At 43.6% G+C, this 66,648-nt stretch overlaps 1 protein-coding gene across 2 annotated transcripts; it reads right to left on the reverse strand.

The window, feature by feature from the left end:
• Positions 1-32,243: 32,243 nt before the first annotated feature.
• Positions 32,244-49,454, reverse strand: ZNF622 (zinc finger protein 622). Of its 2 annotated transcripts, XM_050937515.1 has the most exons (8): positions 49,332-49,454; positions 45,354-45,426; positions 44,407-45,012; positions 42,491-42,730; positions 41,417-41,579; positions 40,354-40,466; positions 34,938-35,081; positions 32,244-33,221 (listed from the first exon to the last, which is right to left on the reverse strand). In XM_050937515.1, exons 3-8 carry the CDS (start codon positions 45,008-45,010, stop codon positions 33,094-33,096), a joined length of 1,392 nt encoding a protein of 463 aa, XP_050793472.1. In that variant the 5' UTR covers positions 45,011-45,012; positions 45,354-45,426; positions 49,332-49,454; the 3' UTR covers positions 32,244-33,093. The 2 variants fall into 2 exon arrangements, with proteins under 2 accessions (XP_050793472.1, XP_050793471.1); XM_050937514.1 differs by lacking the exon at positions 45,354-45,426.
• Positions 49,455-66,648: the final 17,194 nt, after the last annotated feature.

Below are 66,648 nucleotides of genomic sequence, written 5' to 3' on the forward strand. Positions count from 1 at the left end.
GGGAGATGAATGTCCACAGCTAGCGTATGCCTGAGGAGAGAAGCAGCACGGCTTGCAGGGGGGACGGGTGGTGTCCATTTCGGAGCAGCTGCTTATCTGGTCTGTGAGGAAAACAAAACACCAAAAGGCTATTTGCATTTAGTGAATGAGAGAGGGGTGGGGGAAGAGGTTGGAACTTGCAAGGAAGGGAGCTGACAGTGTCAGCTCCAAAAATCCCCTCTCTCTCCACCCCTCACGCTCCCTGACACACTCCACCCCACCCCTCTCTTTTTAAATGGACGTTGCAGCCACTTGAATACTGGGATAGCTGCCCATAATGCACCACTCCCAACACCACTGCAAATGCAGCCAAACTGCAGCGCTTTCCCTACACAGCTGTGCAAAGACAGCTTTAACTCCCAGTGCTGTATAGCTGCAAGTGTAGACAAACCCTAAGTCTGGTCCTGAATCTTTTTTTGCTGCAGGATGGCTACCTTTAAATCTGCTATTGTGTGTCCAGGGAGACTGAAGTGTTCTCCTACAGGTTTTTGTATATTGCCATTCCTAATATCTAATTTGTGTCCATTTATCCTTTTCCATAGGGACTGCCCAGTTTGGACTATGTACACAGCAGAGGGGCATTGCTGGCATGTATCACATTGACGGACGTGCAGGTGAATGAACCGGTGATGATGTAGCTGATCTGGTTAGGTCCTGTGATGATGTTGCTGGTATAGATATATGGGCAGAGTTGGCATCGAGGTTTGTTGCATGGATTGGTTCCTGAGCTAGTTACTATGGTGTAGTGGCAGTTACTGGTGAGAATATGCTTCAAGTTGGCAGGTTGTCTGTGGGCGAGGACTGGCCTACCACCCAAGGCCTGTGAAAGTGAGGGATCATTGTCCAGGATGGGTTGTAGATCCCTGATGATGCGTTGGAGGGGTTTTAGCTGGGGACTGTATGTGATTGCCAGTGGAGTTCTGTTGGTTTCTTTCTTGGGTTTGTCTTGCAGTAAGAGGCTTCTGGGTACATGTCTGGCTCTGTTGATCTGATATTAGGAATGGCAATATACAAAAACCTGTAGGAGAACACTTCAGTCTCCCTGGACACACAATAGCAGATTTAAAGGTAGTCATCCTGTAGCAAATAATCTTCAGGACCAGACTTCAGAGAAACTGCTGAGCTTCAGTTCATCTGCAAATTTGACACCATCAGCTCAGGATTAAACAAAGACTGTGAATGGTTAGCCAGCTGCAAAAGCAGTTTCTCCTCCCTTGGTTTTCACACCTCAACTGCTAGAAGAGGGCCTCATCCTCCTTGATTGAACTAACCTCATTATCTCTAGCCTGATTCTTGCCTGCATATATATACACACACCTGCCCCTGGAAATTTCCACTACATGCACCTGATGAAGTGGGTATTGACCTATGAAAGCTCATGCTCCAATATGTCTGTTGGTCTATAAGGTGCCACAGGACTCTCTGCTTTTACAGATCCAGACTAACATGGCTACCCCTCTGATACTAAAATAAGACAGGAGATCTACATTACACACTTTACCTCTCTACAAAGGAAAAAGGACTGCAAGTTGTCTAAAATCCTACCTGCCACATGAGGCCACAATGGTGGTACCCCTAACCCACCCAGCAATATCATCAATCTATCCAACTACACACTCAGCCCGGCAGAAGAGTCTGTCCTATCTCGGGGACTCTTTCTGCCCTGCCACTCCAATAAACATGATACAGTTATGCGGTGATCTGGAAACCTACTTTCGCCGTCTCCGACTCAAAGAACACTTTCAAGATAACACTGAACAGCACACTGATACACAGATACCCTCCTACCAGCAGCACAAGAAGAACTCCACATGGACTCCTCCTAAGGGTTGAAATGACAGTCTGGATCTATACATAGAAAGCTTCCACCAACATGCACAGGCAGAAATTGTGGAAAAACAACATCGCTTGCCTCATAACCTAAGTCGTGCAGAACCCAATGCCATCCACAGCCTCAGAAACCACCTTGACATTATAATCAAAGAGGCTGATAAAGGAGGTGCTCTTGTCGTCATGAACAGGTCTGACTACCAGAAGGAGGCTGCCAGACAACTCTCCAATACCAAATTCTACAGGTTCTCTTCCCTCAGATCCCACTAAGGAATACACTAAGAAACTACACCACCTACTCAGGACACTCCCTACACTAATACTGGAACAAATCAACACACCCTTAGAGCCCGACCGGGGTTATTCTATCTACTATCCAAGATCCACAAACCCAGAAATCCTGGATGCCCCATCATCTCGGGCATTGGCACGCTCACTGAAGGACTCTCTGGATATGTGGACTCTCTATTCAGACCATACACCACCAGCACTCCCAGCTATCTCCGTGACACCACTGATTTCCTGAGAAAACTACAATGTATTGGTGACCTTCCAGAAAACCCCATCCTAGCCATCATGGATGTAGAGGCTCTCTACACAAACAACTCACACGCAGATGGAATACAAGCTGTCAGGAACAGTATCCCTGATGATGCCACAGCACAACTGGTTGCTAAGCTCTGACTTTATCCTTACACACAACTATTTCAGATTTGATGACACTATATACCTCCAGACCAGTGACACCACTATGGGCACCCGCATGGCCCCACAATATGCCAACATTTTTATGGCTGTCCTGGAACAATGCTTTCTCAGCTCTCGTCCACTTGGCCCCTTCTCTACCTATGCTACATGGATGACATCATCATCATCCATCATCAGGACCCATGAGAAGGAGACTCTGGAAAAATTCCTCCACGATTTCAACAGCTTCCACTCCACCATCAGCCTCCAGCCTGGACCAATCTACATGTGTGGTCCACTTCCTAGACACCACGGTGCAAATAAGTGATGGTCACGTTAACACCACCCTATACCAAAAACCCACCAACCACTACGCCTACCTTCATGTCTCCAGCTTCCATCCCGGACATACCACACGATCCATTGTCTACAGCCAAGCACTGAGGTACAACCGAATCTGCTCCAACCCCTCCGACAGAGAACACCTACAAAATCTTCACCAAGCATTCTCAAAACTACGATACCCACAAGAAGAAATAAGGAAACAGATCAACACAGCCAGCTGTGTACCCAGAAGCCTTCTACTGCAAGACAAGCCCAAGAAAGAAACCAACAGAACTCCACTGGCCATCACACACAGTCCCCAACTAAGACCTCTGCAATGCATCATCAGGGATCCACAACCCATCCTGGACAATGATCCCTCACTTTCGCAGACCTTGGGAGGTAGGCCAGTCCTCGCCCACAGACAACCTGAAGCATATTCTTACCAGTAACTACACACCGCACCATAGTAACTAACTCAGAGACCAATCCATGCAACAAACCTCGATGCCAACTCTGCCCACATATCCACACCAGTGACACCATCAAAGGACCTAACCAGATCAGCCACACCATCACTGGTTCATTCACCTGCACGTCCACCAATGTAAAATACGCCATCATATGCCAGCAATGCCCGTCTGCAATGTACATTGGCCAAACTGGACAGTCCCTACGGAAAAGGATAAATAGACATAAATCAGATATTAGAAATGGCAATATACAAAAACCTGTAGGAGAACACTTCAATCTCCCTGGACGCACAATAGCAGATTTAAAGGTAGCCATCCTGCAGCAAAAAAAACTTCAGGACCAGACTTCAAAGAGAAACTGCTGAGCTTCAGTTCATCTGCAAATTTGACACCATCAGCTCAGAATTAAACAGACTGTGAATGGCTAGCCAACTACAAAAGCAGTTTCTCCTCCCTTGTTTTTCACACCTCAACTGCTAGAAGAGGGCCTCATCCTCCCTGATAGGCTAGAGATAATGAGGTTAGTTCTGATTCTTGCTTGCATATTTATACCTGCCTCTGGACATTTCCACTACATGCATCCAACGAAGTGGGTATTCACCCACGAAAGCTCATGCTCCAATACATCTGTTAGTCTATAAGGTGCCACAGAACTCTTTGCTGCTTTTATAGAAGCTTATGTTACTGAAGTGTTGTGGGTTGTGTGTGTGTGTGTGTTTGTTTTTTAAATGGATATATACCTATCTCCCTGAACTGGAAGGGACCCCGGAGGTTCATTGAGTCCAGTTCCCTGCCTTCACTAGCAGGACCAGGGTTGTTTTCTTGTTGTTTTTTCAATTCTGCTTTAAAAAATATACTTCTGCCATGTGCCTGTTTCATCACGGGATTGGAACCCATCAAAATAAATTTGTTTGAATAGTCAAACAGGCTCCATCTTTCTTCACCTTTGGGCTGCAAGACACCTTGCTACCATCTGCCTTTAGCATGAGGAAACCTGGCCTGTATGCCTCGGTCAGCTCCCTGACTTCTCCCCTCTCAGACTACCCTGGCTCCACAGTGCCTTTTCAGGTAAGCAATATGCACACCAGCACCCCACACCCCTCCTCCAAGCAGCCCCGTGGAGTGGCCAGTTCCCCTGGACATTCACAGAATTCATAGCTCCACTCTTCATGAAGACACAGAACACACCAGATTACCAGTTTCACCTCAAGAACCCCGCTCTGCTTGACACACAGCACTTGGATATGTTTATAGTGAAAACAAGTACATGTGTATAAAACAAAGAATACCTATTTGAGAAGTATGTACAATTAATGGAAATAAATGGTTACATACAAAATAAAATCATAAATATGCATTTCAGAACCTAGACTTACCTAACAAAATGTATTCAGGTCCTGTAGAGCAGTGATTCTCACTTTTTTACTGATGACTCCTTTCACAAAACAAGCCTCTGAGTGTGAACCCCCCCCCCCCAAACATATAAAACATGTTTTTAATGTATAACATCATTATAAATGCTGGAGGCAAAGCAGGGTTTGGGGTGGAAGCTGACAGCTCGCAATCCCCCATGTAATAGCCTCATGACCCCTTGAGAGGTCTCAACCACCAGTTTGAGAACTCCTGCTGTAAAGTTTAGCTCGCTTCAAAATCTCTCTCTGAGAATTTTACAGCCTGGTTGGTTGGTACCCTCTGTTTGTAAGGCATGCCAGCTTATCTCATAGAAGGATACTGAGTACACTCCTTGTTATATTCCAACAATCTACAGTCTTTACATGTAGACAGGAATCTCCCCTTCCCCTCACTGGTTGTTCTTTCCTGTAGTCTTTTCTTGTAGACGTTGCTAATGTTGACTAGGAGCTAGCTCAGTGTGTAAATAGGCATACAATACTCAATTCACCGTATAGGCATACATTTCTCACTGTCTGACATCTCCTGTCTGCAAGAAACATGTTTGTCACCTCCTGGTGACCTGCTTCAACTCACAGATCTTAAGAACATAATTTCCAGTATAGATACATAATTCATTAAATATGATCTGTATATACTTTTTGCAAAAGTTATGACCACCTATGTGGCGGTGGCTTTCAATAGAGACCTCACATGCCCTCTTTTGCATTGTATTATGCAGATATCAGATACAGGGGATCATTGTAAAACCCTGGGCTACACTTTTCTGTGCCATTTGCCAATTGGCATCAAGAGGTCCCTGGGTCACAACCTCTTCCTCTTCAAGCATGAACTTCATTACCTAAAGCTTCCAAATGGCTTTCATTCAGAGGTGGACTCCTAATTAATGTCTTGAATTTATTTGAGGATGGTGTCACATTCCAGGGTGCAATCTTGACCAGTAAGGGTTTGTGTCACTGCCTGCTCTGTAACCGTGGGTGCCTCACAATGCTTTCCTGTTGTAGCTCCCAACCTGGGCCATTCACAAACAGCCTTCCAGTATGCAGGTCACACCCTGAATGTCTAGGTATAGCTACAGTCCTGACCCAGCAGCCTGTCAGAACGCTCCAGTCACATTCTGACTTTCACCAGCCTTGGTTACCACTTGCAGGATGACCCCCACACATTCCCAAATTTTCCCCAAAATGTGTGTTCTGCGCTGTTCAGCCCTCTCCTGGGCAGTTCAGATAGAGTTCCATTACCCCTGTAAGGGGTCAATATTCTCCAGTTTGCTATTTTAACTGGAGTTACCAAATAGCTCAATTTATACACAAGACTGGATTGGTTTTGATTTAAAAATAAAATTACTGGGAGACTTTAAATGAGTACAAAAACAAGGTATTAAAGTCAAATGGTTACCAGAGAAATAAAGATAGAATGCTTCCTTGTAGCTAAAACTTAACAAGCTAGACTTAGTTCAAGGTAAAATCCTTACCATGTGTTCCCAGCAATGGCTGACCATATTCTCAGGTCAGGAACCTGTAAAGGCAAAGAGTTGGTTCCTTTGCTGTCTTAGTTGAGGCAGGGGTGGCAGGGAGAGAGAGATACCTTGAGGTGTGTAGTAGAGAGAGCCTGGTGCAAGACCTGATTCTTGAACCTAGTGGCTGTGAACCAAAGTCAGGCCATGTATTAAAGCAGATTATAAGTTCACTGTCTGATACAGAGTGTGTTTGCCCCTCATTTTTATAGTCCAGTCACCCTTTGAAGTGGATTCTTCTGAGGATTACCCCTCAAAGCAAAGTTTATTCAAACAGTAAGAGAGGCAACCCAGAGTCTGTTGGTGAAGGTGCCTCTTCCTTCCATGCTTTCTTCTCCCCGTGTATGCTGAAATGCAGATGTCTTAGTCTCCTGCAATTTCCCTTTCTTGCTGTCTCAAGAACGCTGTTTGCTACTTGTATGTAAATTGAGATTAAACACACATTCCTTTGTTTAGGATAGACCTATTTAACTACTTTTGCCCAGTTAGTGCTGTGAGGGTTTGAACATGTGCTTCCAACATCATATGGGGGAATTCATAACAACTTCATATCTAATGTTGCTACCTACATTTCACCAGGATATTATTAACAAGCAAGTTATTCTTTTTCAAATGATAACTCACAAGGCATATTTTATACAAAGAGTATTACAGTGGTGGGTAGGGCGTGAATACAGAGGCATTTTGCATAACTGTTTTGGTTACAGTTGAATTACATGATGGCTGCATAAGCTACGTAAGCCTGGAGCTCGGAGTGATGCTCTGTTTGCTGGTGTTCTAGCCTGGGAGAGTCGAACAAGGACATAAGATCTTGCACTACAAAAATTTGTTCCCACTCATGGCTGCTCTCAGCTGAGGTTAGTGGGCTCCTAGAAATCTATGTGACTTTCTGACCTCTCTCACTTGTAGAGTGCCTAAAGTAAACAAATGACAATAGTTACATTATCAAGATGTGTGCAGTTATGCAAGATACTCAGGTGTCTCAAATACAGTTACTTTTTTAAAATTTCTTTTAAAAGACAAAGCTAGGTTCTCAATTGTACTTGAATCCTATTCAGAAACTGAAAGTCTTCTCAGGATGAACAGACATGTTCAGATTGAGAATGTTGCCTTCAGCTAACATTGCTCTTGCATACAGATATGGTTTCTGGCTGCCTTCACACTCCCAACCATCTGTTAGGATGGCATTCAGCCAATTCAGAAATCTGAGTTTGTTTCATGAAGGCATAGGTGCCAAGCAATAATGGGTTTAGATGGACAAGCCCACATAATACTGCAAATGCCAATTCTACTTCTGGAAGTCTCTTCCACAAAAAGACTGCCAACCACCTGCCTTATTCCCTTGTAAGGCAGTCTGATACCATGGTAATGAGAGTAAATGGAAGGATTAAAAGAATATTGATGATAAAAACCATAAGAATGGTCATGCTGTGTCAGACCAATGGTCTATCTAGCCACAGTATCATGGTCAGTGCCAGGAGCTTAACAGAGGGAACAAACAGAGCAATTAGCAAGCAATCCACTCCCAGGTTCTGGCAGTCAGAGGCTTAGGGACACTCAGAGCATGGGGGTGCATCCTTCATCATCTTGCTTATAGCTGTCCTCCATGAACTTCTCTAATTCTTTTTTGAACCCCATTACTTTTGGCCTTCACAACATGCCCTGGTGAATTCCACAGTTCACTGTGCATTGTGTGAAGAAGTACTTCATTATGTTTGTTTTTAAACCTGCTGTCTGTTAGTTTAATTAGGCAGCCCATGGCTCTTGTGTTTGTGAGACATGGTAAATAACACTTCCCTACTCAGTTTCTCCACATCATTCATGGTTTTATAGATCTGTGTCTCTGTCCTTAGTTATCATCTCTTTTCTAAAATGAACAATCCTAGTCTTTTAAATCTCTCTTCATATGGAAGCTGCTCTATACCCCTAATCATTTTTGTTGCCCTTCTCTATACTTTTTCCAGTTGTAATATATCTGTTTTGAGATGGGTCGACCAGAATTGCATGCAGTATTCCAGGTGTGAGCATACTATGGAGTTATAGAGTGGTGTTATGATATTTTCTGTCTTATCTATCCCTTTCCTGATGGTTCCTATCATTTTGTTGGATTCCTATCATTTTACATTGAGCAAATGTTTTCAGAGGACTCTCCACAATGACTCTAAGATCCTTCTTGGGTGGTAATAGCTAATTTAGACACCATTTTGTATGCATAATTGGGACTATGTTTTCCCAATGTGCATTACTTTGCACTTAATGAATTTAATCTGCCATTTTGTTGTCCATCATCCAGTTTAGTGAGATGCCTTTGTAATTCTTAAGTCAGTTTTGGACTTGACTATCTTGAGTAATTTGCATTGTCTGCAAACTTTCCCATGTCATTGTTCACTCCCTTTTCCTGATCATTTATGAATATGTTGAACAAAAAAGGTTCCAGTACTGACCACAAATTCCTGGCCTTTGTTTCCTATCTTTTAACTAGTTACTGATCTACACAAGGACCTTCTCTCTATTCCCATGACTCTTTACTTTGCTTAAGAGCTTTTGGCATAGTCCGTTGTCAAAGGCTTTCTGAAAGTCCACGTGCACTATTTCAACTGTGGATCATCCTTGTCCACGTGCTTCTTGACACCCTTCAAGAATTCTAATAGATTGGTGAGGCATGATTCTCCTTTACAAAACCATGTAGATTTTTCCCCAACATATTGTATTCATCTGTTTTGATGATTCTGTTCTTTATGAAAGTTTCAACCAACCAATTTGCCTAGTACTGAAGTTAGGCTTGCTGACCTGTAATTTCTCTGAACCTTTCTGAAGAATTGGCATTCCTTCAGTTAACCTCCAGTCGTCTGGTCCAGAGGCTGATCTAAGTGATAGGTTACATGCCACAGTTAGTAGGTCTGCAGTTTTGCATCTGAGTTCCTTCAGAATTCTTGAGTGAATACCATCCAGTCCTGGTGACTTATTACTGTTTAATGTATTGATTTGTTCCAGAACCTCCTCTATTGACACCTTAGTTTGGGACAGTTTCTCATATTTTTTACCTAAAAAGAATGGCTCAGGTGTGGGAATCTCCTTCACAACCTCTACAGTGAAGACATATGCAAAGTATTAATTTTGCCTCTCCACAATGGTCTTGTCTTCCTTGAGTGGTCCTTTAGCACCTGGATGATGCAGTGGCCGCACTGACCATTTAGCAGGTTTCTTGATTCTGATGTACTTAAAAAAAGGTGCTGTTAGTTTTTCTCTTTTGCTAGTTGCTCTTAATTCTTTTTTGGACTTCCTCATTATACTTTTACACTACACTTGCCAGAGTTTATGCTCCTTTCTAGTCTCCTCAGTCGGATTTGACCTCAACTTTTTGCCCAATCACCTCTTTTATTCTGTTTAGCCGTGCTACGAGGATACCTTTTGATAAACTGGCATGTGAAGTTTTTCATGCAAGAGGGGAAAAAAAAGGTGTCTGTTAAATACAGAGTAAAAAACACTGGTTTGCATTGCAGGAGGTAAATGTGAATGCTGTTCACTTTATTACATTTCTAAACTTACTTAGGGTGACCAGATGTCCCAATTTTATAGGGACAGTCCCTATTTCGGGGTCTCTTATATAGGCTCTTATTACCCCACACCCCCATCCTGGTTTTTCACACTTGCTGTCTGGTCACCCTAAACTTACTTACCAAGATGACTTCCATGTAATCCGTAATTGTATTTACTAAAGGATCTCAGACAACTGTGAAAATCTATATAACAAGACCAACATTCACATTATTATTTATCAACAGATGTATCTGAAAGCACTTTTTGTATATGTACATGCATCTATAATTGCTTCACCTGTCAGTGAAATGCAGCCACCTCTGGGATGGAACACAGAAGCTGTTTAACTGTACACAGAAACAAATACTAAATGCCTCAGGACTGAAAAATATTGTTGTGTATCCGTTGCAATTATTTGAATATATAATATCTTTCCATAGTTTGTCATGACAGCACTCAACCCAGGCCTATCAACTTATGTCTGATCTGCTTTAGTTGCCTAATACTTTTAGGCCTAGGATGGTTTTACTGAGTCCCTTCCTTCTCCTGCCATTTACACGAAGGAATTGTCTGTGCTGCTAGATTTTTCTGGAATCACCTTTGCTAACTCCCGAGGGTTGCCAGTAGGTGAATTCCCCTTACACTCCCCACTAGTCTTGCTTGCACCTGCATCCATGTTCAAGGGTGTGTCTGTCTGTCTGCCTGTCATTTGGGTCATCCAAACAATGGTTGTGGTGTTGGAGTTGTCCTTCTGTTACCATCACATATGAGCTTGATGCAACTCTTTGCACATGCATCCTTCCCTTTCATCTCTTGTCTGTCATTAGGTTCTGATTTAGGTGCTCATTAATATGTATCATTCATAGAAGTAATCTTTTAGTTCATCAGTAGTCATATTTTGCTTCCTGTCACTGCTGTTTAGTTTGTTCTGTCACCTTTTCCACTATTGCTGGCTTCAAAAGTTTATTTACTGTGGGCAGTGTGTGTGTGTGTGTGATGTGACACAAGACCTTGCCCATGATTTCTGTTGATGTATTTCTCTAGTTCAGGATCAATTGATGAAGCTTTATTATCTCCAGGTGCCTTTCTTAAATAGCTTCTTGGCAATTTTGACAGCTGTTTCTGCCTTGCTATTATATTGGCCATGATCTGAGAAGGATATGATATGTTCAAATTTTGCTGATGCTGGAAACCATGCAAATTCCTGATGGGCAAATTAACACCTATTATCTGTAATCAGTTTGTATGGCATGGAATTCCAGTAACTTAACTTTGCAGCATTCAATGATGGAGGCTGTTGCATGTAAAAAAAATCTGTTTACCAATAATCCAACAGGTAATCAACCTGAAAAGTTTCGTGTGTGTGAGAAAAATAATAGGGATAAAACAAAATCCAGGGCTTGTTTGCTCCCTGGTATTTCATGCAGCCTGAGTTATTTACTAGGAGTTCCTTGCAGACACTGCATGATTCATGAAGTCTCACACTTCACTGCTGATATTTGTGCATGTCTTAGGCCTAGCATAATCATGCTTCAGCATCAATATAGCTCAAGTGTATGCAGGTTAGCATTTCAGGATGAATATCTGCAGGTATCTTGACCCTACTGTCTTATTTGTGTATGGTGCATAATTTCCATTCTTTCTAATGCTTTCAATTTTTGCAGAAGTTTCTCTGCTTGTTCACTGCTGCAGCATATATCAAATGACAGAGTAAGTTCCAGTTCTTGACTGGCATGTGTGTTCTGGTTTTATCATCTTTGTATAGTTTTAGGTACCAATCTCTAAATTCATCTGTAAATGTGACATATTTGCATCATGAGACTAACTGGTGCATCCTGGCTGCATATTGGTCTATAATTTCAATTTAATTATGATCAAATGTATTGACACTATATGTCATAACTGGCATATACAAGCCTCTCCAGGTGATGGTATTTCTCAGGTTGTAACGCCTCCTGAGTGATTTTGCCTAATTACCTCTGATCGTTCTTGGGGGTATGTCTACACTGCATTTAAAAAAACAAACAACTTACGGTAGTGAGTCTTAGAGCCCAGGTCTACAGACTTGCACTTGCAGGGCTCCTGCTACAAGGCTAAAAACAGTAGTGTAGACACTGCAGTTTGGGTTGGAACTTGGGCTCTGAAACCCACCCTCATCTCTGGGCTTCAGATCCCAAGCGTGAACTTCTATACACCTGTTTTAGCACTGTAGCACCAGTTCTGCAAGTCTGAGTCTGTAAACTCAGCCTCTGAGACTCTCTGCCACAAGTTTTAAAATGCAGGGTACATGTACCCTGCGTTCCTGGAGGGCTGTCGTCTCCCTCCCGCATGGAAATACAATCCATGGCCCACAATGACACACAAACTTCATTCAATAAGGATTATCCAGGATATTGTAGGAAATTACCATCTGTCAAAGTTAGTTGACCTACTTCTATTTTTTACTATTACATCACTGGCTCTGAAGGTCTAATTTTAGACCCAGCAATCTTGAAAACTGTCTATTTAAGTCAATACCAAGTATCTGAAATTAAGTTTGAGAAGGTTTTTTGTGGTGTGATTTGTAACAATGGTACTTTTTCTTCCTCCTAGATTTCCCTCTCCACCCCAATAAGAGACAAACATTTCAGAAAATAACAGCTCTTGTAGCATAACATTATATGGGCTATTAACTCTTGTGCCTAAGTGTATAAATTGATCATCTGATGGCTTTGGGAAGAAATGTCTGTTTATGGTACATTAATGTACAATTTGATGCATTATGCCTTCCTCTGCAGCATCCAGAATTGGCCACTGTCAGAGACCGGATATTGCTCTAGATGTATGATTGGTCTGTCCAATATGTCAATTCTGTGTTTTCTCTCTAGCACCATGGAGGAAGATACAAGAAGGTTTTTCCTGGGTCTGCAATAGGTTCAACCCTTTCATGTATGTTTCACATTACATAGCTCCTAAACAATATTGAGTTCAACAGCAAACCTAGTCCATTAAGTATCCCTGCCAAAGGCATATAACCTTTCCTGCTTAAAACAGGAAAGAAAGGAGGAGAGGTCAAAAGATGAAGCTCAAATATCATTCATACTGCAGTATCAACACATTGTGCAGTAGATTAACTGTAGTATAATGTATAGATTTTTCTACATGCCTAATATTTCATCAGTATCCAGGACATATGAGGGAGATTGATGAAGGGCAAAAAGTTTCTCAGTACAGGATAGAATCATATTTAATATCCATTCATATCTAAGACCTTAAATTTTATTTGACTTGGTCTGGTGGGAAGCTAACTGGGTGATCTTTGCTCAGTGAGCTGTGGATAGTTGTCCATAACTATTTCCTCCTTGCACAATTTAGTGTGTGACTGGTAATTACATTGAAAAAAATCTAAAAACAACTTCAGTACTGCAAATCAGCAATCATGTCTCTGGATGCAGCATGACAAATTTTTGCGTTTAGCAATAGCACTTTTTTCCCAGGGATGATTGTTCATTAGCTAAGGGCTCCTAAGTGCCTCTTCCATGGAAAACTGCTGCTAAAATGCCACAAGGTTGATTGTAGGGAGTGAAAGCCTCTGAAAGGAGGAAGAGGTTTGCAGTCTTGCAAGTGTGATAGAGGGCATTTCCTGCTGATCCTAAACCACCCATCGAAAGTAGGACCTAAACCTGGGACATGCCCTTCTCTTGCTGGCTTTCCCCCCTCTCCTGGCACTGCGCTTCTGAGTCACTGGCGGCACACGTGTGCCCTCCTGCCCACAGCTGCAAACGGTAGAGATGCAGAAAGGTAGGTAGCACTTCATACGCAATTATCTGTCTCTTGATCCTGTACCTGTTTATGGCATGTATAGTTAAAGGGAAACAAATACAAATAAAATTACAAACACCAAATCAGTCCAAAAGAACCACTAGCAGCTGAGAGCTCTAACTTGCATATAGTTAAGTGGGTCAATAATTTACCACAATTCTGATGGACAAATAATTCCTGTCAAACAGTCAGATTATGGTCACTCTTACTGCTGATCTGCCTGCTGTTTGTTCCCTTTTCCCACCCTCTTGCAAGGAACTACAGGCTGGTTTAATCACCCTAATGGTATGCAAAGGAAAGGCTTTGATTTGCAGAGATGTCTCCTCCAGTATGAGCAGAGCCTGTTCATTATTGCTTTTAGAAAATGTCTCCAAGTGAGATGACAATTTCAGTTTATAAATAGTGTTAATAAAGATCTGCAAGCAGATGAGCTGGGCTTTTGTATTTTGAAGCATATTAAAAGGCAAGCCAGGGTGAATTAGTATGCACCACTGAACTGTCTGGGTCTTGTAATGGTGATGTTATTGATTTTTAATGTAATCACACAGGATGACAGTTGGCACTGAAAGAAGATAAAGAATAAAAAGCTGGCATTTGCACAGGAGCATCAGCATGACCAGTTTCAATAGCTCTGTGCAGACCTTTATGCCTGAGACGTGGAGGGTGGGGTGGATAAAGGAGTCAGCATCTCCCTTCTGTTCTTTTGTGATTTATTTCCTTTAGACCTGTAGGGGCAAATTCAGCCATTTACTTGAATGACCTTACACCTGGGATGAATGTGGCCCATCACGACCAAAGAATAATCTGTGTGTTTTGATTTACACAAAAGCATCAGTAGCTTTACTTATATTTTTGGGAAAGGCTTTAGCTGAACCTAAATGCAGATGATATTAACGTGTAAACAAGTCTGTGTCTGTGGGGGTGGGTAATTTAGTTTCTTCAGTATAGTGCATTTAGGTATTAGAATTAGAACTTTTATACAAGTTCAATACCTCTGATGTTATAGAATATTAGCAACAGCTTTTTATTTAAGGATGCTCTTCACCTGCCTGTGTATCCATACACACCCTGATCCTGGTCTGTTTGTTCAAAATTTCACTAGTTTAAATGAGACCAGGATCAGGGTGTGTATGGATACACAGGCAGGTGAAGAGCATCCTTAAATAAAAAGCTGTTGCTAATATTCTATGAACATCAGAGGTATTGAACTTGTGAAGACAGTGGAGTCACTCCAGTTTTATATTGGAGTAATCTGAAAACAGAATCAGCTCCACAGAGAGTGGTTTTTTTCATGACATCATCATCAGTTAAAATTAGTGCTTTTTGCAGTGTTGAATTCTGGCACTGACCTCTCTTGCTATAATTGCTCCGTTTTTCACCCCGTGTCTATTACATTCTGAGAAATAGCAAGTATTACTGGCTCTTCCTAAGTTTTAATTGCCAGTTCATCAACTGCTAAGCATCTGTCTTAATATTACTGCGGAACTGACTTGCATTAAAGCTGCCATTTGCCCTGTCAGCAAGGTGGCAATATTTCATGCAAGTGAATAGAGCACTGGTATGTTCAGAAACTTGTTTAACCAAATGAAAGGAGCAAAAGGACTTTTATTCAGAGAGTCACTAGAGTCTTTTTCACTATCTTTACCACGTGACTGAGGACATGAGGTAATTTCAGAAAACTGACGCTGAATTTTGCTGTATGTTCCCCAAATCACCCTTTTGAAGTATTTCCCCCTCTTTTCCCATTGTTAAGTAGCAGTTCTCAGACTTAGATGTTAGGCTTGCAAAAATAAGTACACCTCTACCCTGATATAATATGACCCAATATAACACAAATTCAGATATAATGCGGTAAAGCAGTGCTCTGGGGGTGCAGGGCTGTGCACTCCGGTGGATCAAAGCAAGTTCAATATAACATGGTTTCACCTATAACACAGTAAGATTTTTTGGCTCCCGAGGACAGTGTTATATCGAGGTAGAGGTGTATAGAGTTTGGAAGTAAGGTGACCAAATGTCCCATTTTATAGAGACAGTCACGATATTTGGAGGTTTGTCTTATATAGGTGCCTATTACTCCGCACCTGCTGTCTGGATTTTTCACACTCTATTTGGAAGGTCACATTTGTGCTGGAAGGGAAACTGACATACAAGTGATCCAGAGTTAGGAAACAACAGAAAGATTGCTGAGGTATACAAGTCACAGAGAGGACTCCCTACCTACCCCATGCCTACCCTGAAGGAATTGGCAGTACTTCCTGCATGCCGCTGTAGTTCAGGGAGGTGCCTGAGGGGTTCTCTTAAAGCTGTAAGACAGCCATCCCGAACAGAGTACACAAATGCATTCAGACAGTGAGTGTGGTGGAAGTGGATGGCTTATTTGAATGAAATCAGTTAACCTAATTAAACTAAAGAGAAAAATGGATGCTGATTTGAAGCAGTTCAGTCTGGCTTGTGTGCTGCATGTAGTTTTGTTCTGGCCTGGTGGGCAGCTGGAGATAAAGATATTGCTACCTAGTTGGAAGGGGGTTTATGTCCTGCCTATTTGGGAGAGGATCTATATGCTTTGTTTGGCAAGTGTCTTTTTATCATTGAATTCCCAAATCACTAAAACTTTTAATCCATTGCTCTGCTCTTCAGTTGATGCCTAGAAGGAAGCAGGCAAAACCAATCAGGTGGATTTCCAGCCTCTCTCTCATTAAAGTCTTGTTTAAACTGCTCTTGATTACAACTTAGTCAACTCAATTCATAGAGATACAGAGTTGATGCTATCCTGTCTTGATATGGTGAATGTAAAGTTTTATACTACTTTGCAAAATTACAATAAAAGATAAGGTGAGAAAGTGTGATCTAGGAAACCTATCTCCAAATGAGGGCTTTTATTGGGTTTTGTATAGATAAGCAAGTACCAGCCTAACTCTCGCCTTGAATCTATTCTGAATACCTTGGATCTTTGTAAAAGTTAATATTCTCCATACAGGAGCGGCGCCAGGGTTTCTAGCACCCTAGGCAGAATTCAGAGGGTGGCATTTTGTGCGCTTCCCACGGGAACTTCCGGTTCCGCTCCCATCGCTCTGCCAAAGAAGGACCCTCCGCCAAAATGCTGCAGGCAACAGTGGCAGTCATTGAGCTGCTCAATTGCCTGCCGCTGTTTTCCACAGCACATTGGCAGAAGGTCTTTCAACGGTGGTGTGACGGGAGCGAAACCAGAAGCTCCTGTGTACCCCATGGGGAGTGCACAAAATGCCGCCCCCCGAATCCTGGCACCCTAGGCGACCGCCTAGGGTCGCCTAATGGAAGCACCAGCCCTGCCTCCATAGATAAATTAGTAAATGAAAAAGGAAGCTTTTTGTTAGATCTAGTTTCAGAGAGACCTGGAAGAATGTTCTGGACAGCTGACTGATGTCAAATATTGATTTATTATAGGTACTTATCTTTGAATTTAATTATTTCAGTCAATGGAGTTAAGCATAAAAATTGAGAACCCTAATGGTACCTGACATAACCTTAGTCCCAGATTTGGACCTTAGCGTCCAAAATATGGGGGTTAGCATGAAAACCTCCAAGCTTAGTTACCTGCTTGGACCTGGTACCTGCTGCCACCACCCAAAAAATTAGAGTGTTTTGGGGCACTCTGGTCCCTCTGAAAAACCTTCCCTGGGGACCCCAAGACCCAAATCCCTTGAGTCTCACAACAAAGGTTCTCTCTGTATTAAGATGATATAACACAGGGTCAATTGCTTAAAAGAATATTGAATAAACAGCCTTATTCAAAAAGAATACAAATCAAAGCACTCCAGCACTTATATTCATGCAAATACCAAAGAAAAGAAACCATAGAACTTACTATCTGATCTCTTTGTCCTTACACTTAGAAACAGAAGACTAGAAAGTAGAACTACTTCTCCAAAGCTCAGAGAAAGCAGGCAGACAGACACAAAGACTTAGACACAACTTCCCTCCACCCAAAGTTGAAAAAATCCGGTTTCCTGATTGGTCCTCTGGTCAGGTGCTTCAGGTGAAAGAGACATTAACCCTTAGCTATCTGTTTATGACAGTACCTCAGGGTCTTGGGCCCAAATCCTCACACGTATTCAAGCATCTAACTTGGATACCTACAATAATTCCGTAATTAGGCTCCCAAACAGAGGCAGCGACTTTGTGATTTCCCCAGGTGTGCTGGACTCCTGCTCTGCCCCAGGCCCTGCCCCCACTCCACCCTTCCTCCAAACCCCCACCCCTGCCTCTTCCTACCCCTGCTCCTCCCCTTCCCCACAGTGGCTCCTGCATGCTGCTGAACAGCTGATCACTGGCAGGCGGGAGGCACTGGGGAGAGGGGGAAGAGCTCATTGACGGGCCTGCTAGCAGGTAGGAGGTGCTGGGAGGAGGGAGAGAAGCTGATCCATAGGGATGCCAGTGGGTGTTGAGCACCCACTATTTTTTTCCTTGGATGCTCCAGCTCTGGAGCATCTGCCATTAGAAGTCTGAGTGCTCACTCAGTCCATCCGAAAATCAGGCCATTTATTGAATAGTCCAATTATGGATTTAGTTGCCTACTTGTTGCCCCAGTATGTTCAGTTATGGATGACTATGTGACTGTGCAAGTTTGCATAAGATGACTTTGACAGAGCAAGGAATTGAACCAAAAACTCTTAGTTCCCAGTCACTTGCTTTTCCATCTACGCTACAAATAGGAAAATTCATGTATTGTCCAGGAAATAAGGAGAAGCAGGAAAGCTAAAAGGGGGCAAAAAAACTCTCTACAGTTTGCACCTATTTCAGAGCCCTGTAGTTTCTTACATTCAGTGTTACATTGAAAAATGTTAAAACACCAGAGTTCAGCATAAACTGCAAAGCAGACCTACTACATGCAATCTTTGAGAGAGGAACTAATGGATTTGTTCATTTTAAAATATCTTGCCTAATAAGTTGTTTAATATTCTAAAAGTTCCTCTGCCATGCTAGTGTCTCCGTACACATTGTGTTACATTCTCATGATTCACAGGCACTCTGCTCATTGAGAAGGCTGCAGGCCCTTAAGTATATACTAAGCATTAATATTTGAATGACAAATCTTCCTTGCACTGTGCTAGTTAAACTCTTTCCTCTCTCCCTTCTCTCTTCAACTGCCCAGGAAGGAGGAGAGGTTTGGTTTGATTCGTTCTAATAACCTTGAGAGATTCTGGGAGGCAATTAATGAGACTGAGCAAATGGAAAAGAGGAGGAGGAGGAAAGAGAGATGATCAGATAATTGGAGATATTCACAAGAGCTTCCCGTCACATAGATAGCCAGCAGGGATTAATGCTTCAAATACCCCTGAGGTTGATGGCTCCAAGTTGTGGAACAGTAAATGGTGGAAGATTCTTCTGTACAAGAGAAGAATTCATTAGGAGGGCAAACACAGAGCTAGAATGAAATGCTAATAAGGTCAGAAGACTATCAGCTGTTGTGATACATATTGTAAAAATGATGTGCCTTGCTATACAATATAAAAAGCAAAAACCTCTTAAATGCTGCTTAAACATTTTAAATGCCACTACTGCCATTTATTCATCAAGCTCTGTATCTTTCAAACAATCTCCCACCAAGGTAGCTCAAATGTTCACAAAGATACAGGATTAGAAAGCTGCTAGACATGTGTGGGCAGCAGGGGCAGTGTTAATTTATACCTTCTTGACAAGAGGCTAACTGCATTCAGGTGACACTTCAGTGCTGTGAGAGGTAATTTCTGGCACTTGCCAATAGACATTTAATGAGATGGCTAATCAAAATAGGATTATTTCAGTGTAATTAGTGAGCTAGTAAAATGCTTGAATGACTAATTTGGTTTTTTTTTCCCCACTTCACACCAAATCATTTACTACCTGCAGCTGCCACCAATAAGTGTACAAGTAGGTTTGGAAGTTTGAGTTAGTAAATATATAAAACATTTAAATGAACAACGTTTCACTTGCATGGTCTGCGAGGGAAAGTATGGCTCCAGGATTGCTCCTGTTGACTTAACTGCAATAGAAAACATGTTTGTATAGAACTTATTTTCCTGCCTGTGTTGCTAAATGGCTACATTTTTTATTTGATATTGTTTTCAAGATTTCCTAGTGAATATAATTATTTTAAATACAGCTAGGGTAGAATTTTCAAAAATGTCTGGGACTTAGGGCTTCTAAATCTCTCTGGCACCTCTGAAAATGTTCCCCTAAGTGCATTTCAGTGAGACCTTGTCCCGTGTTTGGCTACAAAAATGGGAGGGTGACTCTGATATAGATGCCAGAAGTGCAAGCTTCCTACCAAAGTGATTCAGTCGAGAGGGAGGGCCTAGGGGGCTATGGCCCCATCACTTTTAAAAGTGGAAGGGCTCTGCCCCCTGCTTTTTACCAGCCGTAAGGGCAAAGTGAGGGGAGTCGGAGTCCTGGGGGCAGCGGCGGCACCAGCACTCCAAACCCTGCTGGTCCCTGTGAGGGTGGCAGTCAGGCTGCCTTTGGTGGCTTGGCTGTGGGAGGTCTGCCAGTCCTGCAGATTCAGCGGCAATTCGGCGGTGGGTACACCGAAGGTGCGGGACCAGCAGATCTCCCACAGGCAAGCAGCAGAATCCGCAGGACTGGGGACTTCCTGCAAGCAAGCTGCTGAAGGCAGCCTGCCTGCTGTGCTTGGGTTGGCAAAAAAGCTAGAGCTGCCCCTCCTTATGGGGGAAGAAGTGGCAGCGCAAGGGTGGAGCCATGGTTCTCCACCGCTCCCATGAGGGAGTGCCTGTATGGCTAAGAAGGTAACTTAATTTCCATGCTATTCAACGCTTGGTCTCTCTGCTAAACCCCGAGTCACTTAGCTGCCCAGGCCAGAATGATCCACTTGAGGTACTGCTTGCTGCAGCCTAGACCTCACTGTGCCTCAGTTCTCCAGCTACAAGAAGGTGATACCAGTGCTTCCTTGTCTCACAGGAGTTTACACTGTGAGGATAGATACATTAGTGTTTCTGAAGTGTTCAGACCCCCTGCTGCAGGGCGGTGGGCGCATAAGAACCTAACCAGATAACTTGTATAGTCTACGATATATATCTAATAAGGACTAGCTAAACAAGTTTCAGAGTGGTAGCCATGTTAATCTGTATCAGCAAAAAGAATGAGGAGCACTTGTGGCACCTTAGAGACTAACATTTACTTGGGCATAAGCTTTTGTGCGCTAAAACCCACTTCATCAGATGCATGCAGTGGAAAATACAATAGGAAGATATCTTTTCATGTTCTCTGTGTATGTATATATCTTCCTACTGTATTTTCCACTGCATGCATCTGATGAAGTGGGTTTTAGCCGACAAAAACTTATGCTCAAATACAGTAACTCCTCACTTAACGTTGTAGTTATGTTCCTGAAAAATGCTACTTTAAGCGAAACAATGATAAGCAAATCCAATTTCCCCATAAGAATAAATGAAAATGGGGGTGGGGGGCAGTTTAGGTTCCAGGGAAAAAAATTGCCAGACAAAAGACATTATATACATATACAGTATAAGTTTTTTAAAATAATTTTAAACAAACTATTTAATACTGTACTCACCAATGATTGTGAAGCTTGGTTGAGGTGGGGCATGGTGGGGTCGGAGTGCAGGGGCTTGTCCCACTCCACCTGTCCGATGCTCTTGCTGGGGGCTTGCCCACTCCCCGGCTGGAATGCTGGGTGGGAAGAGTGGGATAAGCCCCCACACCCTAACCCTGCTCCCATCTGGAACACCAGATGGGCAAGCTCCTGCTCCCTGGCTGGAACGCTGGGCGGGTGGAGCGGGGCAAGGCCCCATGCCCCTACCCCACTCTCTGGCAGGAGCACCGGGTGGAGTGGGGGCCCCTGCTCCCTGGCAGGAGCATCAGGCGGGTGGGTGGAGCAGGGCAAGCCAAACAACCTTATCATAGAATATTGCATGACTTTAAACAAATATGTTCTCTAACAGATCAGCAACCTAATAATGAAACCATGTTAACTGGGATGACTGTAGCTAAGGAGTTACTGTAAATTTGTTAGTCTCTAAGGTGCCACAAGTACTCCTCGTTCTTTTAGCTAAACAATGCAGAACATGAAAATGTAGCATGATGAAGTATCCACAGGGCCTTCTCTTGCCACTTATTGCCTAGGCCTCTGGGTGTGGATTGTTTTGCTTATTTAAGGGATATATTGCTTAGGTAGAACTCAGACATTCCCTTATTTCCATGCAGCCTTCAACCTTTCACAACTGGGGAAGCAGGCTGAGTGGGAAAGGGACTTCCCTCTATTAAAGAGAGAGATTACTGTACTGCTCACTAAGGAGTTTTTGGATTGCTGGGGTATACTTTTTTTTTCCTGGGGAGCCAATACGAGTCTGAGATTTATACGTAAATGATGTTGTTTAAAGCTAAATCTTTGTAACATGCGAATGGCAAAACAAAAATAAAATGTTTTGCTTACTGATGCAGTATAAGCTAGGTTTGTGACCAGACTGATGCAACCTGCTAGTCAGGTGATTCAGAATTGTGAGGATGGCGCTGAAGATAGAAGTGGACAACCCACTGCAGCAGTCAGAGTTTGAAGTCAATGTGTACTGAAAAATACAGTATCTTGCTGAAAAGTTTAAGGCCCCAAATACATGGTCACAGTCAAGATGTTTACTCTCTTTTTCCCTCGCTTTGCAATTCACAGAGAAATGGCACTTGGATCAGAGTGGCTGGGCTGGCTTCAATCTTATGATGCACCAATTCTATATTTAACATGCATCCAACAAAGTGGGTATTCATCCACGAAAGCTCATGCTCCAATATGTCTGTTAGTCTATAAGGTGCCACAGGACTCTTTGCTGCTTTTACAGATCCAGACTAACACCGCTAACCCTCTGATATATTTAACATTGTGATTGCCAATTGGTTTAAATGCAAGTTCTCTGCCCAGCTATATAATTGATTAGTGACTATGTCCTCCAATTTGGCAAACCATATCTGAATTTTTCAGGCATGCTTTAATTAATGTTTGTTCTTATTATGCAGAAAGGGTGAAAAAAGAAATACAACTCCAATTACCTCCAAACTATTTTTTAAAGTGCTAATTTGCTTTGCTGTCACTAAGTCACTATGAAATGTGGCACATTTTGATCTTTGCCCTTTTTAAAGCTTTTAGGAATCATTAAGTTTAAATGATCAACCTCTTGGACTTAAGCTACATAACTACCCAGAGGAGCTCTAGAAGCCCTCAAATCCGTAAGGATCGACACAAGAAAGGGGATGACTTACAAGATGTGCAGCCATGTGTATCTTTCCCACTACCTGCTAGGCTGAGCCCTTTGCTACGTTCGGTGCGTACCACTTTTCTCTTGTGTTGTATTCGTGTAGGGGATAGGGGTACTACTGAACCCTCTGACTCACCAGCCTAGGCTCCCTCTCACTACTGTGCTGCTGGGACAAGCCAGGAACAGCTCCTGGTCCTACACTTCCACCAGCATTCACACAGGCAGGGACAAAGCGTGCCACATTTCATAGTGACTTAGTGGCAGCAAAGCAAATTAGCACTTTAAAAAATAGTTTGGAGGTAATTAGAGTTGTATGTAAGCTACACTTACATGCAGGCTTACCAGCCACTGCATGAACCAACAATAGAGAGGCTATAGCCAAACTAACCCCCAGCTCCCTCGATCGAAACCCTAATCTGTATGAATTTATTACCCAGTTGCCTCTCCCTCAGTGTGGAGAGGAATATGCACACTTGTGGTAAACAAGCTGAGATTTTCCCCTGACACTTCAGTCAAAGGCATGCTGGTTTAGATTAAAACATAAAACACGTGTATTAAGATAGCTTTAAAGTAATTATACACAATATAAAATAGATCAAAGCAGATTACCTAGCAAATAAACAAAACCGCAAACTAAGCCTAAAATTCTAGAAAAATTGAATATGAATTAGCAGTTACTTACCCTGACTGATGATACAAACAGGCTTGCAGATTCTCAAGGCACAAGCTTCACTTGCTTTTCAGCTTGGACTCCCCATCCCCATTCCAAGTCCTTTTCTTTCAGAGCTTCTTTCAGGTGTTCAGTTGTGGGGGAGTGAAGAGCAACAGCTGATGTCACTCCCTGCCTTATAGAGCTTCACCACTGGGTGGGAACCCTTTGTTACAAAAACAGTTCCCAGCCTAGTTTGTTGGAAAATACAGGCTGCTAAAATGGAGTCCAGAGACATGTGGGCTGGTCATATGCCCTTGCAAAGTCATAGCAGCCATTATTTACAGGCTGGCTGAAACATCCACAGGAAGGTCATCAGATGGGGGGATAAGCTTCTCCTGAGGCCTATTGTTTTCCCTAATGGCCCTTTACCCTGAATGGGCCCTGCACAACCAACTATTTAGATTGGAAGCATCTTGCCTTGTAGTCACCCAGGTGTGACTACATGTGAAATACAGATATGTAGTCCATATTCTTAACTTTAGATACAAAATATACATGCACACAAACAGGATAATCATATTCAGCAAATCCAATGACACCTTACATGCTCCATGTTGTACAAAATGCATCATAATTATGCCATAATCATATAATAATATCACTATGAAGAATATGGGGTGCATGTCACAAGTGGATTTATTTTTGTGATCCCTGCAAGGCATGTACAGTGGCACAAAGTTGGATAAAGCTGGAAGTGGGCTTACAGATTATGCAATGAGATAAAAAATTAATGGGAGGCAGTAGTAATACAAAATGTAACATTTACTTCATTGTGGTTTACTTGTAGCAAAAAGGTTAACACTAGGGTGACCAGAGAGCAAGTGTGGAAAATCAGGACACCTTTTTTCGGGCGGGGGGGGAAGGGAGGATAGTGGCATCTATCAGCTAAATCCCCTACTATCAGACCATCTGGTCACCCTAATTAACACAGACACAGAGTAGATGTTCTCATTGGCTGGCTAAACCTTTCTAAAATCCTGCTCAGATCTTGCCCTTAGTGGTATCTGAAGGAAATCAGTTTCCTGGACCAATTATGCAGTGTTAAATAAAGGGGATAGTTGTTAATATAGTTTTTTATATTTGCTGGCTTTCTGTTTCAGTTACTAACTTGCCACTTCATTATTAAAAATAGTAAAGAGGAATAGCTGTCAGATTCATACGTTCTCAATACCATTCTCTATTTTTATATTTTGGTTGTGACCTCCTATTACATATCTTCCATATAAACTAAACGGACCCCAGGTCCTTGGTGTGGAAGTTTCCATAACTTTTCAATCTTGTAACCTGTCTTGCAAGCCCTACTATTTTTGAGACAGGGTGAGCTGACTTTGGGGACATTAGTCTTTGACACATGATCTATAGTATTTTCTATACCATTCTTTATACGTCCTAATACCTGCATTGTTTAGGCCACTGCTGTGCATTGAGCATAGGTTTACATTGAATTGTTCACACCGATAAGCAGGTTTTTCCCCTGAGCGGTTACAGTTAGTTTTGAAATGCAGCAATGTTGAAGAGTATCTCAGATTGTTCTTTTCAATGTGCACTACTACAGATTTCTTAATGAATTTAATCTATCATCCTGCTTCCTATCGACCACCTCATAGCTTGGTTAGGTCTAGGTCCCTCTGAGTTTTCTCCGGTTGACTAACCTAATAATTTTGTGCCAGTTGCAACTTTTGCCACTTCATTGCTCACCCTTTTTAGAGATCAATAATATATTTACCACCACCAGTTCTACTAAAGACCCTTGTGGCACTCTACTGTTAACTCTTTCCCATGTTGAAAATCATTTTATTCCTATGCTTTCTCTGTCTCTTGACAGTACATAACTTGAGACTATGCTGTTTCCTAAGCCTCATTGAGGGATATTGTTAAAGATTTTTTGAAGGTCTTGTATTAATAAATTACATCTGCTTATCCACTATTTTGTTTATTAATGTAAAGCATTATAGTAGCTAAGAGGGGAATGATTTTCTTTTACAGGAGCTGTGTGATTTGTCCCTACCATGTTATGTTTATGTACGTAAGTCTATTTTTTATTATCCTTTTAACCACTTCTCTTGCTATTGAAATGAGGCTTATGGGCCTGTAATTCTCAACTGGCCCAAGAATCATTTTTAAAGTATATTTGCTACCCTTCAGTTCTCCAGCATAGATGCTGATTACATGTTTTTGCTGCAGCCCACCTGAACTCCTTCAGAGCTCTTGGGTGCATATTACACTGGTCTAAAATTTTTAAAAAGTCATCTGCTTCAGAGATAAAATGTGCTATTTATTATGTATTTTGATGTACTGAATTCAAATATGACAATTAAAACAACTGGCTACTGTTTCTAAGATATTTAAGTTTTTACATTTTATGTCTATGTATATTGTGTAGATAGTAGAGTTTTAATCATAAATTGTAAACCTAGGTCTTTTCATGTGTTTATGGTTGCTTTACATGATAATATTTCACCTGTCCTGTTTATGTAACACTTTAAAAATCAGCAAAAGGGTTATATAAATAAAATTTATTATGAAACAAAAGGCAAAAAACTATTCTGTACATAGTTTAGTCCTATTCAGTGTCTACTCGGCGCTTCTTGGCTTGTCTCTTGTATTCATTAAATGGAGCATCTCTTGTCACTGTCCAGCAATAGTCTGCAAGCATTGATGGGCTCCATTTGCCCTGATAGCCTGCCAGGAGATTCCACTGCTGTAGTGTGGAGCCCAACAGCTCTGCCTTACTCTTGGGTAGTTCCAAATCCCTGACAAGGTCATTCAGTTCACCTTGTGTTATGAGGTGTGGTTCAGAGGAGGAGGATGGGAGAAAATGTGAGTCCTGTGACATTGATGGTTCAGGACCAGAAGTTTCATCCTCTTCCTCTTCCTCGTCTGACTCAAGTGAGAATGATTCTGGTGCATCAGGAACTGGCGGTCCTTCTCCGTGGGGTACTGGGCGTATAGCTGATGGAATGTTTGAATAATACACAGTCCACTTTTTCTTTTTTGACACACCTTTCCCAACTGGAGGCACCATGCAGAAGTAACAATTGCTGGTATGATCTGTTGGCTCTCTCCAAATCATTGGCACTGCAAAAGACATAGATTTCCTTTTCCTGTTCAACCACTGGCAAAGATTTGTTGCACAAGTGGTGCAGCATATGTGTGGGGCCCACCTCTTGTCCTGATCTCCAATTTTGCAGCCAAAAGAAAGGTGATAGGCTTTCTTAACCATAGTGGTTATACTGCGCTTTTGTGATGCAAAAGTCACTTCACCACAAACATAGCAGAAGTTATCTGCACTGTTCACACAAGTACGAGGCATCTCTGCTCACTTTGGCTAAACAGAAATGTGTCCCTTTGCAAAATCAAACACTGACAAAGAAGAGAGCACGACACTGTATGATTTCTAGAGCTGATATAGGGAAATTTGCTCAGCAGAGTGATGTAAGCTTCGTTATGATTGCATCATCCATGACTTATAGGAATAACATGATGCCATTCATATCATGTATGACGCAATACCAGCTTCAGATTGCATCATTCATTGTTTTGCCTAAAAAGCAAGTACTGTCCAAACTTAGTCATAGATTTATTCATAGATCCAGTCAAAGATGTATTTTAGTCATTTCTGGTTTAAACGGAGATCCCTTCCCTTTATAACTCACTTCTCCTCCACCATTCCCAAGTCAAGGGTCGTATATACTGACCCAATAGCATATCTTGAAAACTAGAGCCAATCAACAATTTTAAGCATCCTTTTCGTTCTCAGTGACCCAGAATCAGTTAACTTGGACTACATTTATTTCAGAAGCATTTTGGCTGTAGAGCAGTGTTATCCAAGTCTGCTGTCCTGTTTCTTTTCTCTCACTTTGTTCCAGCACCTCCCCTGACAATGCCTCATTTTTTTTTTAGCAGAAAAGAATAGATCCAAGTAGGTATCTCCCTCCCTAACACCCTAAAAAAACAGATCAGTGTAATTGCAATTTCTTTACCTTCAATTGCTCCTTTTGAAACTTTATTAAGCCATCAGCCTCACCAATCTTCTCATAAGTTTCCTGCTTCTGCTGTACTTTATGTCCTTGGCTATTTACAAGGTCCTCCTTCGCCTGCCTAATTTCCACCTTAAATTTATGTGCCAGAGCTTCTACTCTTTTGCTATTGGCCTCTCCAGGGTTGAGTTTCCATTTTCAGAATGGTACCTGTGGGGCTAGAACAGACTCTCAAACTTTGCCATTTAACATACACTTTTTTCTTCTTTCCTGTTTTGTTCACGGGTATGCATGTCTTCCATGGCTCGAGCTCTAGCCTCAGTCTAAGGATTTTAATTTCTTCACACTTGAGGATCTTTTTGACTAGCTTCCTTAGATGTATGACACTTTCCCTCTCAGCTGTCACTTGCTCCCCTATGGGAAGAAAGCCCCCACTGCTTAACCATTCCAGAATTTCCCATCTTCCCACCACCACCAGCCATCCATGGGAAATTCCCAACCTAACATACCCACTACTACTGGCCAGTCTGTGTCCACTCTGCCTTAATCCCAGCTCTCTGAGCTTCCTGCTGACTGCTTTGAAGGTGTTCTCTCATCCCACTAACACCTTCTTCTCATTCCTAGCCCTATGGCAAGGCAAGATCCTGAACAGAGGAGGTGGGTCACGTGTGTTGTGCTGGGGGCTCAGTGAGCATTTCTGGAAGAAAAGCACCCTTCACACAAGTGTCTCTACCACTGCTAACTCCTACCGTGCATATCTCCAAAAGCCGTGGGAAATAGCTACTTCCCATGCTTTAAGCCCCTGTGAAATAGACTGTTTCCTAAGGGTTAAACTAATGCATATGTTAAAGTCTCAGATACTTGTATTCATGCTTAGTTACAATCAGGAATTAACATCTAACATGCATAGAATCAGAATATTGAACCATAATAAAACTGAACCTGAGCTATTTGCCATGTGCTAGGTTTGGTCATCTGTATCATTGGCACTAAAAGTCATCTTCTGCATGCCAGCTCCTCCATAGTGGTAAGACTGCATGTTATAAATGGGTAAGGCCAGCAGATCCCCTTGGCACTATTTACTCTGCATTCACGCGCACGAATACAAACTGTCCCTTGTTTGTGAGATCTTCCTTCTGCTCAACAGTGCTGCCCTAATGAGGCAAATCTTCCATATAACTAATGGGAGTGTTTCCTGCTTTAAGGTCCGCAGGAACGGCTGCAGACGTAGACTGAAAGTAACACGTTCAGTGTCCAGCTTCATCCTTTTCCTAGCCCTGTATTTCCCCTTCTTTTCAGTTTCTTTTGGTGCACAAACCATTTATTTTTAATGGCTCTGAGGATAACAATTTGGAGAATGGGGTTGCTGCGTTCTCTACTGGCTGGCTGTGGCATGTGAATTACCAGCGCTAGAATTAAGTGGCAAATTTTTAAACTAAGATGGATAGTGTTTGGTTAACAATTTTAAAAAAAAAATTGACATTCCTGACCAGTTACGCTTAGGCCATACTGAGTCATAAACTTACGTGGCACAACTAGTTCCCTTTTTAATCAAGTTACAATGTCCACAGCCACATTTTCCAATACTAACTTGGCCAATTAGTTACGTCAATTTTTCCAATTAGTTTTTATTCAAAATAGGAAATCTTGTAACTACCCTACACTACAGACTAAATATCAAAATTTCTTTAAAAACAATTTAAAGGTTTCAAAATGTCATAATTTTTACCATTTCCATTCATGGCTGGTGCTTAAATATTATGGTGATGATGGTCAACCATCTAAAAAACATAGCTAGATAAAATGTGTATAAAAATGGATACCAAACATTATCAGCAAAATGAAGAATAGACTCCTGAGAGGGTAGCTTCCACTTTCCTGTTAATGTCCAGAAATTACGGGAGGATGGGCAGGTTCTTTATTCTGCAGTGAAATCTGTAGGAAAGAACAGCGTGTTGAATACTATTTGTAGTCAAAGATGCAATAGGTATCTTCCCAGTAAACAATTCTTTTATTTCTTCCAGATGCAGATGGGAAATCTGAGCCCAGTACTGCTAAGTCAGAGGTGGGCAAACTACGGCCCACAGGCCCCTCCTGCGTGGCCCGAGCTCCTGGCCCAGGAGGCTAGCTGCGGGTCCCTCCCCGCTGTTCCCCCTCCCCCACAGCCTCAGTTCAATGTGCTGCCAGGGCTGCGAGCTCTTGTCAGGCAGCGCAGCTGCAGAGCCACAGCCTGACCTGGTGCTGTGCTGAACGGTGGCATGGATGGCTCCAGCTGGGCGACATGGCTGCCTATACTGCTGCTCTGGGCGGCATGGCTGTAGTGCTGCCATCCAGTGGTGCTCCAGGCAGTGCAGTAAGGGAGCAGGGAGGTTGGACAGAGGGCACGGGAGTTCAGGGGTGGGGGTGTGCATAGGAGTTGGGGGGTCAGAGGGTAGGAACAGGGAGGTTAAAGGGGGGCAGGCAGGGGTCCTGGGAGGCAGTCAGGGAGAAGGGGTGGTTGCATGGGGCAGGGGTCCGGGGGGGGCAGTCAGGGAGGGGTGGATGGGGCAGGGGTCTGGGGGGATCAAGAAATGGGGAGTTGGATAGGGGGCAGGGGCAGGGCCATACCTGGCTATCTGGGGAGGCACAGCCTCCCCTAACCAGCCCTCCATACAATTTCAGAAACCCAGTGTGGCCCTCAGGCCAAAAAGTTTGCCTGCCCCTGCTCTAAGCAATGGTCTCTTCTGATCTCTTTCAGCCCACTACTTAACCACTCTGCATGTGGACCACTGCATTTTGGAAGCTGTGGTCCACACAGCTGCACTTCTCTGTTAAAGGGGAGGGCTGAAAACCCCCAAACATAAAAAAAAAAATCTATTGCCTGTAGAATATGGGATTACAAAGAACACCCCCAACCACTGTTGGGTTGGAAGACTAACCCTAAGGCCTTCATAGCTGTGGGTCTTCTAAACTAGTTGCATTATTTTGGTTAGAGATCCAACACTTCCATTCCTTTGGCCATGCTTCTGTGATTTGTACTTTGTAAGTGTATGAAGTGCACAGGAACTGCATAATATATTGCTGAATAATCATTCCATCTTTTGTACTTTAAATCAACTGTCACTTGTAAAAACTGCTTCTCAATGCAGATTTAAAACTATGGTAGTCTATGCACCGCACTTAAATACTGAGTCCAGTTTTGGTAGCAACACTTCTAAAAATGTTGAAAAACTGCAAGGAATTCAGAGAAGTGACAAACCAAAAGGTAACCATTGGAACAGTTTGCCTAAAGCTGTAGTGGATTCTCGGTCACTTAGCCCCTCTGGGAAAGATAATCCTTAAATCTAAGTAATGCTGTAGTTCAAGCACAAGTTATAGGCATGAGGCAGAAATTACCAGTGGCAGAGCTTGGGTTACGTAAGAGGTGGGAATAGTTGTGATCACCATATTCATCTGCTCTGCCCTTCTCAGCAACCCTCAGAGAGAGAGATCCTTAATAGTTTGAATTTATTCTACAAAGGTGATATGTAGTATAGCATATGTTCTGGCAATTTAGAGTCTCACTCCTTCGTAACTTGCATGCTACTAGAAAAGGGGTTGGGGGAAATCCACGCATCATGTAGGAAAGAGTAAGTTAAAATCAGATGGCAGCTTGCATCTTTTTCCTAGGCTTGGTCAGGGTCCCATGTATTCACAACTGAGACTCTGAATTCCCTTATGCTTGGAAAGATAACCTAAAGCTGGAGAGTAACCCAAGCAGTGCTGTTAGACTAAAAAATAGCTGAGACAGCATGTAAATGCTCCCCCTAGGATGATAAAAGGAACACTGTCAAATTTTGTTTGTTTTTATTTGAATTGCTAAAGGACCCTTCTGTTCTTACTGATTATTTAAAGGGCTTCTGAGCACCACAGGTGTCATGGGCCTAACATGAGGTCTGGTGCTTCTCTAATACCTTCCCATTACAAGCGACACATTTTGAAAATGGTGACATTCGTCCTGCTTTAACAACTTGCAGGCAAGCTTCCTTAAGCAAAAATTATAGCAAGGTGGAATACTATTCATGTAGTTTTTCTAAAAACATAAGCTGGTTATCACTCACGCTTAATTTTCAGTGAAATTTACATTAATAATCCTTACCTTCCCAATAAAGCACTAATGTATCAAACCTAATGATGAAATTCAGATTTTTCATAAACCTAATAGTAGTCCCAGGAAACAGAAAGAAGGTTCTGTGTATGTAGAGCTAGAGGAGAGACCAAATCTTTATTACAGAAATAATCTGATGGCACAGTGTAAAAATGTGCATTTAATTTGACAAAGTAATGTAGTAGTAGCTGGGATAACCTTGGAAGAAAAGACTGGTTCTTAGCCACATTCCATAGTCAGGCATGTAGCACTGGTGTGCTCCATGCTGACATGTTCATATTTCTGCACTTCTCATACTCTACTGCAACTGTGGAGTGGCAAAGGCATCAGTCAGAAATCAGATATGCTGTTATAAGTCAGACCCCCAAATTAAGCAACAGAGGGTTTCTTAGACAGCTGTGTCAGACAGACCCTAGTTTAGCAGGCTGCTTTTCTAGAGAAGATTGTGTGTTTTATCAAGAATGTAAAAATGCCTCTCTGCAAAGGTGACCACTACCTTAACTTTTCAACTCTCGTCAGTAATGAGTAATAATAACAATTCATAATGAGAGCGGTGCTAGTAAAAGTACCTTGAATGTATACTTTAATTTTAATGAAGTATTCAAAACATTACATTGAAGTTAAATCCAAACAGACAACTTGTAATAGTTGTAGTAAACCCAACTGTTTTCTGGCACACTGAGTTTGACAGGATAGAAACTATTAACTGAAACCCTGGAAATATGGTTTCAGAACAAAAAAATAACCATTTCCTTTTAGGTCAAGTGTTACTTCAAACTACTAGCACGGAAACTTCTACATAAACTGAACACAACTGAGTAGATTCCTGTCACTCATCATGTGCTGGCAATGTGCTCATTTTGAAAAGCTCTCCTTAATTCACCCACTGAAGGATTTTAACACTCCTGTCTAAAGTGCCTCTTACAAGATTGTTTGATATAAAGAAAGTGTATAACTTTGGTAAAGTGCTCTCTCCTACTTCATATAAAAGAAAATCATCTACTCTAAGCCAGAAGGGCTGAAGCACAGACCTCTCTCTCACCTCAGGTTTATAATCAGAATCTTCTCTTAGCCACCCCTCCCACCAGTTTTCTGTAATTCAATTACAACACCAAGTCAGCTTTTCAATCACAACCTACTGCATAAAGATAGACACTAGTAGAATGCGCATGACCTACACCAGTGACTAACCTATACCACATACTTTATTTGGACACTTAAATTTGACAGGCCAACAGTTATTAGAATACAAGATCTCTTAACAAGACTTGGGCAGAGAAGGAATAGTAGCATCCAGACAGTCCTTGGCTAGGTACCAGGGTCCATTTTAATGACATTCCCCCCCCCCCCCCACCCCCCCAAAAAGCTATTAATTCTCCTCTCCTGGAACAAGCTCTGTAAAGCAGTTGTGGCAGCTCAGAATCTGACTTGCATCCGGAAATGCATCTGCTTTGTAGCATTGTTACTCATTCCCGTCTTCAGCATCCACTTAGACTTCATCCTCTGTAGATACTGCATGTCACGTTCACGTGCTAGCGCTGCTCCTTTTGTAAAGGAGAAAAGGGTGAAAAGTTAGTAGCTTACAAGACTGATTTACAGTATAAGGCCTTGCCGCCAATTACACCAGTCTAGCTGCAGCAATACAGTTACCGAGGTCTAAACTTCTGGGTAGACACTTATTCTGCAGTAAGAGTGGCTTGTTTCATTTTAGCTTTACCTTCTTCCCAAGCAACGTAAACTAAGCTGAAAAGAGACCTCATGCTGGAATAAGACTGTCCAACAGGGGCTTATAACCTGTATACCCATCACTTTAAATTCACACCTTCCCTTATTCATCTGTAACTTCCCCATGAAAACCTAAGTGGCTTAATCCTGCAATGATCTCTACATGTGGACATGGGTTTGCTTGCTCTGAGCTCATGAGAGGATCAAGGTCTAAGTAATTGGGGGGAGGGAGGGAGAAGAGGCGGGAGAGTGTTTCTGAATAGCTACAGATCTGAAACAGACCTAAATTAATTGAATAATTTGAAGTGTGTCTCTCCATTCAAACAAATCTTAATTTTCTTTTTAAAAAAATTTGAAGTTATTTGCCAAATAACTTCTGCAAATAATTCTTCATCTGGAGATCATTCACTGCAAGTATCCAAAACTTGAATGGTTTTGACTGGGACTGTCAAAGAACAGTTTACGCTGGGGTCATGTATTACCATATTAAATGGCAAGAACAGAAGATGCTAGCATTGACAGCTGAAGGAAAGAGTGACACACAAATGGACAGGTAATCTTAATTACCGTCAGCCACCTCTGGCAAAGACAACCTATTAACCTTAGAACTTGACACATTCAGCCTTACTTTGTGGTCAATACAATATTTATGTTCCTGAGTATCAAAATGTTTAGAATTCAATTCTACATTAATCCTCTGAAGTATTCCGCAATACTTTACACTTACACAACAGGCTTGGGCATAGCACTGTTCAGACAAAATATTTGAACTACATAGTTACAGTGCAATACATATAGCTGCAGTAGTGCAGGAGCGAAGAGAAGTACAATAGCGCAAACTAAGGAAGAACATGTAATAACTGAAAACAGGATTTGAATTTAGCAGGCAGGAACAGGCTATGCAACTTCTAGTTCTGAAAAGCCAACCTCACCTTTATTTATTTTGTACATTAGCCTAGATTCATCCTTCATAACTTCACATCACCCAACTATGACTGGAAAGTTTCAGGCTTGTACACAAATGCACTTTTGCTATAAGAAGCAGTGTGTCTACAATTAATTTGTGTATATGCAGGGGTGGCAAATTTCTACAATGTATTGTGCTTATGTGCCAGAAACGAAGAGGACACCCAAAAGTCAGATATGGTGCAGGAGATAAGGTCCAAGCTTTTACCACAGAGCAGTGATGCTCTTCTCACTTTTTACCTACCAGAAGTTTAGTTTCTCCTTGCAAAAGTGATATTGCTCTTTGCTAGGAAGTGAAGCACCAAATCTGACAGCACCCCCAAGTAGCAGCTATATGGACAGAATTCAATCATGTAAATGCTGGTATAAGGAGACTACTCTAAGAGTGTGCCTACACAGGGAGCGGCAGCAAGTCTCACAGCCTGGGATGACAGACTCAGGCTCACATACAGCACTAAAAATAGCAGAGTAGATGGCTGAGCTGGGCTGGAAACCAGGGTCTGACACCCACCTCCCTCCAAGAATACAGGCTCAAAAGAGAGTTTAAAGAACTTAAGTTTGTCACTTACCTGTACTGCTTGTCCAACCCAGAGCTTTGTACTGTTGCAACACCCTGCCCACTGCCGCCTTATTTTTAGCAACAACCACTGCTCTTGACAAACCAAACCGCTGCTTGTAGTATCTCATCAAGGAACGGTGACCAACCCTGGCACCTGTTACACAAGAGAATATTTTACAGTTTAAGTCAAGCACAATGAGCCAGCTTTTGAAGCAAAGTAATCGTCCAAGCGCCTTTGGAAAGTAATCACATTGAGGAGTGCCTTTTAAAAGGATCCGATGTTTTAGGACTATGATAGAGTGTGACTAATGTAGCAGCTTCCATAGTATACCACATGTTGAAGAGAGGAAAGCCAGAAAAAGACCAGCAGCTCAACTAAAGGATGGCTAGGAATTATAAAAGCCTCCAGGAAGATTTAATTAAAGGCAGGAAATGGAGAGGACGATTGACTGTTAGTTTTGTTGCAAGGATTTGGGCCAGCTTTTTAATGCTAGAAGGAACCTTTATAATCAGCTAGTCTAAAGAATACAGGCCAAAGAATTTCACCTAGTAATTCCTGCATCAAGCCCAATAACTTCTGGTTGAACTAGAGCATCTCATTTAGAAAGCCATCCCATCTTGATTTAAGGGTCAGTAGGAGTCACTGTCCTAATGACAAAATAATACAAATTCACTAAGGTTCTCTACTCCTTGTGAAACAACAGAGATGATCAATCTGAGCTGTGCAGAGTCAAAAAAATGGGCCCAATATCAAGATTTATATAGCAAGATAAGCACAGAGGATTTACATTTACATGGCACCGTGTTTTGTAACTGGTCAAATAGTCAGGCAGCACGTTATCATCATCACATAATTCAGGAGTACGAGAGAGATTTTCTAATTACATTTTTACTGCCAAACCAGAACATGAAGACTGGTAGGGTAAGTTTTGTTAGTTATAACAGTCCCTTCTTGTTTCATGACATTTGATGAATAAAGCCTCTGCCTATCACTGGAATAAATCCTATTTCTCTTCCCCCCATTTTTTTCTTTTTTTAAACAAACTGACAATTTGGCGGGTTATACTAAGTAGTGAAAACAGGAAAGGTAATTTCATGGCAAAATACAGCTCCAATAACACAGCAACCTGCAGAAGCGCTCTGTGAAGACCTGAGGCTCCAACCACACAAGAGTTTGCAGGACTGGAATCCAAAACTCTGAATTCCCTCGAGATCTTCAGTTACTACTTTGTGATCCCTTGTGGAACCCCTGCATAAACAAACCAAACTGGAATGGCTAACATGCCCCCGCTCACTGGATAATAAAGAAAAATGGGTAATGAAGGGACAGACTCTGCAGCCAAAATGCTTAATTCCACAAAGATGAGCACTTATGACAAGAGAACAAATGCCTGTTTTCCTGTTTGTCAACAGTGACTGTCAACCCCTAGTTGCTAACAATTGTCTAATTTTGATTACAGCTTTTATACTGCCCTGAAATGAGAGAGACTTGTGCTTATTGACATGGCAGACCAATGACCCCAAGGAGGTCAATACTGACTTTACTTAGTGGTTATTAGCACCGAAACACTGATTAGATGTGTTGTTGCATGTTAGTTACAGCTACAGGGAAGGAAAACCCTAGACTAGATAGTGATGTGGTTTAGGTTTTCTAGTTCAACAGTACTCTGTTAAGATGTACTCTTCTTAGCCCATATGATTCTATAAATCTCATTTAACTATTTTCTGTCCAGTAATCTTCCAAAAAGAGGTGAAAGCAGAATGGATAAAAATTGATGATTTAAAAAAAAAGAAAAGAATTGTTTGTTAAATTTTAATTTAATTTAATTAAGACCGTAGGTTTATTTAAAAAAATATTTAAAATTAAATTTGAAATGATTAGTCTATCAAAATAATTTAATTAAAAACAATATTCAAGCAGTACAAGTGTGCTGCTGAAGTTTTAAAGAAAGTCAAACCACTGAACTGGTGGCAGTCACTGGCTAAGCACCTGGAACCACCGAGTTTGTTAAAGACTAGGGCTGTTGATTAATTGCAGTTAACTCACGTGATTAACTCAAAAAACCACTCCAGTGCAGACACTACAGAACCCGAACCACCAAAAAAGAAAATCAACCTTCTGCTTGGTGGCATCTGACTCAGATGATGAAAATGAACATGTGTCGGTCTGCTATGCTTCGGATTGTCATTGAGCAGAACCCATCATCAGCATGGACGCACGTCCTCTGGAATGGTGGTTGAAGCATGAAGGGACATATGAACCTTTAGGGCATTTGGCATGTAAATATCTTGTGACACTGGCTACAACAGTGCCATGAGAACGCCTGTTCTCACTTTCAGGTTACATTGTAAATAAGAAGCAGGCAGCATTAGCTCCTGAAAATGTAAACCAACTTGTTTGTCTGAGCTGAACAAAAAGTAGGACTGAGTGGACTTGTAGACTCTAAAGTTTTACTTTGTTTTATTTCTGAGTGCAGGTTTTTTTTAACCATAAAATTCTACATTTGTAAATTCAACTCTCACGATTAAGAGATTTCACTACAATAGTTGCAACAGTGAAACTGAAAAATACTATTTTTTATTTTATACAGTGCAAATATTTGTAATCAAAAATAAACTGTGCACTGTACACTTTGTACTGTGTTGAAATTGAAATATATTTGAAAATGTAGAAAACAAAAATATTTAAATAAATGGTATTCTATTATTGATTGATCATGTGATTAATCGCGATTAATTTTTTTAAATTGCTTGACAGCCCCTATTAAAGGCCAAAGCCAGCTTCTGAGAGCAGTTGCCTCTTCTACAGGTGCAGAGAGAATATTTTCTTCATTTCATTTCAGTTTATTCGACTAGTTCAGTTCCATAACTAATTAATTCAAAACTGAGAAACCAACTGGGAGGTGAAAAAGCAGGAAAGTTTGTTTTCCTCCTCCAATCTATACATAAAAAGATGATAGGCTGAGCTAATAGTCCTAAAATCTTGTAGGCCATGGCAGCCAGAAACAATCATTTCAATTCACTAACTATTGAGAATTCTCATTTATTAAAGAAAGGAAAGAAGTTTTAAATGCAAAACATGTTTTGATAAATGTACTGGGGAAATGTGTTGAAGGTCATTTTAAAAGTGCTGGTTTTCCAGGTTTGGTGCATTTTTAATTGAATTCCAATTTGCATCCAAATTGGCACAAATACCAAGTTAAAAAAAAATCAAATCAATCTAGTAAGAAAGAAATGAATCATTCACCATTTTCAAACATAAAAATTAAGCAGCCGAATCAATGTGTATTAAGCAATATACTTGTTTAAATAAGTGTACTAATACTGTGTATTCTCCTGGTTAGAACAAAAGCAGGAAATTTGGCATGTTTTAATAGTTATCAATGACTAAGAATCAACCTTTCCTTAGAAAAATAACTAAAGTGCGCAAATGCATAATAAGATTAAAATCAATAATTTAATTCTACCTTGCCTGGAAGTGTATTTTTATCATTCCAGCCTCCCTAAGTGAACTTTCACATACTCCATTGTTCCACTCACATATCTTGCAAATGAATTACAAGCCAGGTACCTACACGTCGGATAATTAGATTTGTTTAAAAAGTGTCCAGTGTTTAATATTAAAGTGGAAGTTTAGCAAATAAACTAGATGACCTCATTTTACACCAACCAAATCTACTCTAGAAATACAAGTATTGCACAACAGATAGGAACACAGATGGCTGGAAAAATGAACTTTTGAGTGCTGTCTTTCCATGCACTGAAATGGTGATGGATTAAAACACCTTTATCACTGTAACATGCAATAAACACCTACAGAACCTTTGCAGAGACAGGTGGTCTGATAATACAGGGTAGAATAAAAAAATAAAAGATTTAAAGCACCACAGTGCCCCCTACTGGTTTCCCATCATTGATCAATTTAGAGATCAAAAGATACCTTGCGTATCACTAGACCAGCTACAATTTAGTGAGAAAATCATCAGTTTTTCTACTTATGCACCAGTAGTTTCTAATGTGTTTCACCCTCAAAACTAAACGGGACCAGAACTAAAAACCAAAGCATTTGTACCCTTTAAAAAAAGACAGATCAAGAAATGTTTTGATTTGTTTTTTTAAACTATAAATGTCAGGTCTGGCATATGTTTGACATTACCCTGAAAGAATCGGATTTTTCACAAAAGACCTGCAGCATATAAAAAGTGAAACTGACTATGTGAGAGAAACTATGAAACTGGAAGGAGGAAGATTTTCAGAGGAATAAAAGGGAGTTTGGCACTCATCTCCCATAGAAAGTCTCCCTCAGACTACAGTAAAACAAAAACAGAAGAGAAAGCTTCTCCTCTAATCTTTCAGATCTAGCCATTTTAGGCTTAGTTGCTCCCAGTGACAATAGTATGTGTTACTTTTAAGATGAGGCCCTTCAGCTCAGTTGCTTAAGAGGAAAGGTCTCTTTTTGTTAAAGATTTAACATCCAACTCTTCCATAGGAAGGCTGAGAAAGCTCCTACTTTGGTTCGCTGGTCCTTCAAGGAGTCCTTCAGCAAAAATAGAATACAAAATGCAACGTTCCTGATATTTTTGAAGTTCTAAAAAACGAACAGCCTCCCTTACTGCACCACAGCTGCTTTTCATGCCATCTTTAACCACCAATAAGTTGTAATTAAATCATAAAGAACCAAAAAACAGTACAAAAGCAAGAGTTTCTCCACCACAGATCACCGTTAAAGAGACACATCAATTTATTCACTATCTGCATTTTCTTTAAAACCTACTACCGTTTCAAGTAATACACACAAGACTACTGTAACTAAAATTGGAGGAAAGATCTCTTTCCCCATTTTCATGGTGCATTTGACAGCACTTTAAAGGATCATGGGGATGTGCTGATATTAAGCATATGCAAGGGATCTCAGCGTGTGGAACTATACCCCAAAGCATCAGACAGTGTAGAAATTAATACACAAACAACAATATGTGGCTGCTTAAGGAAATTAATATCTGAGTAAGAGGTTGTCAAAATTAGTTACCTATGACCAGGTTACACTGCGCAGAACTTACTCTCTGTAAGATGTATTGCAATGAAGTACATATTACATCCTTGCATGCATGAAGTAAGTCAAGGGTAAATAAGAGGAAGTGATGCCCAAACACACACACACAAATGCAAGGGGATGGCAAGTTAGAAAGATTAAGAAATCTTATACATTTCAATTTGAGCTAATGGAATAAGAGTATTCAAATGGAAACAGGTCTTCAATTTGAAAATGGAACAAAAGAATTTGAGATCAAAGCAGATGAAGGACAAGTGGATAGCAAACCGTCTGCTTCATGACACAAATGGGAATCTCTCTTTGTTGGCAATAATTTAAAGTACAGCAAAGCCAAGAAGATAGGTACTTTTGATACAATATTTATTGTAAGTACCTGAAGGGAGGATCAGTTCCATACTTTCGTCATCATATTCTAAATTCTTCCCTGCTGGAAGCTCTCCAGACATCACCACATCCTCTCCTTCCTCGTGATCAGGGTAACTGCTCCTGTGGAACAGCAGCAGCAGTTGCTAAATTACACACCCAAACTCCTTCCCAGACCCCGCATGCCATCCCTGCACCCCAATCCCCTGCCCAGCACCAAACTCCTTCCCGGAGCCAGGGGCAGCTCTAGCCATTTCGCCGCCCCAAGCATGGCGGCACGCCGCGGGGGCGCTCTCCTGGTCGCCGGTCCTGCGGCTCTGATGACCTCCCGCAGGCGTGCCTGCGGATGCTCCACCGAAGCTGCGGGACCAGCGGACCCTCCACAGGCACGCTTGCAGGAGGTCCACCGGAGCCGCCTGCCGCCCTCCCGGCGATCAGCAGAGCGCCCCCCGCGGCATGCCGCCCCAAGCACATGTTTGGCACGCTGGGGCCTGGAGCCGCCCCTGCTCGGAGCCCAGACCTCTCACGCTCTCCTGCACCCCAACACTCTGCACCAGCCTGGAGCTCCCTCCTGCACCTAAACTCCCTCCCAGACCCTGCACTCCCTCCATTAATATAGTAGAAATGTGCAGCCCGTGATGACTTACCAAAATTCATAGAGTGGCCCCCCTACGAAAATTATTGCCCACCCCTGGTATGGATGGACAACAGCATCCTAACAGGTCTAACATTTCATTTTAAATAAATAAATAAATAAATAAAATAAATAAAAACACACACTCAACAACAGCACATACCATTATGCACTTGCATACTTGGAAGGGTTGTTTAATATATTATTAGTATTAAAGTGAATGCTTAAGGTGTTAATTTTTTCTGAAGTGCACAGTAGCTTTGTCCCCAAGACAGCTTCTGACTGATGAATTGATTTTTCAAGAATTGCTAGGACCTTAAGTATAAACATTAAAAATAGGTCTAGTTTCTAGAAGGTCACCAATGGAAAAGTGGGTTTCAAGTTTCAACACTTCTCTCTGCTTTCAATTTTGTGGCAAGGAAGAAAAAAATTTCCCTACCTAAAATCATAGAAGTCTGCAAATTCCAAGGCAGCATCCCCATCTGTGAAGAGCTTGCAGTGGCTTTTATCATTCATATGACCCTGCACTGCTTCTGTTGAGTAGAAGGATTTCCCTTTCTCATTGCACCACAGGCAGATTTTCCCAACACCAACTTTTTCTCCTGCGCAAGGGGGGAAAAGAGAAAAAAAAAGAAAAGTATAATTTTGAGTTTACATTCAATTCAATGATCAATATTGGCATCCCTGAAGTGGTTATCTCCACTTGCAGATGGAAGACCTGAGTCACAGCCAGAGTAAGTGACTTTCTCCAGATTAGAGAGTCATTGCCAGAAACTGAATTAGGGCCCTGGTCCCCTTGGACTTTAACCACTCTGCCTCCTCACAGAAGAAGTCCATGTATTTAAAGAATAATTCAAATGACAAACAGAGGGCTTTACACATACTGGGCAAAAACTCTGTGAGATGCTATAAAAAAAGGGTTTTTTGTGCATTTTCTTGCTCGTTCCAAGGAGTCAATTCCTATGAGAAGAGCTTTAGTGAGGATAGATAAATTTAATATGAATCTAGTTTGATTATAGCAAACATTCCATGTGCGGTGGAGCTGCTTTCTTATAACTGTAATAGTAGTTTGGCAAATATTTGCATCATCATTCACTAGGAGAGTCCATGTAATAGGCACACCCCGTGTAAATATTTTAGAACTTGAAGTTTTTTGCATAAACCTCATGCTGTTTAAACCAATACTATTAGAGATCAGGTTAAGACCTAATATGGGGGGAGACTATCCAAAAGCTGTCCAGTGCACCAGGGTTCTTATACTTTCCTCTGAAGCATCTGGTACTGGTCACTGTCAGAGACAGTACATTGAACTAAATAGACCTGAGGCCTGATAGAATATGGTTATTCCTAGATCTACTGGAATTAAGTCATACATTTGACTGAATGAAAGTCATGAATATCACATGACACTGAAGTCATAGCTCAAATCTTGGAGACTTTATTGCAACAAAACAGGGTATTTAACCTTGGTGGTGGTGGAGGAGGGGGGTGGGTGAAGAAGAGTCACGCTTACCCAAGTACTTAATCAGTCCCCTGAGATCCACAAGGTATTCTACATCTGGAATAAAGAAACTGTGGGCTTTTGTCATGTGGGCCACATTTTTCATGAGAGAGCTTGAATGGTGAGGACAAAACAAGCAGTCTGTGAGCGGTACTGCACCAGCAGCAATCTGTTTCTCATCTTCCCCCACTGCACCTTCCATCTGCTCATCTTCAGAATCTCCAGCTTCATCAGAATCTGCATCCTCCCAGCCTTTCAGTGCAAGTTAAAACATTAGGTTTATTTACATCATCTTTTTTTCAAGCAAATAAGTGTAATCTGTATGCTCTAGTACAGAATATGTTTACATCACCAATAATAATTATAAACTGATACAAAATGCTGTGTTCTAATTACTATACAGACATTTAAAATCAATCATGTGGTGAGCTCAGACCACTGTCAATAAAACTAACCTACAAAGAAATGACGGAAGCTTAAGGCAAAAGTCAAAACTGCTCATAACAGGGTCACCAGATCTAAGAATTTAGTTACAATCTTCTCTACTATGAAAATCCTATTGCTCTTTAGGAGCAACATTACTACTGTACCATGTAACATTAAAACAAAGCATAACTGGTAAAAAAGCAACCCAATTCTGTCATAAACCATGAGGATTTTGATTTCCTGTAGTGACTTAGCAGCCTGAGCAGAAAGTTATAAAATCAAAGATACTCTTTTCACATATACATCTTTATGACAAAAGAAACATTTTAAGTTATATATAAGCAGCGTTCTTAAAGTAACTGGAGCTATGTAATTGCTTTCATGTCACTTGTACTGCTTCCAGTCATGGTTTTTTCTCCTCTGATACTCATGCAAGATCCCACACATTGCTCTATCAATATATTTCAAATTTCACTGGGGAGGGTAACAGTGTGGGGGGGAAGGGGCATCAAGATAATTTCCTGTGACACTTCAATCTTCTGTAAATGCCAAAAAGGGCCAACTGAGAAGGCTGTTTGTGATGTCCATTAGGAACCAGAAGATAGTAAACTCATTTCACATAGGCCACTAAAGAGTTCTCAGATGGTAACTATTAATTACCAACCTAGATGGGATTCAAACCAGTGACCTGATAATGTTACTATCGGATATTGGTTTCTAGCTTTAAAAGCCTGAAACTGACAATCCTTTGACCTTTGTTTGCAGTATTGCTGCAGCTGCGTTGGTCCCAAGATAATCAGAGAGAGACCACTCCTTTCTTACTCTCTCTAATCCTTTCATGGTACACCTCTAAACAAACAGCACTGGTATCAAAACGTTAAAGGTAAAATGAACCCTCAGAAACCTCCTGAGATACAGTGTTACAACTTAAATATATCTTAAAGCAAAATAGTTGCATGTTGGTTTCTTCTTTATATATCTTCCAAAGCAGAGTACAGAAACAGGTTTACCGCACAACAGTTGATGATGTGTCTAACATCTAACACATGGGGACCTGATCCCCACCGACATCAATGGAATTACTTCAGCATAAATCTGCTGTAACGGAGTGGAGCATTAGGCTAAGGAGTGCAGGTCCTACACTGCTTTTGATGGACATAACAGAAGCAGTAGTTATGAGAGAAAAACACATGACCTCTATTCTTAGTAACTAGAAAACTTTTCAGTTAATCTTTAAAAAGAAAAAAGTTATGAATGAGATCGCTGGCCAGTAAACTTTGCTAGACTTGAATCTTTCTTCCCTCTTTATGGCAAATATTTTTTGGTGGGAACCTCTTCTGTGTGAACTGTCATTAGTAAAAAGCCTCCCCCCTGGAATTGTTAACAATGTTTTCCTGCCTGCAGAAATTTTATTAAAAACACATAGGGGGCTTCTACCCAAAACCAAAAACTAAGTTTGCTTACCCAGAGCCACCATTTTACCACCTTGCTGGTTTTCTTACCTTCTTCCATATCCTCCTCATCCTCTGCATCCTGTTTTGCCAGTTTCCGTGCCTGCTGTTCAAACCACTGTACCCTTGGAGGTTTTTCCAATTGCTCTCTGCTCTGTGACAAATTACCTCCAGCAGAAGGTGGAGAGCTGCTTGTATCAGTTGGGAGCAATGGTATCTTCTTTGGAGACAAGGATGGCTGGGCCCTGACAGCTTGCTGAATAGCTGTATTTATTTCATCGTTGTTTAGGCTCTCCTGGGCCAGACCCTTTTCCCGGTTCTTCTCGTTTAAGGTTTCTACCTTCTTGTTGACAGCCTGGAGAGCTTTTTTTTCAAGTTCTAGGTGCTTCTTGGACTTCAAATGATTCTCATAGGCATTGAATGTGGAGAACCTCTTGCTGCAAGCTGTGCAGTAGGTGGCGGTGACTTTGTTCTGTTCCTCTGTCACTGCTCTCTGAGCTATGACTCTCTCTTGGAAATTCTCGGCAGTGACAGGTGGCATGTCAGCAACTTTCCGTTTTAGATTATATCTATGCCAGTCGGTTTTGTAGTGGGCACGCTGAACGTCAGCATCCTTAAAAGCCACACGGCACGTAATGCAAGTATAAGACGCCATTACTGGGAAGCAAAGAAAGGCAGCATATCAAAAGAAAGTGATCAAAATATGGCAGAAGGAGGAGACATGAAAAACAAGCCAGTCCTTGCCTGTCTGAGCAATTGCACATTTGATGCAATCCTGGTGCAGGTGCATTAGTAACGTTTATGAAATGCTGATCATGCGATAGCCATTGCAAGGGATGAAACAAAGATATAAAGTTAGTTACAACTATCAAAGATGTATTACTATTTATTATTTGTATTATCGTAGCACCTAGAAGCCCTCATCATGGAGGACAAGGACCCCTTGGCCAAGTACATACACAAAGCAAAAGGATGGCCTGTGCCCCAAAGAGACTTACCTATAGCTCTCTCCACTTTTCACCAAAGAGCAAACTCCTGAAGTCTCTAGTCAGTAGGATGCAACCCATAGGTCTTTAAAAAGGGGACATGACCATTTTAAAGAAAAAAATACTTCTGTATGTTTTTTTTTACGCCTTCTACTGTCACAAGAAATGACTAAGATAATACAGTGTGAAAGGGATAGAGAAAGCTTTCACTTGGTTTTCAGCATATTGTGTACAATGACACTTTTTTCCCTCCAGTATCAGTCATTTTCCCCTTTTGTATGTCAGAGTCTCCCACATAGCAACAGGGGAGAGTTAAACAGGAAAATATGACTATAAAACAACAAAAACTGGCAGAGAGAATGAGGGACCATATTTTATTGTATGTTTGTAAAGCACCCAGCATAATGAGGCCCTCTGCTGGATTGGAGATTGCTGGGTACAGTAACACAAATACATAGCAACAATGGCTAAAGTTATCATTAATGTTTCTTTAAATTGAGTAGATGCAATGTTGATGGAGTCACTTTAAAACCATAATGGATCGTAAGCTCTCTAAGGCAGGGACTGTCTTTTTGTTCTGTGTCTGTACAACACTCAGAACAATAGGGTCCTGGTCCAGGACTGCTAGATGCTACAGTGGTAATAAACAACAAAACGGGCACAAGGAGACGGTCACAAATTGAGATCAAACCCACCATGCCTGTTTACAGATATGTGACTAATCTAAGGAAAGCACAATTCAACCCTGTAATATGGAGGGGGAAAAAAATCAAGTCCCGAACAGCATACAAAAACTGCAATCCCCCCAAGGGGACCAACAGGCAGAAAAAACTCCCCCAAAAACACTAGCATGAGCCTGTACAGCACTGAAAGGTATAGATTTTAATCAGAGGACAAGTACATTACAGAACTGACATTTCCTGTTTGAAACCAGCATTTGCTTTTGTTGTATTTCTTATCTGTAAATGCAGAGAAAAAACATGTACACGTACGAGAAAACATGAAAAATGGTCATTTATAAGCATTACAAAATAAACCAGTAAATTATTATACATAAGAGAAAAAGTCACTCATTCTTCACTGAGAAATGTCTATGTCAGAGGTAGGCAACCTGCGGCACACAAGTTGATTTTCAGTGGCACTCACACTGCCCGGGTCTTGGCCACCAGTTCGGGGAGCTCTGCATTTTAATTTAATTTTAAATGAAGCTTCTTAAACATTTTAAAAACCTTATTTACTTTACATACAATAATTGTTTAGTTATATATTATAGACTTGTAGAAAGAGACCTTCTAAAAACATTAAAATGTATTACTGGCACGTGAAACCTTAAATTAGAGTGAATAAATGAAGACTTGGCACACCACTTCCGAAAGGTTGCCGACCCCTGGTCTATGTTCACTCAAATAGTTATGTTTTGTTTCAGTCAGGATCAACTTCACTCCCTGCTTTCTAATTCAAATATGCACCACCTAACCCAGAGGTGGGCTACATCCAGCCTGCAGGACCATCCTGCCCAGCCCGTGAGCTCCCAGGGAGGCTAGCCCCTGGCCCCTGCCCTGCTGATCTCCCTCTCCCGCTGCTTCAGCTCGCTGTGCTGCCAGCGCTCTGGGCGCTGGGGCTGTGAGCACCGCCGGCCTGTCCCGGTGCTCTAGACTTCATGGCGGTGCGGTTGGCTCCGGCCGGGCGGCGTGGCTGCCAGTCCTAGTGTTCTGAGCAGCATGATAAGGGGACGGGGCAGTTGGATAAGGGGCAGGAGGTTCAGGGGGGCAGTCGGGGACAGGGAGTGTTTGGATAGGCATGGGAGTCCCAGGAGGCCTGTCAGGAGGCAGGGATGTGGATAGGGGTCAGGGCAGTCAGGGGAGGTTGGATAGAAGGTGGGCTCCTGGGGTGGGGGGGGGGAGTTAGAGACGGGGATGGTCAGGGACAAAGAGCAGGGGGGGTTGGATGGGTCGGAGGTCCTGGGGGGGCCAGTCAGGGGGCAGGAAGTGGGCTGTGTGGAGAGGGGGCCAGGCTGTTTTGGGTGCGGGGGGGAGAACAGCCTTCCCTATCTGGCCCTCCATACAGTTTTGGAACCCAGATGTGGCCCTCAGCCACCCCTGACCTAACCATTCTAAACCGATATGAGAACCTGTTTCCATTCAGCAGTATGTGGTCCTTGAAAGGAAAAAATGATAACACTGCAAGCCATCTGCTGTATAATTTAGACAGGTTCTTTTAAAATTATATTTTAGGTATTTGCTAACTCTTGTTAGAGTTATATGGCAAGCAAGAATGTTGCTAGATTCCTCTCTGACCAATTTCAGAAATAAAATTAAAACACAAGAAAATCCAGAACAACCAAAAGTATTTACATCTGCTAACACACCACAGGAACAATTCACTCTGTTCGAAGGTATAAAATAGAAGAGACTAACTATGGGATCACATGCTATGTCAGCACTTCTGTTATACACACTTACTTTCATCCATAATTTTAACCTTAAAAAACACCCTCAATTTTCTCTCTTTCATATGTCTGCATGTGTGTGTTGAGGGGGCAAAGTTTAAATGTAACTGAATTTTTGGAATCCAAGAACAGACTTGTTTCATCTAATTTTTGGAAGAGTTAACTTGTTTGCCGTTGGTCCTCTACTGAACCTGATTTCTGCTACTTTAACATGACACCAAATCAATAAGACTGGTGAACATAAGCACAGCCATACTGGGTCAGACCAATGGCCCGGTAGCCTGTCTTCCAACAGTAGCCAATGCCGGGTGCTTCAGAGGGAATCATCAAGTGATCCATCCCATGTCACCCATTCAGCAAACAGAAGCTAGGGACACTTTAGAGCATGGTTTTGCATCCCTGCCCTCCCAGCTAACAGCCATTGGTAGACTCATCCTCCATGAATTTATCTAGTTTTTTAAAACCCTTTTATAGTCTTGGCCTTCACAACATCCTATGGCAAAAAGTTCCACAGGTTGACTGTGCCTTGCATGAAGAAATACTTCCTTTTGTTCATTTTAAACCTGCTACCTATTAATTTTATTTGGTGACCCCCAGTTGTTGTGTTATGCGGAGGAGTAAATAACACTTCCTTATTTACTTTCTCCACACCAGTCATGATTTTATAGATCTTGATCATATCCCCCCCTTAGTCATTTCTTTTCCAAGCTGAGCCATTCCAGTCTTATTAATCTAGCTTCGTACGAAAGCTATTCCATACCCCTAATAGATTCTGTTGCCCTTTTCTGAACGTTTTCCAATTCTAGCATAGTGTTAGAATGACAGCTGCTAAACAGAAGTTAGTAGAATATAAGATCTTCTATTATGTCAGTTAGGAACTATAAAACCTAGGTAAAAATGGCTTGACAAATAAAATTATTTTTTGCCTTCACTTTGCATTTCCTTTTTGGTGGTTTAAAATCAGATAAGTCCAAAGTTACTTTTAAAGACCACGAGTTGAGTTTAATGTCAAAAGAAATTTGGCTACAGATAAAATATACAATGCGTGTATACGACTTACTAAACCTAGGAGGACAGGAGGGAGGTATAAAACAGCAAAAGGAGCATTAAAACAGGGTTGGTAGGATTCATTTCATGACTGTCTGGCTAATCAACTCAGCAAAGCTAATTTACTCCAACAACTCTTGCCCTGGGTGCCCTCCCTCCATGCCTGTCACACCCAGCAGAGCCTGGGCATGGAGCAATCCAGTCTGAACTCCTGGGTTTAGACCCAGCTTCTGTTTGTGCCATGAAGGCGGGGCTGCGGACAGCAATCCGGGCGCTGGGCACATCCCAGCACCAGAGCTGCCTCTGCGGGGGGAGGCGAGGGCCCCCCGCCCCGGGAAAGCCACAGGCGAGCGGTCCCAGCAGCGCTGCGTAGCTCCCCGGCTGCGGGACGGAAGCGCTGGGGGCTTCTCGGGCCTCCCCCGGCGCGGCCCCGCCCCCAGACCCAGGCCGCCCGCGGGAAGCAGGGAAGGGGCTGGCGGTGACCGGGCACCTACCTGCGGGGCGCGCAACGGCTGGCCGGGCTGGAACGCGGGGACAATGGGGCTGGAACGCTCGACCCCCGGGATTCCAACGCGGGGCGGCCACAAGCAGAGAGCGCCCTGCCCCAGTGACGCGCGTCGGCCGCGGCAGCAGGGAGGCGCCTCTAGCTGCTCTGCCGGAAGCCACCGCCCCCTGCCGGCCCGGCGGGCCCCAAGGAGCGTCTCCGCCGCGCTGCCCTTGGGCGGCCCCTGCCGGCTGCTCAGCGCCACTTCGATGCCCAGCAAAGCGCCGCCCGGTCCGGCCCCCCCGGCCTGGCCCCTCAGCGGCGCAGCCTGATGCACCCCAGGGCAGCAGCTTCGTACAGTGTCGCCGGGAGGGCGGGAGCGGGTCAGGGCTGGGGGCCCAGGCAGGACTCGTGAGGTGAATTCCCGTCTGCAGCTACGACAGCCCCCCCCCCCCCCGTCTGTTTGCCCTGGAGGCCGCTGGCTCAGCCCGTGGCTGGGAGACGCCTCTGGACCGGGTGTGACGGTTTTCAAAGAGCCCTCGCAATGCGGGCGGATGGTGTGAAAGGGGGAGACGGGCGGAGGGGGGAGAAGAGCCCCCCCCGCCCCCCCCCAGCCCCAGCCAACAGTCATTTCAGGTCACCGCGTTGCTGGAAGAAGCCCAAAGGGCACAGCCCGTTTTTAAAAAGCATTTTCTGGGCACCTTTAATACATCTCCGGGGAGGACACGCCATGGAAAATACTGAGCAGGCGCGAATGGACACGTTTTGCAAATGAGACAGAGAGCGAGAAAGTCAACATTTTTCAAAATTCACGTTTCTTTTACCAACTCTAGCTAAATAGCCCTGCACTGCTCTGTCTTGTAAAAGGCAATGTGCATGCAAAGGATATATACAACAATAATATAAATAGGAGAGAGATAGATAAAGGAATTTCCTGCCATATCCTGGGGAGGCTTCGTTGGATTAAGTTTAAGTATCTTTGAGGTCTATCGTATTAAATGAATGTGTATTGTTATATAATTTGTATTATTGTCAGGAGTGTATGTAATCTATCAGCAGGGGAGATGTGACAGATGTGAGACCTGGGTGTTCGAAAGACTAGATACTTAACAATGTGGCTCATCAACAACTGTCAGTAGCAAAAATCCCCAACTGCCAGAGACGGGACACTAGATGGGGAGTACTTTGAGTTGCTACAGAGAATTATTTCCCAGGCATCTGCCTGATGCGTTTTGCCTACAAGCTCAGAGTCTAAATCATTGCCATATTTGAGATCAAGAAGGAATTTTCCCCCAGGTCAGATTGGCAGAGACCTGGGGGGCGGGGGAAGGGCTTCACCTTCCTATGCAGCTTGGGGCACAGGTCACTTGCAGATTTTAAATAGTGTAAATGGTGAATTCTCTGTAACTTGAAATCTTTGAACTATGATTTGAGGATTTCAGTAACTCAGCCAGAGGTTAAGGGTCTGTTACAGGAGTGGGTGGGTGAGGTTCTGGGACCTGCAATGTGCTGGAGGTCAGACTAAATAATCACAGTGGTCCCTTCTGACCTTAAAATCTAGGACTCTATTTGCCAGACAAGAATGGACTTTTGGAACAAAGTGTTAAGTGGTTTTCCTGGGGAATATCCTTCCTCCAGTTATGCAAAAACTATACCATACGAGGTGTACCATTATCTGCTGATCACTTGCTACATGAGGCCAAGATCAAAGGCCCAACTTGCATAAAGGAAAGACCGAATTTTTCACGGGTGTTCAGAATCTGAGACAGTTAGGAACTTGTAAGCATGGAAAAACCCAGTTGTGAGTTTTAAAGGACTGACACCTATCAGAGCTTGACAGTGGATCTGGCATGGGTGTAGGGTCTTCTGTTTTTTAATATGTTTTACTCTATAAAGCTTTCATCAGAAGAATAAATGTGCTTGCTTAGAAAGACCTGTGTGGTTACTTATAACAGCAGGCAATTATTCTGTTCAAAGCCTCTGGAAAGAAAGCAAAGAGCAGACACTAGCGTTTTAGGCAGTCTCGCTTGCTGAGGATATCACAGTGTGGGATGGGAATTGTGCAGCCTGGAAAAATCCAGTCAGGAGGGAGAGAGACATGGGTCTCTGCCCAAGAAAGATGACAGCTGAGGAGCCAGGAGTCTAGACTGAGTGTCCTTGCTGGATCACAGGAGGGGAATATAGCTGCAGTTGCCCTGAACTGTGACAAAGAGCACAACTGTTGAAGTTGAAGATGAGGTAGTTGTGACCAGCAGTGAATGTTTGTTTAAAGCAGTATGGGGCAAGCCACCTTAGGCTGCCTCATGAACTATATTGCATGCAACCATTGTTACACAGAAGTCAGTCAAAGTCTGCTGCAAGGATATCACTCAGAGAAAAAATAAATATAACTGCTACTAAAGCAGAATTGGGAAATAGTAGAAAAGAATTATGTAAATAAAATAGCTAATATTTAATTTTTGTTAATTTATTTTTCTTTTTGTGCTATATTTCAATACTGGATGGCATTATGTATGTCAGTAGTGTCTCTAAGGTTCACCGGAAATGAAGAAGTTGAGAAAGGGTCTGTGTGGTGTGGGAAAGGCACGGAATCTAAGCATTAACCATATTTGAGATGAGATAGCAAAATGAAACTATCTGGCCTTGTCTACATTACAAACTTTGGCTGATGCAAGTTACATTGGCATCAAGCTACCCAAGTTATATTGTTCATGTTTGCATACGTGGTTGCTTGTATCAGTGCTGTGCATACTCACTGGGAGTGCTTGTGTTGATGCAAAGTATAGTGTATCCTGGGTAGCTATTCCCAGTGTGCTACGTGTTGCTGTCTAGTGCAGTGCCTTCTGGGGAGTTTTTCAATGTGTTGAGGGATAGAAATGACTCACCCAGAGGTCTCTGGGAGCTAGAGTTCCCAACGTGCAACTTTATCCATCCCATAATCACAGTTCCCAGCATGCAACTTTTTCCATCCCATAATGCCATCCATATCCAATAATTTTTGTGCCTTTTTAAAAAAAAAACTCTCAAACCCTTGTGGCACTTTTCACTGACTGCCATCTCTGACAGAAGCGTGGAGTCCACATAACACTGTGTTCATAAACATTGCAAATACAGGACACAGAATCCTCTAGTATTTTCAGGAACCGCAGGAAGACTCGCAGCACTAGGGGACATGATGATTTCTTCAAGGAGACGTAGTTAAGGGACATAGCGAAAAACAATTCAAGGTTGTTGGTGATGTTCAAAGAACAGCTTCAGATGGCCTAGTGCCACTTCTGGGCTCAAGTAATGAGCGTTGACTGGTGGAATTGCATCATAATGAAGATTTGGGATGATGAGCAGTGACTGCAGAACTTTTGGAGGCAAAAGGCCCCATTCCTCGATCTGTGTGATGAGCTTGCCCCAGCCCTGCAGCACATGGATACCAGAATGAGAATTATACTGACAGCTGAGAAGCAAGTGGTGATTGCACTGTGGAAGCCTGAACCACCAGATTGCTACCGGTCAGTGCAAATTCTCTTGGAGCTGGAAAATCCACAGTGGGGGCTGTTGTCATGCAAGTGTTTAGAGCAGTTAATCATCTCTTGCTACACAGGACTGTGGCTCTCAGTAATGTTCAGGACTTAGTGGATGGATTTGCGGCAGTGGTGTTCCTGAACTGCAGTGAGGCGATACATATCCTTTCCCAACAAGTGGCTTACCATTGCTGATATTGAAATGCCAGTAGTAATCCTGGGCATGGGTGGCGCGTTGCATAGGCTTAGGAAGGCTATGCCTGCCCAAACAACCCAGCGTGGCCCCGCCCATACTTCTCCCTGAAGCCCCCTGCTGCTTGCCCTTTCCGCTTGGCCCCAGCCCAGGCAGGCTGCTTCTTTCAGGGAAGCATGCTGGGGCTACGGGTAGGGTGGCTGGGACTTGTGGGGGCTGGGGCTGTGTGCCGCCCACTTACCCTGTGCTTGGGGGCTGGGGTGGGCCGTGCACTGCTGGCCCACCCACTCGGAGGCTGTGGATGGCGCGCTGCCTGCCCTGCACTTGAGGGCCAGGGGGGTTTCAGCAGGGGAAGGGGATGGGTCCTCAGGTGGGGAGGCAAGGCCATCCAGGGCCTATCCTCCCCCAGCCAGCAGTTCACCCGCCGCCCTTGATCCTGGAGGAACCCAACCCACCCCCTGCTCCTTTGGCTCATGAAAGCCATACATTGGCCACTTCAACAGCACCAAGAAAAAATCAACTACTGGCTCAGGAAGTGTAGGAAGTCAGGTGAATATGCTTTTGGTACATTGAAAGGATGCTGGTGGTATTTACTCACTAGATTAGATCTTAAGAAAAACATCCCAATGATTATAGCTGCAAGTTGTGTCCTGTATAATATATATGAGGCAAAGAGGAAAAAGTTGCTGGCGGGGCGGAGGCGGAACGGCTACTTGCTGAGTTTGAAGAGCCAGACACAAGGGCTATTACAAGAACTCAATGTTGAACTACGCAGTTGCGAGAGGCTTTGAGAGAGCACTTCAACGGTCAGTTACAGTAATGTGCTGTGCTTGACTGCACTTTGTGCCTGAAGTGTGTGGGCTATTAGGAATTGTGTAGTGCTTGGTGTACATTTATAAATGTAACATTGTGACTTCTAATGAACCTATGAATTATGTGATGCTTGCTGTATATTTACACACATGACTGGGTGTTTTGTTGAATACGTTAGACCTGTGGTGCTGTACATTTACAAGTACTGGGTGCTTTGAGCACTACTGTACATTCTGTATTATATCTGGTGAACTAATAAAAATGAGTATTACAAAAAATAAAATTTTATTGAGTGACAAAAAGTGCAAAAAGGCAATGTACAAATAAAAAGGACAACACAATACAAACTTAACAAAAATTAACAGAACAGAACTTTAAAATTAGAAAGACAGCAAACATTTCTGTCCATTTCAGTGCACAAATGCAGTTGATTGGGGTTACACACACACCAGCTGTACCTTTTCCAGATCAGTGCCTGTAAAGCTGTGGTTGTTCTAACTGTCTCCTGGCATGGAGTAGTAGGGGTTAGGATTCAGCCCATGATGCCATGTTGAATGTAGGTTGTAGGGAATTGCTACCAAGGAGCTCTCCAAGGACTGCAAAGAGTGGCGAGTCTATGATTTTGGATCTGTAGGTCAACTAGAGTCCGCAGCATTTGTATCTGCTACTTGAGAAGCCCCATTATGTCCTGGTGCATCTCCCTCTCCTTTTCCTGTTGGGCTTCCTGGGTCTTTTTCCATTTTGTCCTGTGTTGTCTGTCCTGCTCCATGCCATCTGCCATGTTGGCCCATCAGACACTTGTTTGCAGTTCGATGCAGCACTGACTGCAGGATCTTGGTGAACATATCTTCTCTAGTCCTCTTCTTTCCTCTTCTTCATCATGGTAAGGCATTCTATGCGTGTGGAGGGGGCACCCCTCAAGGCTGCAACTGCAGCTAGGACAGATGTATAATTGGATTTACAGCCACAATGGAAAGGGAGAAGACAGTTGCCTTTTCTGTAACGGGTGTTCTTCGAGATGTGCTGCTCATGTCCATTCCATAATAGGTGTGCGTACTCACCACGTGCATCAGTGCTGGAAGTTTTTCCCCTAGCAGTACCCCTGCAGTGACGCCTCTATGGCATGGTATAAGGGGCACTGCACGCTCCCCCCACCCTCAGTTCCTTCTTGCCAGACAACTCCAACAAAGGGGAAGGAGGGCGGGATGTGGAATGGACATGAGCAACACATCTCGAGGAACACCAGTTACAGAAAAGGTAACTGTCTTTTCTTCTTCAAGTGATTGCTCATGTGCATTCCACAATAGGTGATTCCAAGCTATATCTGTTGGAGGTGAGTAGGAGTTCACAGACTGTCGGGACAGAGTACAGCCCTGCCGAACCCAGCGTCATCCCTGGTCTGGGAGACAATTGCCTAATGCAAAGCGAACGTGTGAACAGAAGACCACGTGGCAGCCCTGCAAATGTCCTGAATTGGGACATGGGCTAAAAAGGCAGCCGATGAGGCCTGCGCCCTAGTCGAGTGTGCCCTCACAATTGATGGCGGGGGGATTCCTGCCAGGTTGTAACAGGTACAGATACATGAGATGATCCAGTTGGAGGGCCGCTGAGTGGAGACCAACCGACCCCTCGTGCATTTGGCCAAGGCGATGAACAGCTGCAGAGACTTCCTGAACGGCGTAGTCCACTCCAGATAAAAATTCAGAGCCCGTCTCACATCCAGCCGGTGAAGATGGCGCTCATCGCTAGACGCATGGGGCTTGGGACAGAGGACCGGCAGAAAGATGTCCTGACCCTTGTGGTAGGTGGAGACCACCTTAGGAAGGAATAAAGGATGCGGTTGGAGCTGGATCTTATCCTTAATGGAACACCGTGTATGGGGGCTCTGAAGTCAGGGCCCTGAGTTCCAAGACCCGTCTAGCTGACATGATCGCCACCAGGAAGGCTACCTTCCACGAGAGGTGCGACCAGGAGCATGTAGCCAGTGGCTCAAAAGGGGGACCCATCTACCGGGCCAGCACCAAGTTCAGGTCCCACTGCGGGACTGGGGGCCTAACATACGGGAAGAGAAGATCCAATCCCTTAAGAAATCAGCCAGTTATAGCATGGGAGAATACAGTGTGCACCTGTACTAGTGGGTCGAAGGCTGATATGGCTGCCAAGTGCACCTTGATGGACGAGGGCACTAGGCCTTGGGCTTTAAGATGAAGGAGGTAGTCTAAAATGAGCTGGATTGGAGCAGCCATGGGTGAAACGCCCCACTCAGCTGCCCACCAGGAAAACTGAGACCACTTTGTCAAGTAGGCTCAACGCATGGAGGGCTGCCTGCTTTCCAAGAGGATGCGCTGAACCCCTTCCGAGCATGTCCTTTCCTCCTGGTCTAACTATTGAGCAGCCATGCCATGAGGTGTAGTGCCACTAGGTTGGGATAAAGGAGGTGGCCCTGGTCCTAGGAGAACAGGTCCGCATGGGACAACAACGGCCATGGCGGGGTAACTGCCAGGCTTGTGAGGGTCCCGTACCAATGTTGCCTGGGCCATGCTGGGGCAATCTAGAGGACCTGGGCCCTGCCCGTTTTTTATCCTTTCCAGGATCATGCCGATCAGCCGGATCAGGGGGAAGGCATAAAGAAGCTGGCCTGACCAGGATAGGAGGAAGGCATCGGAGATGGCGCCCACTCCCCCTACCCCCCCGAGCAGAAACAGGGACACTGGCGGTTCTGTCGAGTCGCTAACAGGTCAAACTGGGGAGTGCTCCACTCTTGGAAAATCCTGTGCACCACCTCCGGGTGGAGTGATCACTCATGCTGAGAGGAGAAGTCTCGGCTCTGGCAATCTGCCTGTGAGTTCTGGGTGCCCGGTAAGTGGTGGGCCTGTAGGCAAATGTCTTGGGCTATTGCCTGTTGATCTAAAACATCAAGGCCATGTTGTCCATGAGAACCCTGATCACTCTACCCTCCAGGTGCGAGCAGAAGGCCACGCATGCCAGTTGCACTGCCCTGAGTTTCTTGATGTTTATATGCAGGGCAAGGTCCTGTGCTAACCACAGACCTTGGGTCTGAATGGTCCCCACATGGGCTCCCCATCCCAGGTCCGACATATCGGACACTAGCTCCACTGATGGGGACCTGCCCCTGAACAGGACCCCACGGAGCATGATCCCCGAGGACCACCACCATTGTATGGAGGCGATCACCGGCTTGGACACAGTGAAGACTTTCTCCATCCTGTCTCTGGACAGGGATAACACTGAGGCCAACCAGAGCTAGAGGGGCCTCATCCCGAGTCTGGCGTGGCAAACCACATATGTGCACGCCGACATGTGACCCAGGAGCTGGAGGCACGCTCTGGTTGTGGTCACCGGGAACCTTGTGACTGTGTCGATGAGCCCTTTCACATTCTTGAATCTTGGTGGGAGGGAGGCCCTGGCCAATGTCAAGTCCAGGACTGCCCCGATAAACTCTATGCACTGTGCTGGGGCTAACATGGATTTGGTGTTCTTTACTAACAGGCCCAGGGTGGCACATGTGGACAGGAGGAGCATCACTTGATTCCGGACCTGCGACTGGGAACTGCCCTTGACCCACCAGTCATCAAGATAGGGGAAGATCTGGACCCCATGACGTCTGAGGTAGGCCAATACCACAGACATGAACTTTGTGAATACCCTGGGAGCAGTGGACAGGCCAAATGGGAGGACCATAAATTGGTAGTGCTCCTGCCCAACTTTGAAATGGAGGAAGCGTCTGTGTCCCTCGAATATACGGATGTGGTAGTGCGTGTCCTACAGATGGAGGGCGACGTACCAGTGCCTGGGATCCAGGGAGGGGATGATAGAGGCCAGAGAGACCATGCGGAACTTGAGCTTTACCTTGTGCTGGTTCAGGCCTCGCAGGTCCAGGATGGGCCTGAGCCCCCCTTTGGCCTTCGGGATAAGGAACTAGCGGGAGTAGTATCCCTTGCATTTGAACTCCACTGGCACCACTTCCACCGCTGCTAAGCCAAGGAGCCGCCCCACCTCCTGCTTGAGCAGGGCCTCGTGAAAGGGGTTCCCCCAGGAGGGATGGGGACAGAGGGTGGTTGGGTGAGATAGAGGTCAACTGGGGTATAGCCCCAGGAGATGGTGTGGAGGACCCATCAGTCCGAGGTCAGCTGCCACCACTCCGGGAGAAAAGCACACAACTGGTTGGAGAAGGGAAGCTTTACTGCGGGTGGATCCCTGGTGTGAACTAGTAGGTCACCCCCAGACATCCCATCAAAACTGCCATTTCCCCTCCTGTTTACCCTTGGAGGGTCCAGGCTGCAGGGTAGACTGGGACTGCCTCTGTGGGCATTTCTAATAGTCCCATGACTTTTTAAAAGGGGGCTCATATTTAGAGTAGGAGGCCTGGGTGGGAGCCTGCCTAGGCTTAAACTTGGTCCTGGCCTTAGCCAGGACATAGAAGCCAAGTGTCTTAAGCATTGTGTGGGAATCTTTCAGGCCGTGCAATTTCACATCCATCTGTTCTGCAAACAGGGCCTTGCCATCAAACGGAAGGGCCTGCAAGGACAGGGGTTCTCAAACTGGGGGTCGGGACCCCAAAGGGGTTGCGAGGTTATTCATGGGGGGTCATGAGCTGTCAGCCTCCACCTCATACGCTGCTTTGCCTCCAGCATTTATAATGGTGTTAAATATATAAACAAGTGTTTTTAATTTATAAGGCGGGGGGTCACACTCAGACGCTTGCTATGTGAAAGGGGTCACCCGTACAATAGTTTGAGAACCACGGTGCAAGGAGTTCTGCGCCTCACTGGGCAGCCCAGACAGCAGGAAGCATGACACCCTCCTCATGAACACAGTGGAGGCCATAGATCTTGCAGCCTTATCTGTGGCATCCGACACTGCCTGCAGGGTTGCCCTGGCAGCCACTGTACCCACCTCAACCAGAGCTTTGAACTCCTTCTTGTCACGCTCCTGGAGGGAGTCTTCGAATTTGGGTAGAGTGCCCCACAAATTGAACTCATACCAACCCAGGAGAGCCTGATGGTTTGCCACCCTTAACAGGAAACTCAAGGATGAATAAACCTTTCTCCCAAATAAGTCCAGCCTCCTTGAGTTTTTATTTTTTGGAGTAGGGGCTGGTTGGCCCTGCCTCTCCTTGTGGTTGACCAACTCGACCACCAGGGAGCTGGGGACAGGATGGGTGTACAGGTATTCATGCCCCTTGGCAGGCACAAAGGACTTCTGTTCTGCCCTCTTAAAGACTGGGGGCAAGGAAGCTGGGGTTTGCCACAAGGCATTTGAAATTTTTGCCACCCCTTTGTGGAGTGGGAGGGCCACCTGGCTGGTGCCGAGGCCGAGAGGACATTGAAGAGGGAGTCTGAGGGTTCCTCCACCTCCTTGGCCTGAAGGTTGAGGCTCGATGCCACCTTTTTCAATAGTTCCTGTGGGCCTTAGAGTCCTCCTGCGGAACAAAGGGAGGAGGGGCCATAATCGCCTCATCAGGGGAGGATGAGGATGTGGGTGCGGTACTCTGTGTACCCACCGGTACTGGAGGTTCCACCACTTGGTTGCCCTCCAGGCATAGAACCGAAGATACATGCCCCACCAACTCCTTTCTGGGAGGCTGGGAAAGGGATGTCGATGGTCTCTCCAAGGCTCTGGCCACTGAGTGAGCCCCCACCAGGGGCTGCATCAGATGCCATGGGGCCCATTGGTACCACAGTGCCAGCCAAGGAGCCTGGTGCCACTGCATCTGCTATGGCAGTGACCGGTGGAGCAAGCTGTTTAGCCTGACTAGCCTGTCCCATCAACTGACGACTCCAAAGGGAGGCCGGGCTGGCATACAACCTGCCACTGTCCCTGGACCAGGAGGAGCAGTGGCATTGGAAACAGTGCTGACCATGAGACCATGATCCCGATGTGGAGGAGCAGTACTGCCAGCAGCAGCTGCTCTGTGATCGGCTCTGGCGGGCAGATCTGCGATGGCAAGGTGCCAGCGATCAACGCCCGGGACTGCGGGAGCGGTGCTGTGGTGGGGTCCTGGAGTGGAGAAGAACGGGAACGGCATTGATGCCAGTATCACGATGGGCTACGGTAGCCTCTTCGAGACGAGGACCTCTGGTGCTGTCTGTCTCAGTCTCGATGGGGCCCGCTCCCCTCGTGAAGCCTATGGTCCCTCGAGGCAGAGCGCTGCCTGGAACCCGTCAGTTGGAACCCAGCCTGACAGCCTGGTGGGGGTTGACGGGGACAAGCGTGGACTGCGCCCTCGACCGCGAACAGTACTGACCAGGCAGTGACTGCAGAGATCCAAGTGGTGGCTTGCCTCTGGACTGGGAACCAGCAGTGACTGTGCCCCTGGTACCAGCAGAGAGATAACATTCCAGGCTGCTTGCAAGGCCTCCTGTGTGGAGGGCACTCAAATATCTGAGAACTGCCCAACATGGGTCTAGTCTCTCCCATGGTCTTGCTCCAGTGTCTTGATGGAGAAGACCTCTTCTTAGCCTTCTTGGTGTGCCCTGTGGACGGGGAGCGGTGCCGACTGGTAGAAGGCACCGAAGGGTTGCCACGCACCGGAATTGGGGTCAATGCTGACTCCATCAGAATGGCTCAGAGCCAAATGTCCCTTTCCTTCTTGGTCCAAGGCTTGAAAGTTCTGCAAATCTTGGAGCAATTGCTGAGACAGGTTTCCCCCTGACAGTGTAAACAGTCCATGTGCAGGTCATTCAGTGATATCGGCCGCCTGCAAGTGTCACACGACTTAAAGCCCAGGGCATGGGGCATGCCCCGACTGAGGCACACTAACCAAACTAACACTAATCTAACTACAGGTACTACTAACTATGAATGAACAAGAGTTCAAGAGGAAAGCTGCAGACAAGCTGGAGCAGAGCAGTTCCGATGCCCCTTCACTGGAGGCAAGAAGGAGCTGGGGCGGGGGAGGTGAGGGGGAACGTGCAGCGCTCCTTATACTGCACCATAGAGGCAGTATTCCAGGGGTCGCTACGGGCGCTCTCCTATGGGTACTGCTAAGGGAAGAACTTCTGGCACTGGTGCACATGGCAAGCATGCACAACTATTGTGGAATGCATATGAGCAATCACTCGAAGAAGAAAAGTAAGTTTCAATACTCCCTTTCCTAATTTCATAACTTTTTCTAATAAGAAATGCTTATTGACATCTCAGCTTTGGAGTCCCTCTGCACAGCACTACTCTCTAGTCCTAGCCATGGTGAGTATGGCCCTCCAGTGGAAAGGGGGAGAAGGGAAAAGAGGAAGTGTCACCATGCTTCAGTGGGTCACAGCTCAGGATGCCAGATTCAGGACAAACTGCTGAGAAACAGGGCAGACTCACCCCTAAACTGGTCACCACCCAGACACTAAACTTAATGATGAATGGTTATTTAAAACTAGGGCAGTCGATTAATTGCAGTTAACTCACATGATTAAAAATTGTGATAAAAAATTAATTGTGATTAATCCCAGTTTTAATCGCCCTGCTAAACAATAGAATACCAAGTATTTATTAAATATTTTGGATGCTTTTCTATATTTTCAGATATATTGATTTCAATTACAACACAGAATACGAAGTGTACAGTGCTCACTTTATATTATTTTTATTAAATATTTGCACTGTAAAAGTGATAAACAAAAGAATTAGTATTTTTCAGTTCACCTCATGCAAGTATTGTAGTGCAATCTCTTTATAGTGAAAGTGCAATTTACAAATGTAGATTTTTTTTGTTACATAACTGCATTCGAAAACAAAACAATGTAAAACTTTAGAGCCTTCCAGTCCACTCAGTCCTACTTCTTGTTCAGCCAATCGCTAAGACAAACAAGTTTGTTTACATTTACAGGAGATAATACTGCCTGCTTCTTATTTACAATGTCACCTGAAAGTGAGACCAGGCATTCACATGGCACTTTTGTAGCAGGCATTGTAAGGGATTTACATGCCAGTAATGCTAAACATTTGTATGCCCCACCATGCTTCAGCCACCATTCCAGAAGACATGCTTCCATGCTGATGACACTCTTTAAAAAAAACGAGCGTTACTGAAATTTGTGAATGAACTCCTTGGGGGAGAATTGTATGTCTCCTGCTCTGTGTTACCCGCATTCTGCCATATATTTCATGTTATAGCAGTGTCAGCTGATGACCCAGCACATGTTGTTCATTTTAAGAACACTTTCACTGCAGATCTGACAAAACACAAATAAGGTATCAATGTGAGATTTTTGAAGATAGCTACAGCACTCGACCCAAAGTCTAAGAATCTGAAGTGCCTTCCAAAATCACGTGATTAATCAAAATTAATTTTTTTCATCATGTGATTAATTGTGATTACTTTTTAAATCACTTAACAGCTCTATTTAAAACCAATTTAATTGACCAAAGGGTTCTTCTGATCCCAAAAGACCGGCCACATACCCAATAATCACGATGTTGCCAATCCTTTAGAATCTAATATATAAAGGCTTATTTATAAGGGAAAAGAAAGAAGAGAGCGTTAAAATGGTCAAAGGAATCAATCAAATATGTACAATCATTGCAAACGTTCTTGTATCAGGTTTGTAGCAGTGATGGAATAAACTGCTGGCTTATGTCGTCTCTGGTAACATCCAAAAGAGTGGAAAGTCCTCAGTCCATTGGTTGTAACGGTCCTGTTAGTGTAAGTCCATAGTCCAGAGATCAGAGCAGGAAAGAGGCAAAATGGTAGATGCTTCCAGGGCCTTTTATACTTTTTGCCACCTGAAGGGAATTTCATTGTCCCAAACAAAGCCCCTAGCACAGTTTGTGGAAAAGCACAGGGACAAGTTGGAGTTTAGGGTTACATGAGCAAGTCACATGAGTCACAGTAGGAGCCATTACCCATATTTTGGCTAAAACATTCACAGGAAAGTCCATCAGCTGGGGATAAGCTTCTTCCATGGCCCATTGTGTTCGTTAATAGGCCATCAACTTGAATGGCCCATTCACAATGCGTTGGCTAGACTAGATGCAAACCAATTACCTTGTGGGTGTTACTACAGGAGCAAAAACATTTCAAATACAGGCATATTTAATATTCATAACTTCAGATACAAAAATGATACACACATATAAACAGTCATTTTTAGCAAATCATAACTTTTTCATTGACACCTTATATACGTACTTTGTACAAGATTTGTTGTAACTGTATAACAGTGGTAGCAACAATTATATACATGGTCATATTTTAATCATATAACATCACAGGAAGGCATTATGATTTTTGGTTGCATGAAACAATAACATTTTGGTCTCTATTTCCATGGGTATTAGCATAGGACAATGGCACTGAACACTGGCCCTATAATCCACAGGTAGTGATGACTTTTAACTAATATCTCACTCTTGAGGGTAACACAGGCACACAGTTTCTGAAGTGTCCTGAAGCTGCCCAGACCCTTTGCTGCTAGCCAGTGTATTGCAATGGTGTCAGGTGTTTTTTTTTCTGCCGATTGGGGCGGCAGAAACCCTGGAGCCAGCCCTGAATGGTGCCACCCAAACTTACTGAGTAGTGGCATGGGAACGTGTCCTAGGATGAAAGAAGAAATAAAGCAGCCATCCCTAGCAACTTTAGGGAAAGAACTGCAGAGTGTATCCACTAAAGTTTCAGCTAGTTCTCTCAGGAGGATACAAGGGACATTCTTGTGTACATAAAGTGTTCCATCCCCCTGCCCTCTGCTGCCTAATTCTACAGGAGACTGAAAATGAGGTAACTTTACTCTGTTTGATGTACTGCTACCTCCTCCTAGTACAAATACAATGAAAAGTCAATACCTGTGTCTTGTTAACTTGGGGACAGGCCAGGCAATTATTGGCCTCCCCAGCCTTGTGGTTCACTGGCTGGAGTTCCTTTTCTTTTACACAGCGCTGATGCAGAGCCATCATACCCCTTTGCCTGTAGCCACTGTGCAAGTTTTCCATAGATATCCTTGTTTCTATGGCTAGACCATAGCTGTGCTTGCACAGCATTTTCTCCCTTCAGGCCCAGGAGATCCGGTGCCTTCTGTCTACTTCAGCCAAGGGATTGCTTCCAGGCTCTATATGACCCTAGGGCAGTTGACAATTGTGACCAGAGCTGTCACTGTCTAGCATTGTGGGACAGCTGCTGGAGGAATGTAAGGGTCAATGCAGATCACACTTGCATCGTGTTGACCTCTCCAGGTCGACCATGGCTTTATGCTGTTTGAGGAGGTGGTTTTACTGCATCCCCTTACAGGGCTGCAGACAAATTTGAGTTTAGACACATGAACCAGTAGGTTGACACAAAGCTCATGCTCCAAAACGTCTGTTAGTCTATAAGGTGCCACAGGATTCTTTGCTGCTTTTACAGATCCAGACTAACACGGCTACCCCTCTGATAAAGTGACTTATGTTAACCTAACTTTGTAGTATAGATCAGGCCTCTTTCCAGAAGATAGCCTGATTTTCAAAAGTGCTCAGAGCTCACAGCTCCTGATGGCTTCAGTGTATCTTCAAAACAAAACCATAGAAATTGATACGGGACCACTTACTCATTTCACATAATCCAAGCAGTGATCAAATGACGTCTTTCAGTCACTACTGATGTGGACTGGGATTCAATTGGTGATCTTACCTTTTTGGGGGGTAACCAAGGAATCTTTGAATTCTTCAATCACAGCATATTGCCCAATTATAACATCTTAGAGCAGTCCCAATATTGTCTCTTGATGTAACCCTTCTGCCAGGTGGAGTCAGCAGCAACAAGGGCCGGATTCAGTATTGAGAGGTTCCTCTTAACAATACAAAACAGAACTGAGCCCCACCCAGTAACTTGAAAAAACTTAAAACTACCCCGGGGAGTCTCTAAGAGGTAATACTTCCCTCCTCCACCCCCCCTCAACCACGGAGACTGTTTGACATGCCCCCCTAAAAAAAACCCCTTTTAATAAAAAGGGAATAGGGACCTGGCATTAATTTGGGAAAACACCAAAAGCATAATTTGAAAGCATGTAACTGTGAACAAAAAGAGTATAATTAGGCAGGCCAAAAAAAGAATTAGAAGAGCAAGTAGCCAAAGACTCAACAATTAACAGTAATTTTTAAAAAATTACATCGCAAACAGGGAGCCCGCCAAACAATCAGTGGGGCCACTGGACAATCAAGTCATAAAGGAGCACTCAAGTAAGACAAGGCCATTGTGGAGAAGTTAAATGAATTCTCGGCATCAGTCTTCTCTGCAGAGGATGTGAGGGAGATTCTCACATCTGAGCTATTCTTTTTAGGTGACAAATCTGAGGCACTGTCCCAGACTGAGGTGTCAATAGAGATGGTTCTGGAACAAACTGATACATTAAACAACAACGCCCCAGGACAAGATGGTATTCACCCAAGAGTTTTGAAGGAACTCAAATATGAAATTGTGGAACTACTAAGTGTGGTACATAACCTGTCAGATGACTGGAGGATAGCTAATATGACACCAATTTTTTAAAAAGGCTCTAGAGATGATCCTCGCATTTACAAGCTGGTAGGCCTAACTTGAATACCAGGCAAACTGGTTCAAAGTATAGTAAAGAACAAAATTATCAGACACATAGGTGAACACAATTTGTTGGGGAAGAGTCAACATGGCTTTTGTAAATGGAAATCATGCCTCACAAATCTATTAGCTATCTCCAAGGGGATCAACAAACACATGCACAAGGGTGACCCAGTGGTTATCTTGTACTTGGACTTTCAGAAAGCCTTTGACAAGATCCCTCACACCAAAGGCTCTTAAAGTAAAGTAAGCAATCATGGGATAAGAGGGAACGTCCTTTCACGGATCATGCTTAAAAGATAGAAAATAAAAGGTAGGAATAAATGGTCAGTTTTCAGATTGGTAAACAGTGGTTTCCCCCAGGGAACTGTATTGGGACAGGTGCTGTTCAACATATTCATAAATGACCCGGAAAAGGGGGTAAACACTGAGGTGGCAAAATTTGCAGATGATACAAAATTACTTAGAATAGTTACATCCAAAACAGACTGCAAAGACTTACAAAGGAATCTCACAAAACTGGATGACTGGGCAACAAAATGTGGATAAATGCAAAGTAATGCACATTGGAAAACATAATCCCAACTATACATACAAAATGATGGGGACTAAATTAGCTGCTACCACTCAAGAAAGAGATCTTGGAGTCATTGTGGATAGTTCTCTGAAAACATCTGCTCAGTGTGCAGTGTTAGGAGCCATTAGGAAAGGGACAGATAACACAGAAAATGTCATAATGCCACTATATAAATCCATGGAACACTCACACCTTGAATACTGCATGTAGTTCTGGTTTCCTCATCTCAAAAAAAGTTATATTGGAATTGGAAAAGTTACAGAGAAGGGCAACAAAAAAGTGATTAGGGATGTGGAACAGCTCCCATATGAGGAGAGATTAAAAAAACCCTTGGGATTTTTCCGCTTGGAAGAGAGATGACTAAGAGGCGATATGACAGAGGTCTATAAAATCATGACTGATGTGGAGAAAATGAATAAAAGATGGTTACTCACCTTTGTAACTGTTGTTCTTCGAGAAGTGTTGCTCATATCCATTCCAGTTAGGTGTGCACGCCGTGCGTGCACGTTCGTCGGAAGATTTTTACCCTAGCAACTCCGGTGGGCCAGCAGGTCGCCCCCTAGAGTGGCGCCGGCATGGCGCCTGATACATACCCCTGCCGGCCCGCCCGCTCCTCAGTTCCTTCTTGCTGGCTACTCCGACAGTGGGGAAGGAGGGCGGGTGTGGAATGGATATGAGCAACACATCTCGAAGAACAACAGTTACAAAGGT

Source organism: Gopherus flavomarginatus, chromosome 2 (assembly GCF_025201925.1).
Source record: "Gopherus flavomarginatus isolate rGopFla2 chromosome 2, rGopFla2.mat.asm, whole genome shotgun sequence".
Taxonomy (NCBI): domain Eukaryota; kingdom Metazoa; phylum Chordata; order Testudines; family Testudinidae; genus Gopherus; species Gopherus flavomarginatus.

Excerpts from the sequence above, each read along its gene's own strand:
- ZNF622 (XM_050937514.1), bottom strand. The coding sequence starts at position 45,010 with ATGGCGTCTTATACTTGCATTACGTGCCGTGTGGCTTTTAAGGATGCT. Across the intron at positions 42,731-44,406 it reads TGAGGAGGATATGGAAGAAG|GCTGGGAGGATGCAGATTCT; the intron begins GTAAGAAAACCA and ends TTGCACTGAAAG. Across the intron at positions 35,082-40,353 it reads GGAACTGATCCTCCCTTCAG|GTGCCAGGGTTGGTCACCGT; the intron begins GTACTTACAATA and ends CTTGTGTAACAG.